Here is a 56,060-nt window from a genome sequence, read left to right as displayed (position 1 = left end):
TGTATTTTTCCTGGCCTGCCAGACCTGGGTGCCTGTGGCGTTCCATTTCCTGATTACATTCCTTACAGCTAAAACTGACAGTCTAAACCTCTCAGATAGCTTTTTGTAGCTTTCTCCTAAACCAGGGATTCCCAACCTTTTGAACCCGTGAGCAGCATTCAGAAGTAAAAGGAGTTGGGGAGTAAAACTAACATTATAAAAATGTTATTGGAGTGCCAATTAAGAGCTGTGATTGGCCATGTTGCAGCCCCTATATGGATTGTCAACCTACATTGAGGCTCTTTTTGGCATTACACCTGGATTTTATGCATCCAGAACTTGCCTCCAAGTTAGGAATTTAAAAATAAGCACCTGATTTGAGGCCACTGAGAGCAACATCCAAGGGGTTGGAGAGCAACATGTTGCTTACGAGCTACTGGTTGGGGATCACTGCCCTAACCATGATACTGAACAAGCTTTGTTTTCAGATCTTTTGAGAGTTGCTTTGATGATCCAATGCTGTCACTTTTCAAAGGAAACTAAAACAGAAGCACAACTTGCAATTGGCCACCTTAAATACCTTTTCTCATGATTGGACACACCTGCCTATGAAGTTCACGTCTTAAAGAGCTAATCCAACCAAATTGGTGTTGCCAATTGGTGTTGAGCAGTTACATGCCTTCAAATAATCAAAATTACAAGGGTACCCAAATTTTTGACAGCCAGTTTTTCACATTTTATTTAATCTCATACAACTGAATACTGCTTCACTAAAAATCTTTGTTCAGAAAACACCCCAGTACTCAGATGTTCCTGGGAAATGAAATACCACTTTTAACGGCATATTTTTTGTTGAAAGTGGAGTAAATTATTATGCAGGCTGAGAGGGCTTCCCAAACTTTTTTTATATGACTAACTATGGGAAACCAATGGGGTGCTCTAACTGGACTTTGATGATTGGACTTTGAAAAGACTGATCTCACAAAAAGGGGGACTTTATACTTCAGTAAACTTTATGCTTGATAAAGAGCCCAGTGAGGCCCAAAATGTTGCCTTGTTCATATCTACAAGTTGAGCCATAAAAGCACTTTTGAAACACCAACCTGATTGCTGTGGTGTGCTGTGCCCATGGCAGGTTGGGTCTATCCACTGTCTAGCACCCTACTCACTACATACTTGAGTGAGTACAATTTCTAAATAAGTCCTACAACTGCCTCCATTTTGCTAACCATGGTGCTGAACCTATAAGCTCAAAATATATTTAGCATTAAGTAAAATAGTGTGAAATAAGTAGACAAACACAGGTGAACCAGGAAGTAAATCATTACAAGTACTAAATAGTAGCATCAGTTTAAAATGAAATAACCTTCTTTTGTAACACTGTTTCAAATGAGAAATATAATCTTAGTTTTTTTCTTTTAATAGCATTATAGTTATATAGATTGTTTTTTTCTGCATGTTTACACTTGATGAATCAGGATGAGCAATAAATATCATTCACATTGTTTTGAAATATGAAGCATTAGTTGATTCATTCTAATTATTGTTTATATACTCCCCTGCAATTTTATCTAATTAGAATTAGTGTTAATATGAATCAAACGGATGAGCTGTGTCATTGCAGAGAAATAAAAGTACATTGATTTTTGCATTAATTTATTGTTGCATTTTTTCATCTCAGCAAACACAGAAATATGTTCTTACTCATCTAAATTGTTCAATTCATGGCACATTCAATACATTAGAATTTGAGAGACAGCAAAAATGGAAAAAATAAGTAGGTTAAAAATTTATGCTTAAAGGGGTTGTTCACCTTCCAAACACTTTTTTCAATTCAGTTGTTTTTAGATTGTTCCCCAGAAATAAAGACTTTTTTCAATTACTTTCCATTATTTATTTTTTAAGTTTTTTTCAAAATCTAAGTTTAAAGGTGAATGTTCGTGTCTTTGGTGTTTTTTGTTATTTCTTATATTTAAAGGGGTTGTTCACCTTCAAAACACTTTTTTCAATGCAGTTGTTTTTAGATTGTTCCCCAGAAATAAAGACTTTTTTCAATTACTTTCCATTATTTATTTTTACGTTTTTACCAAAATCTAAGTTTAAAGTTGAATGTTCCTGTCTCTGGTATTTGAGTCTGGCAGCTCAGTAATTCCAGTGCACTCTAAACTGTTACAATTTTGCAACATTGAGTTGATACATTTCTCAGCAGCATCTCTGGAGTATTAGCAACTATTGTATCAAGTCTAATATCAGCCTGTAATGAAACCCAGAGATTCTGCTCAGCAGAGACAAAGATAAGAAATGTATCATCTAAATGTATCCATTTAGAACAGTTTACAGGATCGGCGCCCCCCCTCCCAGAGCTGCTTCAGAAGGAGAGAAATGACACTTTACACTTCAATATTAGAAAAAACCGTCACACATAGAAAATAGAAAGTCATTGGAAAAAGTCTTTATTTCTGGTGATCTATCTGAAACCAACTAGTTGTTTGAAGGTGAACAACCCCTTTAAAGTTAAAACTACTGCTAGGAAAACATTTTTCTAAAACTGATACCCCCTCCCATGAGGGTGTTTAGCACAAGAAATCCCAATAGTACTTTTTTACAGGTTACTATGACTAACGTGGACCTAAACTTATAGTTGTCTACTAGCACTTTGCCAGTCATCTTGTTGGTATTTTACTTACTGTGTAATTCTAGCTTCATTATATTTTACTGTAATCAAACATCACAAGAGAGTACATATATATGATGCTTCTACAACTGTGTGTAATATAACTCAAACTGCAGTAACAAAGATCAGGAGCCAGGTTTACACTGATAAGATGTGATTCTCATTGAATGACTGTGATTTACAGTCTGGATTTGTGCATAAAGCTCTTTTTTTTAGGAAGAATGTGTATCTTATCTTATAAAACAGGAGTTTCATATAATTGTAGATTAATTGGTTGTTGATGAACCTATCAGTGTTATTTCTCTCCAGCCACTTTCCCCCCAGAAGGAAAGCTAATATTACTTTGCCTTGGATTGACCTGGTTATGATCTCCTCAAGTGCATGCACATAGCTTGGGTTACACCTAATGCACATGCATTTGTCAGGGCTGGTGATTTGAAGTCAAAAGCATAAATTAGGTGTACCAGCTCTAAACACTAAAATAGATGAAGCCAGAGGTTTAGGAGACAGAAGTCGCAGCAGCAGCTCAATAAGTTCCATAAGGGTACAATAATGATACCTTTTTTCTACACATTCCTTGTCCTTGTTTTAAACAGGGACTCAACTGTTAAAATCTCAGGTATACATTGTATTGTGCCTATGTTCATATCTGATATACTGAAAATTTGTGTTCTCTTACTTTGTGATGATGTATGGTCTATTTCTACAGTAAAAATATTATATTCCTTTTTCCCAGTGAATCTTTGTATATGTTCTCTTTTGGAAAGATTCATACACTTGATTCATTCATTTGATTAATACTGACTCATCTGGAAAAAAATGGTGAAAACTACTTATTTGACTATCCTGTTGAGTAAAACAAGTCAAATATTTGTTATATAAAGCTTTGTTGGTAGGGGCTACTGATTATTTCTATTATTTCTATACTGAATTAAAACTGAACCAGAACCAAAATTAGAAAAAAATTGTCTGTGTCCAAATATTTATGGACCTAACTATAAGTCATACCCATTTAAAGAAATTATTTCCAAGCTACAATTAGATCTACAGCTATCCACAAATATTATGCTTACATATTTTTACATTGGATTCAAAGAAAGGGAAATTTTTATCATGTTTACCGTGATTGTCCTTTCCTGGACATACTCCATATCAGTACTCACTGGGTTATCCCCGCCCCCATACTCCATCAGAAGGACCCTCTCCAAAGCTTTAAAAGCCACCCAACCCCCTCTATGGCATCTTTGTTACTAAATCACGGTTGATTTCACAGTAAGTATGATACAATTTTCCCTTTTCCTTGGACATACTCCATATCAGCACTCACCGGGACATAGCAAACAGTTGGGAGGGAACTAGGCTCTAACAGACTCCAGTTATTGCAATACTTGTTGTGAAGTACAGCACTTGTAATCAGGGCCGGAACTAGGGGTAGGCAGAGTAGGCACGTGCCTAGGGCGCAAAGCTAGGAGGGCGCCAGGCACATAGCTCCTCTGTCGCCTACCCCAAGTCCGGTTCCCATCGCTGGCTGACTCGATGTAGTTTTCACGCTCTGTGCGCTTCTGCGCATGCGCAAATTCGCGCATGAGCACGCGCTTACTAAATAGGTGCTGCGACTGCCGGGCCTGCCTAGGGCACCTGCCCAGCATGGCCCGGCACTGCTTGTAATACTATCAGCTCCAGGTACACAACCTGGACAATGAACAACGATACTAAGGGGAATAAAATCCTGCTAGGACACAGTCCTACACAATGAACTCACACTCACATCCCTATAGTGAGAGGTGGATATTGCCTGACCAATCACAATCATAGGACCAACATCCAGAACTTCTTTATGAAGAGGCATACTAAGACCAGATTGAAATGGACACCTCGTAAGAGTGAAATGCATCAAAATTGGAATATACCGGTTAGACTAAGCAGGTATCTAAGTCTCTAAACATATATTATAAGAATTTGGAAAGACCACTGGGCAGACCCATTATATCATCCACAGGTTCACTAAATGAAAAATTAGCACAATATCTTGACATGTTATCACAACCCTGCATAACATCCACCAGCAGTTATTTAAAAGACACAACGGATTTTCTAAATGTTGTGGGGAGTATCAAATTGCCAATAGAAAATCTGATACTGGTCACTATGGATGTCCAAAGCCTGTATACTTGTATACCCCACGCATCCGGTCTAGAAGCAGTGCGAGATTTACTGACAAATAATCCCACATACATTGGACCTACCATAGAATATGTCATACAACTGCTGAACTTTGTATTAAGTAACAATTATTTCAAATTTGAAACCCAGTTTTATATACAGCGGACAGGGACCGCCATGGGTTCGAAAGTGGCACCCGTGTATGCAAATGCTTTCATGTGTGACTATGAGAATAAATATATTTATGGTAATGAATTATTCAAAAAATATGGAAGCTTCTACAGGCGCTATATTGACGACGTGTTCTTTATCTGGACAGGGACAGCAAGCGAACTAGAAGGGTATGTAGGCAGTCTCAATGTCCTGGACTCACCAGTGAGGCTGACGCTGAACTACAACTCACTAAGCAAATACAACCCACAAAGCAAAGACACAAAAGAAGCGATAACCAAATATTGGGAAATAGTGGCCTAAATTTAGCTACTCTAGGAACACCAACCTCAAAGAACATTTAAGCCCCTCCGACCCAGTGGCAAAATACACACAACCCATGCACAACACTTTTTGACATCTCGCCCAGGTGTGTAGAAATGCACAGGTTGTGTTGTATGCAATACGTTGATATAAGGGAAGGAGTTCAGGCACCCGAGAACTGGCCAAAAAAATGCAATCAAACATAGGTTAACATGCACGTCCACAATGGTAATCTATGTCATCAAATGTCCATGTGGTTTGATTTATTGTGGAAAAACCATCAGGCAATTGAAGGAGAGAATTAACATGCATAGAGCCAGTATCAGGGCAGCACTGGACACGGATAGAAAGATTGATATAAGCAAACAAGATATCGCACTGCAACCAGTGGCGAAACACAGGAAGGAGGCAAGGCATGACCCGTCAGCGTTCAAGTGTATGCCAATTGACCATATACCAAAACCACCAAGAGGTGGTGATATCGACAATTTGTTATTAAAACGTGAAGCATTTTGGATACACAAACTTGACTGTGTTGCACCTAAGGGACTAAATGGACAGCTACAACTAACCTGTTTTCTTAACTGAGGTTTTAGCTAAATGAAACCAAAGGTCTCACTGTATCTTTTTCACCTTACAGGAAAAGCATATACAAAGTATCAGATTTCAATATGGTTATTCTCCAAGATCTGTAAGTAATGTTTTTAATTTTTAATGTTTCATTGTTGCAGTGAAGGAACAAAGTAACTTTTTTTATATATACACACAATGTAAGCTCACAGAGGCACAAGGCTGACACCTAATGGTGAAAATTGGAAGTACACTCAACACATGCAACTAAAGAGACTTGTTTGAAAAAAAAGACTACACAGCTGTATATGGATTGATGACGTCATGTTGGCGCCAAAAATCACTGGTGGGGTGGGTATTTAAAGATTGATGCATTTTGTACACACCATCCTTGAGAAAGGTCCCCAGGTGGGACCGAAACGTCGGATAACAATGCTGTGTTACCAATAAAAACACTTTATTCACTTCTAAAATGAGTGTGCTGATCCATTACTACTGCATATTATGAACATTGATCGTGCACCTCTGCTCTACTGGAGATCGAGTGCGGACACCCAAAACATTTATATATATATATATATATATATATATATATTACAAACACATGTTATGGCTGCTAATACAGAGCGTATCGTTTTTACTAAGTGCCTCTTGCATGTAAAACCTAACTGTTCAGGTATTATCAGTTCTGGCAAGATATTTTGCAAACTGGCAGCCAGTAGCTTAGTGAATATTTTATGGGTGAGCAAAGATATTGGCCTCTACAATTCTACCTGGTCTTTTTTTGGGGATCACAATAATTTTTGCTTCACTGAATCTGTCCCAGACCTCATCTGTCTGTAAAGTATGTTGAAACAATGCGTGTAAAATTGGGGGGATTACTTTGCGTAGCATTTTGTAATATTCACTCGAGAACCCATCTAGCCCAGGTGCTTTGTTGTTGGCTAAAAACTTGATTGTGTCACTGATGTCTTGTTCAGTTAGGGAGGCGTTGAGTATATGTGATAGTTTAGGCAGATTTGCAGAGTGAAGGTATTCCTCGCCCTCGTGTGACGTATCGGTGGGTGCCTGATACAGTGTTTGATAATAGGAATAATAGAAATTCTTGGAGAATCTCTGCTGAGGTACGTTTAAGCCCCCCATTTTATCTAATCATAGGAATAAAAGATGGCCTTTTACCCTGCTCACCAAATTGGCTAATAAACAGCCCGATTTATTTCTCCGTCTATAAAATCTGTTTTTCCTGTAGTCTAAATTTCTTTTTGCTCTGTCTGATAATAATCTAAATCTTGTTTGGTTGTAATGTATAGTTGGCGGTCTGATGGAGAGCCTGTGGTGAGATATGTTCGGTATGCAGTCGTAAGGGTATTGTTAAGCGCCACATATTTTTCTCTAAACTGTTTATTTAACTGGCTGTATATGCAAGAACATGTCCCCTCATAACTACCTTTGAAGCAGGCGCTGACTGTGGGTTCTGGCAAATGCCAGAGGGGCTGCTATAAGGTGCCATAGAAAGTCAGTATTTAGTGGGCTGGTGGAAGCAGTTTGGGCCTCTGTGTGGGCTGATTGGGCCTCCATATACCTGAAATGCCTATTTTAATTCTCAGTCCAGACCTGCTTCAAAGCTGACCAGAACAAAGTGATATTCTCAAGGTGTTCGAAGTTTCATCTACATCCGCCCATTTGTTTTGTATATATAATAGAGTCATCAGAAGTCATCAGAATTGGCTAAATACACGGGAAAGACCATTGTCTTGGTCTAGGCTCTGCTGATTGCACAGAAAGCACTGTTGAGATCATTGTGTGGTCAGACACTGAGATGTTCTATATTTTAGCCGGGGCTAAATTCTGAGATTCTGTTGGCTATATTCTGAGATAGCATAATATAATCTATTCATGAGAAAGACTCATGTGGGTGGGAATAAAATGTGTAATCCTGCCATCTGGGATTTAAAGGAGAAATCAAACCTGTGGGGGGGAAAAAACCCTACCTCCCTCCCTCCCTCCTCCCCCCAGGCTAACTACCCCCCCAGGGAAATGCTTACAGAGGACGCAGAAGATGGACGCATGGAACTTCAATGGAAGAATATGCGGGAGGGGTAAGTATGGAGTATGGGGCATCTCCCCGGGGGGGGTAGTTAGCCTGGGGGGAGTAGGGAGGGAGGTCTACCTGGGGTGGGGGTAGGGGTTTTTTCCCCACAGGTTGAATTCTCCTTTAAGGGTTGGATGGCTTTTTAGCAAGTGAGGGAATACAGGGTTATGGAAGATAGCTCATAGTACAAGTTGATCCAGGGACTAGTCAACTAGCAGTTAGGCAGGTAAAAAAAGTTAAAAGGTTGAACTTGATGGATGTATGTATTTTTTCAACCTAACTTACTACAGTGGTGTGAAAAACTATTTGCCCCCTTTCTTATTCTTTTGCATGTTTGTCACACAAAATGTTTCTGATCATCAAACACATTTAACTATTAGTCAAAGATAACACAAGTAAACACAAAATGCAGTTTTTAAATGAGGGTTTTTATTATTTAGGGAGAAAAGAAATCCAAACCTGTGTGAAAAAGTAATTGCCCCCTGAACCTAATAACTGGTTGGGCCACCCTTAGCAGCAATAACTGCAATCAAGCGTTTGCGATAACTTGCAACGAGTCTTTTACAGCGCTCTGGAGGAATTTTGGCCCACTCATCTCTGCAGAATTGTTGTAATTCAGCTTTATTTGAGGGTTTTCTAGCATGAACCGCCTTTTTAAGGTCATGCCACAACATCTCAATAGGATTCAGGTCAGGACTTTGACTAGGCCACTCCAAAGTCTTCATTTTGTTTTTCTTCAGCCATTCAGAGGTGGATTTGCTGGTGTCTTTTGGGTCATTGTCCTGCTGCAGCACCCAAGATCGCTTCAGCTTGAGTTGACGAACAGATGGCCGGACATTCTCCTTCAGGATTTTTTGGTAGACAGTAGAATTCATGGTTCCATCTATCACAGCAAGTCTTCCAGGTCCTGAAGCAGCAAAACAACCCCAGACCATCACACTACCACCACCATATTTTACTGTTGGTATGATGTTCTTTTTCTGAAATGCTGTGTTACTTTTACGCCAGATGTAACGGGACGCGCACCTTCCAAAAAGTTCAACTTATGTCTCGTCGGTCCACAAGGTATTTTCCCAAAAGTCTTGGCAATCATTGAGATGTTTTTTAGCAAAATTGAGACGAGCCTTAATGTTCTTTTTGCTTAAAAGTGGTTTGCGCCTTGGAAATCTGCCATGCAGGCCGTTTTTGCCCAGTCTCTTTCTTATGGTGGAGTTGTGAACACTGACCTTAATTGAGGTAAGTGAGGCCTGCAGTTCTTTAGATGTTGTCCTGGGGTCTTTTGTGGCCTCTCGGATGAGTTGTCTCTGCGCTCTTGGGGTAATTTTGGTCGGCCGGCCACTCCTGGGAAGGTTCACCACTGTTCCATGTTTTTGCCATTTGTGGATAATGGCTCTCACTGTGGTTCGCTGGAGTCCCAAAGCTTTAGAAATGGCTTTATAACCTTTGAAATTGAACTCAGGTGTGATAAACCACAGTTAAGTTATTTTTTAACAAGGGGGGCAATCACTTTTTCACACAGGCCCATGTAGATTTGGAGTTTTTTTTCTCCCTTAATAACGTAAACCTTCATTTAAAAACTGCATTTTGTGTTCAATTATGTTATCTTTGACTAATAGTTAACGGTTTTTGATGAGCACAAACATTTAAGTGTGACAAACATGCAAAAGAATAAGAAATCAGGAAGGGGGCAAATAGTTTTTCACACCACTGTATGTTACTATGTCCATTGTATTAGCCTTCATTTAGTAACACTGGCATGGCAAAATTCTTGTGAGATTTAGGATTACAACAATCATGAAAAATGTCATTCAGGTCACAACACGGGGAAGCTCAAAAGAGTGTTCAATATATGAAAACAAACAATGCTGGTAATTGAGATCACACCTTATTTCCCTCAAGGATGACAGGAAGTGCTGAAACGAAATGTAATCTATACAAACTTCCAAAACCATCCTATTGATAAATGATCTTAGATTTACTGCCTAAGCAGACTCTTGTTAGCAAATACAGTTGTGTACTTAAACACATTGTGTGCAAACACATTGTGTGCCTTTATATTTCCAAATATACTGTACATTTTAAAGGGACAGTATACCTGTTTTAACACCAGTTCATTGAATAAGACTTTTGCTAAACACACTTTTTGCCTATTGATTTAATTGGAGAATATCTATGTTTTTTGTTATTTCTTATATTTAACAGGGCAAAATGTAAAAATGAAACTAAAGTCACATTCTTCTTCCAGGTCCCAATGAACAAAATCAAACAAATCGGCAGAACACTGAGAATCCTCTGTGTAATAAGCTGCTATTTATATAAAAAGATAACAGGCTGTAGATGATGGAAGGAAAAAGTTTATTTACACTGAGGCTTTTCAGTGGACTCTTGATTTGTTTTACTTTGCAGTAAGTAGAATGTGGCAATAGTTTCATTTCAAAATGTTGCCCTGTTTAGAGCAAGAAATAACAAAAAAACATAGATAATTCCTATTTAGAACTGTAGGAAAAAAGTATGCTAAGCACGAGCCCTATTCGTTGAACTCATGTTGAAAAGGAGGTATACTACCTCTTTAATTGCAGTGAGCTTTACTTGCTTATTTATGGAGGCCCTTTTGTATATTTGCTTCTTATAGTAAAAAGTATACATTTACTATGACAATTGTGTACTGTAGTACAGCTTAATGCTGTGTTTATTAATGACTTACTAAAGAGAGTTGTGAGGCTTTGATAGGCTGAAGTGCAGCTCAGAGCTTTGCACCACCCAAGCTTAGTGCAAAAACATACTATAACACTAGCAAAGGCATGGTACGTGGTCCAATGATTAGCAGCTGTATGGATGGAAAACATATTTCTGTGCTATGTTTTTGTGCAGACTCTACTACATCAATACATTCCTAATGTTGACCATTTAGAAAATTGGGCACAGGGCTTATTTTTTACTTAATGTCTCCAGGTATAGATGAAACCAGTGTCGTACTGGGTGGTCCGGGGGACTGCTATCAGTCTCTGCTTTTTAATTCTTCCTGTTTTTTTTCCTCCTCTTGGGGGTGGGGCTTCATTCTTTGATGTCACTTACCTTATGTTCTGGGACATGGAATAATTGTACACAGGTTTCAAGTTAAAGCAAGCTATTAATATTTTAATGGTTTTATGCCTTTATAGAAAACTCTGTAGTGCATGGGAAAAAGGAACTCAGTCTTGCATTCTTTGCATTTACATTTTCACAGCAGGCATGAATGCTCCCCACAGCCCACCAGCAGCTAAAACAAAAACAAAGATCTACCCTAATTTGAGATTTGGTGTGAAATGTACTGAACACACACACTCTCCAGATTTTACAGAGTTTTAACAGCCAAATGCTGTTGTGAGCTATCAACTCTTTTGTACTAGATTTAAGACAAAATGAAAGGATTTACAATATCTTAATTTATTCATTTACACATGAAATGCCATGCTAGTGTTAGTTGTACCTTATTGACTATATTTTAATGATGGGATAACCCTGCCCTGCCTCTCCGCATACACAGAAAGTAGTGCTACACAATCAATCTCACTGCTCTTTGCAGCGTCGGGTGCCGACTGACTGCTCAGGTCGAATCCGATCTCCAAAACACATTTCAGCAGCACTCTGGTTCAGTGAAAATATAATTTATTTGTGCAAACAAGTGAAGCAACGTTTCGAGCATAACCAGCCCTTTATCAAGCCTGATAAAGGGCTGGTTATGCCCGAAAAATTGCTTCACTTGTTGCACAAATAAATTATATTTTCACTGAACCGGAGTGCTGCTGAAATATGTTTTGGAGACCTGCCCTGCCTCTCCTCCATCCCTTCATAGCATGTTTGCACATTCCATATGATAACGCTCATCTCTGCACATCCAACACCATTTATTACCAAGCCTTTAAAATCCCATACTATCACTCATCACACCTGTGATGTACCATTACACTCTTTACACTTCTGCCCTTTTTAAAAATACTTTTACGATCACCAATATTCCACAAAAATACAGGGATCCAAAACACAAGCAAGTATATCTGGAGTTCTTGGAACCTGGTGTTTCCGGATAAAGGGATTTTTCTGTAATTTGCAGTACCTTAAGTTTGCTAAAAATCATTAAATAAACCCAACTTGATTGTTTTGCCTCCAATTTGGATTAATGCTGCTTAGTTACCATCGAGTACAAGGGAAAAGGAATCATTTTTTTAACTTAGTTTTATTTGTTTGAAATTGACTCTATGAGAGATGACCTTCCCGCTTCCTAGATAATGGGTTTCCAGATAACTGCACCAGATCTTTTTGTTGAGTTGTGCAGAAGTACCGACCCTGTGAGCACCAGGCGTACATGTCGAGAGCAGTACTTACCTGTAGCCCATATCTATGCCAAGATCTGCTATATATGTATGTATATTTAGTCAAAAACTAGGTGTAAAAAAACAAAACAGGAAATCTGATCTCAATGTGTATCGACAGCCTGGAATTAGCTTGAATCCAAAAATGATGTACCATCTAAACCCTGTCAAGGTCATGTAGGGGTAAATGGCAGAGGTCCCTTGAACCATTTGAAGATGTTAACAGCGTTCATGGTTTTCAAGTTTTTTTGGAATGTTTTTCCTGAAAACTAAATTTTTGGGTTTCACAACTCGTGCTCACGCAATCAAGTTTTTTTCTTAAACAAGAAACCATTAGTCGCGAGTTCAATCGAGGTATAAAAAACGTAAAGTTTGACCTTTTGATAAATAACCCCCTAAAAAACATGTAAACATTAAATAAACAATAGTGTTTAGCCGCACACCACTTACTTGCTTGCTGGGTGCATCCGTATCCCTGGCCGCCTCGAAGCCAAATATTGCACAGATATATGAAGTGGGAAGGAGCACACCAAAATGTCCAGGCAATGCCTTAGTTCATATGCAGATTTATTGAGTGCACAAGCTTTCGGGGTCAGAACCCCTTCCTCAGGTGCAATCTGCATATGAACTAAGGCATTGCCTGGACATTTTGGTGTGCTCCTTCCCACTTCATATATCTGAACATTAAATAAACCCAATAGGGTTATTTTGTCTCCTATAGAATATAGATGAATTATTCCAATTAGGATCAAATAAAAGGTACTGTTTATTAAAGAAAAAAAGGATATCATTTTTAAAAAATACAAATTGTTTGATTAAAATGGAGTCTATGGCATTAGGTCATCCGTAATGTGGAGTTTTTTGGATAACGGGTTTATGCATAAAGGATCCCATACCTGCACAGCTGAATATTGTTCTTCCTCCTCCATACTTGTTTGCATTTGCATGCATTTTAACAATTAAAAGTATTTACTTCCCCAGTTTCTAACTTCAGTGGATGTGCTAGATAAGTAAAATCATATTTACCAGAAAACAAAAAAATGTGCACTCTAAAAATTGTACACACTCCTGCTTTCTTTTGTTTTTTGTTCCTTTGGTATTTCCTTTGGGCCTTAACATAGACCTTTTGTTACCCTGGTACACCAGACTACCAAACCAATAACACTTTAAATAGACACTGGGGTTGCTTTTCAGCACTGCATGCGGATACTTAATTTGACGCCTTAGTAGTCCTCATTGCGTGTGTTGGGGACATTTGGCAATTTTCCAGACAAAACACCAAACACATTGCATGCATTTCAGAGAAAATAATATCTGCTGCATGAAGGGACATTTCTGTTCATACATGATTAGAAATGTACAATACAACAGAAGTAAAACTATATGTTAATAATATTAACAAGGTATCCTAGAGGATTCAGAATTAATGGTCCGAAAAAAGTATTAATAAAAATGACTTTGAAATGGCCTTTGGGTAGAGGTAAATATTATTGGTATATATTATTGGTTATTATTATTGGATGTGTACAGAATTAAGAAAGCACATATGCGTTCAAACACATCTTGTATTGATGAGCCACCATTAGGCAGAGAGGAGTATCAGAGATGCCAAACGACAACCAAAGTAAACCAGGGCCATCTGGGTTGTGCATATCATGCCCCTGCCATGCTCCTTGCACCACGGCTTTGGTTGATATCACTTTGGCAGACAATTTTGGCAGACAATTTTATGCATTTCAACAGAGCTTGTAAATTAGGTTTCAGGTATAAACTGCAGACAGTGATACACAGATCTGTTACTGCGGATGACCAGGCAAAAGGGCTTAAAATGGGGAAGATTTCTGACAAATACGGAAAATTTGAATGATAGCTTCCCCCCAAAAGAAAAGTACCACAACTGAAACACAGTTCATACATCCCCTGACTTTTCACCCACTCTTTCCATTATCTATTTGAATGTTATGCTTAAAGGGATTGTTCACCTTAGTTAACTTTTAGTATGACGTAGAATGGTATTCTGAGACAATTTGCAATTGATTTTCATTTTCTATTATTTGTGGTTGAGTTATTTAGCTTTTTTCAGTCATCAGCTCTCCAAATGGCAATTTTAGCAATCCAGTTTCTAGGGTTCAAATTACCCTCGCAACCACGCATGGATTTGAAGAGACTGGAATATGAATAGGAGAGTGCCTGAATAGAAAGATATTAAAAAATAGCAATAACAATAAATGTGTATCCTTACAGAGCATTTGTTTTCAGAACAGGTCAGTGAACCCCATTTGAAAGCTAGAAAGAGTGAGAAGAAGACAAATAATGAATAGAACTTGAAAACATAAATAAACCGAATGAAAATTTGCTTAGAATGGGTCATTCTATAACATAGTAAAAGTTAATCACATTGTTGATTACTATAGATATGTACCAAATCCTGCCAAAAAAGGCTAATGTAAAGTGAAATCCTGAACCGAATCAGATTCTGTGCATGCCTAGTTTTTCATTTCTGCAAAACTGAAAAAAATTTTTTTTTTACAACAAAGTCTCATGGGGAAAACAAAGATATCTTAATTTTCCCTAGAACTCATGTGGCGCGAGCAGCAAAAGATGACATACATCACTGACCTCACACACTCACGGTGGTAATTACACCAATTTTGCATGCACACTGGGACTTACACATTGTAATGTAAAGATATACTTAAAACAGCAAGCTTTCAAAACTACATGCAGTTTCATATGCATCAGTAATGACAATTTTACAATATTTATAAAAAATGTAAAGGAATATTTATTAAAGGGGGAAAAAGGCTTACATTATGACACAGGCATACAAAGTTCATAAACACAAGATTTCTTCTTCCATGCTGGCGAATAAATTTGAACACAATTTTTAAACAAGCAAAGCTATAACGTAATACGACTGCTAGATGAATTCTATAAAATAATTTTACTACATCCCTTCTAAAGGGCTTTGCAGAAACAAAATAAAATGGGAGCAAACATAAATTTGCACTGCTATGAATGCAGAATGAGCCACCTCAAATCATTCTTCAACCAAGAAAATACTGCTTGTTCACCTAAAAAAAAAAATAAAAAAAAAAGATTTTATTACCCACAAACAAATCATTATATACTTCCAGTCAACTACATCACTATAAATGTCCAAGAGCAATGAAATCCTCATGTGCACCAAAAATGTTTTAAAGAAAACCAACATGGCTTAGATTTCTAAAACAATATTTAGCTAGAGGAACAGAAAATATTCCTTTGGTGCAAGGCAAAGCTACAGAATTCACATGCCAACAGAAATAAGCATTAATGTCTTCAGCAGGTAAACCTGGATTTGAAACATTGATACACAACAGGAATTCAGCCCAAGAACTTATTGCAATTACAGCTATAGTATGTTTAAAATGGGAAAAGCAAGCATTAACAGGATATGTTGGAAGAAATATGAAAATTATGAAAATCCAGGGACAAGCTGTATCCTTAGAAGAATAAATAGTTAAAATTATTCAGTAAAGTTAAACGTATATAATGATTATGGGGCCTGTAAAAGAGTTAAAATTTATAAGTGATTTTCTTCTGTCTTCTTTTTTAATGTTTTTAACGCAAATGAATAAGTACATCTTTGAGTATCCAGTTTATATTATAACGCTGATACAGTAACGCTGATACAGGATGTTGGAAGAGACCATACCAAACGGCAGCATTCGAGAGCGTGAGCATCTCGTACCCTGTCCGCATTGAGCGGGCCTGTGAGAATCGTGAAGTTCAGCGCGACACAGGGCCTGCAATGAATTCCCCGCTGGCGGGTACAAACAAGGTATAATGTCAGAGTTAGTAGGCAATTCCTTATTTTGTACCCATTAGCAGTACGTTACCTGTTAACTTTACTGACTTGTAATTAATAGGGCAAAATGGTAAAAGTAAAAAGCGCTTAAGTGCACGTGTTCGTATCTTCAAAGTCTCTATATTATGTTATAGAAAGCACTTCTGGGTGCTGGTAAAATTTTAAAACCATTATGTGTTACAATATCTTAATAGTTAATATATATATATATATATATTTATAGTTTACATGTAAAGATAAAATACAACAAAAAAAACCAACAAAAAGCAACATACCTGTTTATTACACGTTGTGAATTGAATAATTTAGTATGGTTTGTAACTATTTTGATGACCACCTCGTCTGGCTGTTTTCCCATAACCACTCTGCTGATCTAAAAAAAATTAAAAATATCTGTTTGATAGCAATGATTAGGGGAACTATAGTATTGCTTACACAGCCACTATAGACTACAGGCACAGTTTTCTGGAAATTGGCTATCCTGATAGCTCAAAAATAAGAACATTTCTAACAGTTTACTACTTAAATAAATCTCCTTTTCTCTCTGTGAAAAAAAACCAACTTTTTTTTTCTACAAGTTTATATGCTTTTAGTGACAGTAGTAAGACAATGACCCACACTATGGAAAAACTGCTTGTATAGATTTTGCCAGGTCCCAAGCATTCACAGCCCAATCCTAGAAACTATACACCTTATAAAGAAACACAGGTTTGGGATAAAATATCCATGGAACCAGATGTGATATGTAAACCAGCCCTTTTTGTTTTGGATCCAGAAGAACTTGCTTTAATTTCCTCTTTTCAATCGAAAGTTTAAATCATATTGTAACGAATGACCAGTAGGGGGGACAATTGTGAGGTTAACTATTATTCATGTTTTTCTATTCAGACTGCCTTCAGTTCCTTGCCAATATCGAAATCACTGGATGTGTGGTTGAGAGGCTTTAAAGAGCCCAGAACATAAGCAGCTGAAAACGGACTTATACTACTGTTATTTACATATGAAAGTTAATCTTAGATAATAGTTGAATTTTGGTGAGGTGCAGTTTTTCAGAACTAGAATTAACCCTTTAAGTGCCAGCAGAATTTCACATTTAATTTTCACTCAGTGCCAGACGTTTTTTTTTTCCTAATATTTTGTGCTCTCTCATTTTAGGGGCTTTTTTTTTTTTAGATGATTTTAAGTTTACCATGGAAAACTATACATTGTTTTTTTTCAGGAGAACCTGCGTTTTCTTAACCAGAGTTTTTGTGTATTTTTGTCCACATCTTGAAAAAGATTTAGAGCTCTAAATACCAAAAGAAAATTAAAAATTGCTAGTTTTCATTTTATCACAAAAAAATTTAACTGATTTGGAAAGCCTCATGAGTCTCGAAACGTGTCAATACCAGATATGTATAGTTTTATGAAGATTTTTCGACTTTTACAGATCAATAACTCCCAGCAGTAAATTACCAAATTTCAAAACTTCTCGAACATTAAGTTTACCTCTGGAAACCATATATTTTTCCACATTCTGCAGAATCCAAAATTGTTAATCATGTCTTTCTACTCCAAAGTACCAAACATCAAAGCTTTTTTGAACGCAATATCTATAAAAATGTATGAATATGGCTCAAAAATCACCTCAAAACTTTGAATTTATTTGTATCTCCCACACAGCATTAGGTACCAAGAAAAAAACATTCCAAATATGAATGCAAAGGATCTACTGAACAGTTTGATGTCCATTGTCTGTAGGATTACCAAAATATCTAACCTTTAGAGCCGGCATGTCCAAAGTGAGGCCCGCGGGCCAATTAGGGCCCCTTTTCAAATTTACACCGGCCCTCAGCCTCCATCATGAAATTAATAATAATGTGGCCCACCAGCACAGTGCAATCAGGAATCACGTAGCCGTAATATGTGGGCACATTAGTGAAATGATCTGCCACTTGGTCTATACGGCTGCCTGTGTGCTGAAGGTGTTAGCAACAGACACGTAGTGACGCACCGCTCTCGCATACTTCTTTAGGGCTGAAGGTGCAATAGATGTACTGACGTGCCAGTACAGTAAACTAAAGACATATGTACATGTCTATTACTAACACATTCAGCACAAAGGCAGCAGTATAGACCAAGTGGCAGATAATTTCACTAATCATAAGACCAAATTTTACGGCTACGCAATTTTTTTGCTTAAATGAGGCGTGGAGAATAAGTCCAAACAGACTCCACTTCCTAAACGCTGTGTACGTGTCCATCTCCAGGAGTGAATGATCCTGATCACAAGCTAGCTACCTCAGAATTGATGTCAGGTTGAGTGGTCGGCCCTCACACATTTTCACCTCACTAAATCTGGCCCTCGTTGAAAAAAGTTTGGACACTCCTGCTTTAGAGACCCCAAAATGAAGTTAGCAAATACAAATTGTCCCGGAAGTCACTTCAGCTCCTAAATAATCAATCGGCTTACTGCATTTTTGCTAGGTAAAAACACAAAAAATACGTTGACCCCCCCCCCCCCAAAAAAACCATATACTTGAAAGTACACATTCAGGTGAATCCAAAATGCGTAACCATGTCTTTCTACGCCAAAATGAAGCAAGCGCATACAAATTGTCCTGGAGGTCAATTGCAAAACTAACACATTTACTGCATTTTTGTGGGGTAAAAACAACAAAAAAAATACAGTGACCCCCCCAAACCATATATTTTTGGAAAATACACATTCAGACAAATCAATGTCTTTCTATTCCACACTGCTTTCCCAAAATCACCTCAAAGCTTCCATTTTCTATCTAGCATCTTATCTCCCACATGGCATTAGCTACCAAGATAAAACATAAGTACGATTGCCAGGGGTCTACTGAACAATTTGATGCCCAATATGCATACAATTATCAAACTATGTGACGTAGAGAGGCAGCTAGACAGTCATCCAGCATTTAAATTTGAAGAAGCTTACTTTTAGGGGTGCACGCCAATTAATGTGTTCCCCTTCGCAAAATAGATAGCAGCACTCCCATATCACAATAAAACCACCTTTATTTCAAAATTACATCTGGCACAGCAACGTTTCGGACCGCCTGGTTCTGGTACAAAGGCACCCAAATGGATATATAGCAGGCAAAATTTCCATGGGCAAAAACAAGTAAAGAACAATGAGGAATAACCAGTAAAACCAAAAAAAAAAAAAAAATTTGCCTAGTGTAATCAGTAGTCAGAAAAACTGTTTGAATTCTATGGCTTGGCCAAATAGGTTTTATGGACAGAAACAAGCGAACACCACCTACGCAGAGCTGAAAATGCAATAAAATGGCTAAATTGTAATATAATGACAGAAAATACAATAAAATATTGCGCAGTGCGGTTAGCGAATACACTATTCGCAATGGCAATAAAACAGTTTTTTCATGCAAAAAACAGACAATGCGATAAAAAATGCACAAAATTGTGTAAGTGTGCATATGTGTGTCTACACTTGGCAAATTGTTTGTTATGTGCATGTGTTTCAAGTGTGTGAGTGCTATGAATGCGTGACCCCCCCAAAAATTATGTGTGTGTTAAAGTGTGAATGTAAGCGTGTCTTAGTATAATATGTGTGTGTTTGTGGGACACTAACCTGGGGCAGAAGATGAAGATCCATCTGGAAGGGGTCCCACAAAGAGAAGACATCCGTCTTCCTGCTTGATCCAGTGGGAGTCAGCGCAGGGGGGTCCAAGAAGGAAACACAGCAGCAGGACACGTAGATTTCATGTGCCTGCGGCTGCATTGGGGCCCCTGGGCGATCGCGCCACAGGGGCCACTCAATACCGCAATCTGCTTGTTGACTAGGGGCAGGGGAACGAGTGGGGACGGAGAGAGCAGCTTTAGAAGCCGCTCCTCAACCCCATACTGCTGCAGATCGTATAATCTACAATCTGGGGCACGCAAATCCTTTTATCCACAGATCACAGATTATATGATATGTGGCACTTAAAGGGTTAAATATGTCTTAGCAAAAGATATTTTTTAGAAAACACAATTTGACAATAACAGAAAATAAATAAATAAATAAATACGGATAGGTTTCTTTAATAAACATTTTTAAACCCCCCAAAGGCTACATATTTTATATATGCCTTTTGAATAGCAGATCAACAACAGGTCACTTTTTAAATCATTCTGTCAACAAAGAGCCCAAGTCAAAAATAAAGTACTTAAACTATTGAAATCATATACTGTGATACAAAGCATTGTCTAAACTTTGAATTTGGTAGTAGGGGGATATAGCAACCATTGGGGTTGAGAGAAGATTTGTAGATCAGGCTCTGTTGCAATTGCGAGCAAACATCAGTGAGATGTGTGATGAAATGTAAGGAAGTGTGGGTAAAGCAGTTCCCTTGGTTGAATTTGGTGGTGTCAGATCTATGAACATAACAAATCACCCATTCAAACTCAGTCACACCACAACTGTCCATTTTAAATGCAATCACACAAACCATAAAACAAACCACTGTTATCTGGTAATGTCAACAACACCATTTGTTGGTTATCCTGAAAATCAGGCTTTAGTCCTTTATTTAACAGCAGATTTTGTACATCAAAAACAATGACCTATTAACATTTTAATGCTCCTGTCGCAAGCCTTGTCAATTTACGGATACTCACTACTATAGTCTCCATAGCCATAATAGTTGTAACCAGAGTAGTCATAGTTCCCATAACCTCCATACCCCTGGTTGTTGTATCCATAACTGCTGTAGCTTGGATTCCAGTAGTTACTATATCCCTGGCTCCAGCTCTGGCTTAAACCTGTAAATTAAACAATAAGATTAGTGGTTAGAATAAAAGTATCAGGAAAGGTAACAAAAAACATAATACAGTGTTAAAAGTTTGAACCTCCTCTTCCACGGGGCCTAGATGATGAGCCTCCACCTCTTGTCCCCCACTGCTGCTGCTGCTGATACTGTTCCTTTGACAAAGCCACCTTAATTTCACACTGGAAATAAAACAATTTAACAATAAGTGCCAATTCCCTAAATTAGCATAAGTGTTGCGATTTAAAGTTCACAGGTAAATATCACATCAATTTACAAATTATGTATGAGTGAACATTGTATAGTGTTGCTTGTATACATAACACCTGTACATTCATTCCAATTTACTACTAGTATTGAAAAAGCCAACTACAATATAATGGAATAACAAAATATTCAATTAACTGTATTTATGCAATGCAAGCATCAAGAAAGGAGGTCTATACACCATTGAGAAGTCCATTAATAATACAAAAAATCATTACAATTTAATAATTCCACTATGTTTAAACATAGCCCAGAACTTGTTTTCTAGAAATCTTAAAAATTGGTAAATTAAGGTATGTTTTGCAAAACAGAATTATTTAGGGAATATTTCTAAAGTTTGCTTGCCTTTCATTTTTTTCCTGGACACTTTTTGCTTGTTACATTTACAGGATAGTATGAGAGAAAATGAGTTTGGGAAAGAAAAAAAAAAAAAGAAAAGAAAAATACATCGCTACACTTTTCGTTATTGTTACAGATGATCCATAGTGATCAAGTACATCTATTTGAAATAGAACCTAGCATTGTGATCCACAGAGGGCAAAGGAAGCCCAAAGATTATATAAAACTCTTGAGTGGGGGAGTAACATTTTAACCTTGCACAAAATAATAAAAAAGTTTCATTTTCAATAAAATAATCTATTAGCTGACGCATAGCCAGTGCATTTTAAAGCGAGGTACTGATATAGCACATCTACAGATTACATTGATTATGCCAAAAATGGCAAAATTAGTTTCTCATCAGCATACAGATAGCACAAAAAGAACCATTTCCCATCAGCTATTTGTCTGCAATGCCCTCTAACTTATTTGTGGAGTACCGGTAATGATTTCTAATCACAATAAAACAAACTCATAGAAATAGGTCTCCCTTCAGAACTTTTTCATTTACATTATCAATTTAGTTCTATGTTGCTGTCCATTTTCAAGCTGAATAATGTATTTCCTTATTGTGCCCAGAACTGTACTGGATGTTCATTATGAGGTCTTATCGGGGATTTAAAATATGGAAATGAACGTCTTTATCCATTGAGTCAAGTGTCTTTGTATACATAAAGTACAGTACTTTATTAATGTTTTGCAGACACGGACTCACGTTGCAAATTATTATAACTCCCCAATATGTCACGCTCAGGCATCTAAACATGCCCAGAAAGAATTTTCAGTTTTAATAAGTTGTGCCACTCAGCTGTTTCCTTTGTAAAACAAACTTTTTTTTCTCCAAAATCACCCTGTTGCTTTAAAAGGAGCGCATCATAAAAAATACAGAACTGCTCATATTAAGAGAGTTTGTTGTACATGGTGATATGTGCCTCATTATATAATGTCTTAAACAACAAAAGCGATATCCTAAAATGAAATAAGCCATAATAAATACATGTTTATCAATTGCAAGGTTATAAATGTTGCGAGTAATAATCCCAGTTTCAATCGGCATTTATCAATCATTTGAAATAACATACTTTACTAAGGCCAACATTGTGGTATTTCTTTTCCATGATATTCTTTACTGGGTCTTCCTCCTTAAATGTGATGAAGCAGAAGCCACGTCTTTTGTTAGTCTTGTTATCCATAGGCAGCTCTATGGCTTCAACCTTCAGAAGGCATAAGGAAAAAAATGATATGGTACACATATAGATTAAATAAAATATGAGTATTACCCTTTCTGGCAACTGAAATAATTTAAGTTTGCCACAGGAAAAATATTAATTGAACATGAAGGCTTAAATGTAACAAAAGTCCACAAATATGCCTTAAACGGTGACTACCGATGTAGTCACCGTTTGCTTACTTTGTCCTTCCATAGTGAATCGTGATCCCTGTTTGTGCAAGCTTTACCCACATGCAGAACAATTCCCATTCATGTGAATCTGAAGTGGTTGCATGCGGAAAAGGCATTTTAATGCCTACAGTTTACCTTAGCACTGGGTGTCAAAATGCCACATGCAGCATATGTAGTAGTAACAGGCTTGACTAAAACTATATATTACAATTTTTGTATGCAATAGACCAAATATGGATGAGTCCAGTGAAACATTTTACATGTAAATGGTTTTACTATGCAAGAAAGGGGCACTATTATTTTATATAGAGCTGTAATGATATTAAGTGTTACAAATACCTCTCCAAACGTTCCGAAATACTCTCTTATCTTGTCTTCAGGTGTGTCTGGAGATAAACCTCCTACAAATATCTTCTTGACAGGCTCTTTTGTCTTCATTGCCTTAGCCCTTTTTGGGTCTATAACTTTACCATTCAGCTTGTGCTCCTTCTGTTCCATCACCTGTAGAAGTAAATCATTTTGTGAATACTAAATCCTATTATTAAATGTTTTATATTGTAATAAAATTTTTATTGTAAGATCCAAACTGCTTGGGAAAGCCAAAATATTACAAAAGAAACTGGGAGAGGATAATTGTGCACACTTCCCACCATCTGTGACATGATTTCTAGGGCTACACAGTGCATATCTGACATGATTTCTAGGGCTATACAGTGCATATCTGGTGGCCGTCTGAGTGCCAAAACAATACCTGCAGTTTACGGTAGCAGGTGATTCGGAGCTAAATACGGGTCAGTGGGTTCAGGTCTCACCAGCCAGATCAACAGAGGTCTCTATCAGATGGGTCACACATTATTGATCTGCTGTGTTTTATGTCTTGGTTCAACTGAAGCCCGCTGCCATCTACTGTGAGCATGTTAGTTACAGGGTTATAAAGGGAAACATATACGCATTACAATGTGCTACCCATTACAACCCCCTAATGCACAGTGATGTGTAAAAGAAATTCAGGACCAGCAGTAGCCACTCAGGATTTAGAAGCTCCAGGGATGAGGGTAACCAATATAGTGATTGATGTCAGGGGGCTACTATGCAGAACTAATAGGTAGTAACACATTGTGGTTCATTGTCGTTTAAGTCAAACTGGATAGCTGGAAAAGTCTATCTAAAAGGTCTGCAAGCATCACCCCCCAATGTGATTAAACTGCTGGTGTGGGGGATCAAATATTCAGGATGTCAAGGCTCATCACTTGGGTGACTACGACTACAATTGTGCAATTGTGTTAACAGTATATATCTCTTTTAGCCCAACTATGCAGCCCAATTAATTCCATTCAGGATGTTGGTTCCTTGCAACAGATCTTCACAAACTGGCAGATGAGATTAAATGTAAGGATATGCACCTAGGATGTAAAAGCAACGTATACCGTTCATGGGACTGTAGGTAAAGGACCATGGATCCTTGTAGATAACAAACTTGGCTGTAGCAAGGGCAAACAAGCATTTGAGCTGTATTAAAAGGGGCATTGTTTCACAGGAGGAAAGGGTCATTCTCTGACTTAACAGAGAGCCAATAAGTCCCTGTCTAGAATAGGCTGTGCAGTTATGGTCTCCAGCGCTCAAACAAAATACTATTGAATTAGAGAGAGTCTAATTAAGGATTACTAAACTGGTAATGGGTACAGAAAGTCTCAGTTAAAAAGAAAGACAGGTCAAGCAGGGATTGTTTATGTTGGAGATGAGGTGCTTAAGGGATGATATAATAACTAAGAATAAATATATATGGGGGCCATATAATAAAGTTTCTAATGCTTTATTAAGCAGTAGTTTCTTCCACAAGGGAATCCATTCGGATTAGAAGAAAATGCAGGTTTATTGAAAATAACTGTTAGAACAAAGTTGATCCATGAACTGGTCATTAGGAATTTTTTCCCCTCTGAGGCAGATTGGATAGGGTTTAGAAGGTTTTTTCTTTTTGCCTTCCATTGGATCAACTAGCAGTTAGGCATGTTTTATACAGACATAAAAATCTTGAACTTGATGGACGTCTTTTTTTAACCAATGTTGCTAAGTAAACTGCTAGTTACAAATCTTTGTGTATGGAACCCAAAACCATTATTAGACAGAACATTCATTTCTGTTCTGTTGATCAAATCCCTGACCTGGGAACTCAATCTGTGGTGTCTATTAAGTAGTAGGTGACAAAATAATGGGAGTTGCTATAGGTTGATTTCATCAGACCATCAGAAATGAAGCATCATTCCTCATTCTGTTTTCTCTCCATGGTCTTTGGGGTCAACAAGCAACAGGCAAGGTAAAAATATGAGCCCCTTGTTTCCCACTTTGTGCTATCCCAAATTTTAGACAGCAAAAATTAGATAGAAATTTTGGGACATCGCTACACCTCTACTTTCCTTTTAAATTCTATTAATATAATCTATGTTAATAGACATCAATTTAGGAATCCGTAAATTTTTAAACTATTTATGCACTTTTCACATGGATCTTGAACTGAAAATTTAACTAGGTTACTTATTAGTCATGTTTTTAGTATAATTGGCACCAAAAAAACACAAATGATGTGCATTATTGATTATAGCACTTGCACTTTGATCATATAATAAGAATAAGTCACTTTCCTAATTGGTTAATGAATTGAACCTCTAAATTTGTAATATAATCTTGAAACTGTAATAGGTATGGTAATTATTCTAATAGTGCAATCAAAAGGAGGGTTGGCTTTTCTCTTGTTAATTATAATTGAATTATACCCTTTTAATAGACTAACTTGGGAAATTGTAAATTAAATGAAAGTAGGTCTGACTCCCTGTTCCCCTTTTCCCTAATGAATTAACCCTCATTCTGTGGCAAAGGGCTACTCACTGCATTCCCCATTTGACTGGGGATCAAGCTACACTGTATTGTTTTGATCATGCTACCTCTACTAATCAAACACTTTTCATGCCAAAACCATGCGCAAAATTATCCTCAGATATGAACGCTTCTTTGAAATACAAAGTCTACAACACTAATTTACATAATACCACACCTAATCTAACCCAACTAAATGATTAAGCAGCTATTAACGCAAACATATAGCGTTCAGCACAAAGACTAAGCAGGAGAAAACACAAAGTTACCTAGTCAGTTGCGGAATATTTTAAGTAAATCAAAATATAATCAGTGTATTTTGTGTTTCCAGGTTGAAATCCATATCATATAGATGCTGACATGATATACAAGTGAGACCCTCAAATAATTGGACAGAGACAACTTTTTCTAATTTTGGTTATGTACATTACCACAATGAAGTTTAAATGAAACAACTCATGAAATGAACTGCAGACTTGCATCTTTAATTCAGTGGGTTGAACAAAAAGATTGCACAAAATTGTGAGGAACTAAAGCCTTTTTTTAACACAATCACTTCATTTCAGGGGCTCAAAAGTAATTTGACCATTGTCTCAAAGGCTATTTTATGAACAGGTGTGGGCAATTCCTTTGTTATGTCATCAATGATGCAGATAAAAGCCCTGGAGTTGATTTGAGGGGGGGGGGGGTGCTTGTATGTGCAAGATTTTGCTGTGAACAGACAATATGTGGTCAAAGAAACTCTCGATGCAGGTGAAACAAGCCATCCTTGCAAAAACAGAAAAAACCCTTCCGAGAAATTGCTACAATATTAGGAGTGGCAAAATCTACAGTTTGGTACATCCTGAGAAAGAAAGAAAGCACTGGTGAACTCAGCAACGCAAAAAGACCTGGACGTCCACGGAAGACAATTGTGGTGGCTGATAGCAGAATAATTTCCATGGTGAAGAGAAACCCTTTCATAACAACCAAACAAGTGAACAACACTCTCCAGGAGGTAGGCGTATCGATATCCAGATCTACCGTAAAGAGAAGACTGCAAGTAAATACAGAGGGTGCACTGCCATGTGCAAGCCACTCATAAGCATCAAGAATAGAAAGGCTAGATTAGATTTTGCTAAAAATAAAAACATCTAAAAAAGCCAGCACAGTTCTGGAAAAAAAGTTCTTTGGACAGATGAAACCAAGCTCAACCTCTACCAGCATGATGGCAAGAAAAAAGTATGGAGAAGGCGTGGAACAGCTCACGATCCAAAGCATACCATATCATCTATAAAGCATGGCAGAGGCAGTGTGATGGCTTGGGCGTGCATGGCTGCCAGTGGCACTGGGACGCTAGTGTTTATCCATGATTTGACAGGACAGAAGCAGCCGAATGAATTTTGAGGTGTTCAGAGACATACGGTCTGCTCAAATCCAGCTAAATGTAGTGAAATTGATTGGGAGGCGTTTCATAATACAGATGGACAATGACCCAAAACATACAGCCAAAGCAACCCAGGTGTTTATTAAATCAAAGAAGTGGAATATTCTTGAATGGCCAAGTATTTAATTTGTTGAAGACTAAACTTCGGACAGAAAGGCCCACAAACAAACAGCAACTGAAAGCTGCTGCAGTAAAGGCTTAGCAGAGCATTTTTGTTGCCAGCAAAGGGTTTTCAACCAAGTATTAGAAATTAACATTTTATTTTCAGTTTTTTAATTTGTACAATTACTTTTGAGCCCCTGAAATGAATTGATTGTGTAAAAAAAGGCTTTAGTTATTCACATTTTTATGCAATCTTTTTGTTCAACCCACTGAATTAAAGCTGAAAGTCTGCAGTTCAACTGCATCTGAGTTGTTTCATTTAAAATACATTGTGGTCATGTACAGAACCAAAATTAGAAAAAAGTTGTCTCTGTCCAAAGATTTATGGGCTTGACTGTATTACATTTTATATATGCCTTATATGACTCTAATTCTGAGCGCCTAGTGCTTTGTCACTGTAGTCATGGATCAGAAATCACTTTAGCCTAGGGCTATAGGTAGTTGCCATCCTTTGAGGCTGGGGGGGGGGCTGGCACTAGACCAATTAAAGTGAAATTTAGGGAAAATATTTTGCCCAGCTAGATACTTAGTGAGAACAAACTTGAAGGCTAGGTTTAAAGCGAAATTTCAGGTGAACCCTTAAAGGAGAAGGAAACCCTGTAGAAAAAAAAACACGTACCCCCCCTCCAGGCTATCTGCCCCCCTGGGGAAATGCCCCATACTTTATACTTACCCCTGGCAGCAGACTTCACAGCATCCATCTTCCGGGTCCTCTGTAAGCTGACTGAGAGATCGGTATGTCGGCGCATGCGCAGTTGGAACAATTTGCTGGTTTTCAACAATTGCACATGCACCGAAATTGACGGAGATTGCTGATCTCCCAGTGAGCTTCCCGAGGACCTGGAAGATGGATGCCGTGAAGTCCACAGCCAGAATCTGCGAAGAGGGGTAAGTATATAAAGTATGGGGCATTTCCCCGGGGTGTAGAGGAGGGAGGGGGGTCTACATGGGGTGTGGGGAACAGGGTTTTTTTCTACAGGGTTTCCTTCTCCCTTCAAAGAAGAGGTTAATGGATTCCTAGGGAACAGTGAATTATATTGTTTTGCAGTGAATTTTTTTGCCAGTGGTGAAAATTTCTGCAAATCTTCCAATGCATTTTATGCAGAGGAAATAAACGAGCTTTGACTCCAATGCATTTGGTGACATTTTGTGATTTTTGTGAATGTTTTGGTAAAGTTAAAAAACTGGCAAATCAATGCTAAATGCATGGATATAAATAAGATAAACTAGCTTAGGATGCCATTATGGTTTTATACTTCACCTTGTCAACACCTTCAGATTCTTTAAACAAGACAAAGCCAAAGCCACGAGATCTTCCGGTGATGGGGTCCAATTTCAAGGTACAGTCTACAACCTCTCCAAATTTTGAAAAATAATCCTTCAGGTCTTTCTTTGTAGTATCCCAGCTAAGGCCTCCAATAAACATCTTCCTGTTACAAGAAAAAATTACAGAGTTTTAGTGTTTACGATTACATTTAATTTTTGAATCTGAAAAATAATGTTAATAAGGCAAAATTCCCATGAATCAAGCCTTGCAAACAACTTGTTACCAGAAAGTTACTGAATATACTTATACATCATTTAACAAAGCAATTTTCAGCTATGTTTCAGACCAGTGTTCAACTTTCAAATGGGGGTCAAATTTTGTTACTGTTAATTTTTTTTTAAACATATTCCTATTCATGGTCTTTCATATTCCAGTATCTCATTGAAATCACCAGCTAGTTGCTAGGGTAAATTTGATCCTAGCAACCAGATAGCAGCTAAACCTTCGAACTGTTAAATAAGTAAAAAAATATTAAAACATTTCTGTAAATTGTCTTAGAAAATCAGTCTACATCATAGTAAAGGTTAATGAAAGGTTAACTGTGCCTTTCACTTATATAATTAAAGGACAAGGAATGAACAATTTTAAACTCAACATTCCAGTGTCTGTCAGCGACAGAGAAGACTGTAAAAACAAGGTAATATAGCAGCACAGCTATTGAAAAGGCAATGCAATGATATTTTATCCAACAGTAATTTTCTAACCTGTCCGATTGACTAAACGGCCGATCAACATGGTACAAAAATTATCAGGACGATTATTCAGAGCCCACACAGTTTGAAAATCATATTAAACAAGGTTAATATCTGCACTTCTATGGCCAGCTTTAGAGACTGGATTCAATTGGGGCGATTAACATGTTTGAACACACAGTGATTTTGCCTTTCCTTGTACAAAAGAGCCAGTACTGTCACTATCCAGCCTCATAATACTATAGCAAGCATTATTAGCAGAAGGCAGCTGATATATAGACTTGGCATTATGGGAAATAGTCTTTTATGGGTTTTGAAAAAGATGCTGTGTTTCAAATTTTACAGTAGGCATTATTTACACTGGTGTGTTTAGCCTGATCCACAAAGGGAGTCAAATGCAAGTGGACCATACTCTTGAACAATGTTTTATCTTTTTATGATCTGGCAAATTGCCCTGTTGCTCTTTTCCATCTCGAGAGTTTGCAGTAGTAAGCATGTATCCATTTGATACTCAGGCACCTTTGCCAATTTAGCTTTAAAATAATGGTCGCTCTAGTTGTTGGCTCGCAACTATACCCAGCCTAACCCTCTTCTGTGAACATACAAAACTTGTCATTTCATGTCTTGTGTACCCACACATAGTTCACTCTTGAAAAATTCCATGTTAAGGGTCAGGGCACACAGGCAGATTCGGGGAGATTAGTTGCCCGGCGACAAATCTCTTTTTCGGGGCGACTAATCTCTCTGAACTGCCTCCCCGCCAGCTAAAATGTATATCGCCGGCGGGATGGCACTCGGCGCAAGGCAGTTCAGGGAGATAAGTCACCCGAAGAAGAGTAGATATATAGGAGACATGTGGAATATAGGTGTCTGCTGCGGCCTGCACTTCCTGCACCATCCATGATTTTGCACTTCCTCCAGCACCAGCAACCCTCCTGTTGGGGAGATCAGGGGTCTTTCACACATTCACAGCACTCACCCATACTTGCACACACGCACAGTTTGCCAAATATACACACATATGTGCACACTTACACAATTTTTTTTTTATTGCATTGTCGGTTTTTTTGCCTGAACAAAATGATTTGTTGCCATTGAGAATGTTGTATTCTCTTTTATGTTATTTTGATGATTATATTACATTTTGGGTGATTTTTGAGCATTTTTAGCCATTTTATTGCATTTTCAGTTCTGTGTAGGAGTTTGCTTGTTTCTGTCTGTAAAACATATTTGGCCAACCCAAAATATTCAGACTGCTGATTACACTAGGTGAACCCCCTCCCCAAAATTAAAAGATGTATTTACCCATTTTGGATACGTCAGATTGTGTACTTTCTGAAAGGATATGGTTTTCTTGGGTCTCCATACCTTTAGGGGGTCTAATGGCACATAATACACACCAGGCTCTCAGAGTGTCAGCCATATGCACTATTTTGATTTTGTGCCTCTGTACACCGCATAGTTTGGTAATCCTATGTACAATGGACATCAAACTGTTCAGTGGAAACCTGACATTCATATTTAGGATGCGTTTTTGGCGTCTATTGCTATGTGGGAAATAAGATGCAAGAAAGTGGAAGAAGCAATGGCTATGAGAGCCACGGTAAGCCTTTAAGGTTGCGTGAACTTACACCAATGGCACAAGACGCATGGGGAAACATGACGTGACTATGAGATCAGTGCAGGCTTGTTGCGGGTAGGTGCCGATATATTGAAGCGGAATGAAATCAGGTTACTCCGGCACAGATCATAGGTATGTGTTCCACACATAAGGCGATACATCACAAAGATGCATTTGATGAGGTCCAGAGGGTGTAAGGAGCTATGTTTATGCAAAATGCGCTATGCAATATTTTTATGTACATGCAGTCACAAAGAGGATATTTATGACACAGGAGCATGTATGATATACCTTCTTTAGACACTTACCATAAAACAGGTATGTTCTGTTGATGCTGTCACTACTTTTAAGTCTGTCACGGGGTTTGATTACTCACAAAGGGTATACACCCATTCACTGTTGGGTCGTTCACCTTGTAATATGATCACCAATGAAAAGAACTTCCTGATGATGACGTCATGATTCAATTTTGGCGCCATCTTATGGTTTAAATATGTGTGTTTGTGTTATCACTTCCGGAAGACGGCTTGAGTTAGGAGCCGAAACGGTGAAATAAATATGATTTGATTTTTTCACCTTAAAAGACCTGGAGTGCGGTTTCTTGCATGTTTAAATGAAGGGGAGTAAAAAAACATTTTCCCACCCCTTATTTGCATATGCAAATTAGGATTTGGTTCAGTATTCGGCCTAATCTTTATTTATATATAAATCTTGTTCCAGAAGTGGAAATACACAAAACTTAAGCAGATTTAGGAAGCTTAGGTTGTCCCAAAAAAACATTTATTATTTTCGTAGGTAAACTAAAAATCCTCCCCAGGAAATGCCCCTAAATTGAAGAATAAAATGTTCAAAAATGTCTGGCAATGAGTGCAACTGAAATGTGAATTTCTGCTGGCACTTAAAGGAGAGCTAAAGCCCCCGACACCACCCTCCACTGGCCCACCTCCCTGCGTTCTACTAGAATAAGTATCCTGTACAGCAACACTAATTTATATATGCAGAGTAGTGCAGCGGAGCTCAGGGGTGCCATGTTCTGTAGCTTCCGATTGTCTTTGTTCTTTTTGGTAATTTAGGGAGCTTTCCCAGCTCCATCTCCGCATGCCAAAAGTTTTGGCGATCACTTCAGGAAGATCCCAAAGCTACCAAACATGGCGCCCCAAGATTCGCTGCACTATTATGCATATAAAGGCCAGTGTTGCTGGGCAGGACACACACTAGTAGAACATTATGCAGGGAGTAAGCAGGAAGGGCGGCCAGTGGAGGATGGCGAATAGGGGCTTTTAGCTGTATTGGGGTTTAGTTCTCCTTTAAAGAACCACATTTTTCCAACACAACAAAGAATTTGTCACAAACCAACCAGTGTGACAGGAAGGGAGTAAATAATTTTATCACATCATGATATAGATTTTTTTTCCATTTGTTTGTATTGCTGCAAATAAAGAAATATGGAAAATAATGCCTCTTAACTGCTGTGCACGTGTACATATGCACACAAATTTTGAATCCACTCCATTTAACAAATTGTGGTGTACAAAATTACATTTGCTCTGATTCTTTCCAGCTTTCAAATGGTGGTCACTGAACCCATCAAAAAAACAAATGCTCTATAAGGCTTCAAATGTATTGTTATTGCTACTTTTTATTACTAATCTTTCTAGTCAGGATTCTGTTATTCATATTCCAGTCTCTTATTCAAATCAAGGGCATGGTTGCTAGGGAAATCTGGACTCTAGCAACCATATCGCTGAAATTGCAAACTGGAGAGCTGCTGAATAAAAATCGCAAGGATTCAAACCATAAATAATAAAAAATAATTGCAAATGGTCTCAGAATATCACTTTCTATATCATACAAAAACTTCACTCAAAAGTGAACAACCCCTTTGATACAATTACTTCTACAGATGTTTCAAAGTGTGCACAAAATATTTTTTTTGCACACACTGTAATAAAAGATACTTTTTGAACACACACACCATTGCTGATAAATATTAGGTCTCTAGTTTTTTTTGTATGTTCCCCTCTCTTTTTTTAAAAAAAAAAACAAACTGCACAGATGTATAATATTCAGTTAGTCCAAAGTCTATCCCTGAAAAGTGTGGCATGGTGATGAATCCATATTCCAGTCTACAAGATATCCAGCCTGCAGTTGATGGGAAAAACCTGGGATGTTGCACCTTAAGGCCAGGTTGGACATTTATGTAGAAAACTCACTCACCCCCCCCCCCCCCCCCGCAAATGTTGGTAAACATGCTATGGTATGCGACCACGTCCTTTCACATGCGTATATAAAATGTATAATTCGTACGGCAAAAAAGCCACCCATTACAGCAAAAATATAATTTGCCTCAATAAAGATATCCGCTTTTAAATGAAGGTTAAATATAATACAAGCCACTGCCGACAAAGGTCAGCCTTTCCTGTATAGGCGGCTCACCCCTCATCTTCTTCGGTCTTACTGGCATCAATCTTCACCCCTTCGTTTTGCCCAATCTCCTCTGTCTCAGCAGTAGTAGCTTCCATCATGGCTTCGTCGTCTTCAGAAATCATGGCTTATGTTTTTAATAACAATAAGGCAGACAGAGAGAACGTATACTACTGAAATCACCGAGAGAAAGAGATTTTAATAGACGCTTCCTCTCCCTTCTAACCCTTCGCTCCCGCAGCCGACTCCGCCCCTGGCCTTCTACTACTAATGGCGTCCTGGCAGAGCTCGTCTGAAATGGCGGCTTGAGGGGATTAACGCTATTAAAAGAGCATGGAAATATGATAACTGTACCACTAGTAGTGAATCTATTTATTAAAAGCGAATAAATTTTTACTATACACATAAACGATGTAAAGCTAGAAATTTAGCTTGTCGGAATACTAGATTACATTTAACAATACCATTAGTATCAGAGATCGAGTTTGCTTGACAAAGTTTTTGTTATTTTCAGAGACACAAAAAAAAAATTGTAAGAAACACAATACAAACAATCTCCTGTTTTTACTTTTTGAAGTAAACTATTGTTTAAGAATATCCAAAAAAGAAATGAGGTGCTTTGTTAACCCTTTCAGTGCCGGACTGCCGGATGATTTGGTTACTTGCGAACAGTTCTTGAACATTTAGCGGCATATTTATCAAGGGTCCAATTTCGAATTGAAAAAAGACCAACTGAAATTAAGTCGAAGTTTTTTTTGGTCAAATAGGTCCGTTTTTTTAGAATCATACGAACCGAACGAATAGTACATTCGATCGAATTCGATTAGACGTTTTTCCCAATAAAACTTTTATTTTTCAAAGTCCACCAATTAACTTAAATAGGTTCTAGGAGGTCCCCCATAGGCTAAAACAGCAATTCGGCAGGTTTTTAGATGGCTAATGGTCGAATTTGAATTTTTAAAGAGACAGTACATGATAAATTTCGATATTCGAATTTTCGATTTTTTTTCAAATTCAAATCGAATTTGGACTATTCCCTAGTCAATGTATACAACAAATAGCTCAAAATTCTAAATTTTTTCATTCGAAAATTCACCTCGATAAATCTGCCCATTTGATGCCCAATGTGCATAGGTTTACATAAGTATGTGGCCTTTAGGGGCCCTAAAAGGAAGACACCCCATATGATGTATCATCCTCTGTCATTACAGTCACTGTGAAAGCAACACATTCCCCCAAATCCAAAATGGGTAAATACGTCTTTATAAGTCAAAGTACTAAACCGCACAGCATTCCTAAGGTTGGCAAAAGCTTCCATTTTGCAGCATCCAATCTCCCACATAACATTAGGTACCAAGATAAATTACCCTAAATATGAATGCCAGGGATTCACTGAAAACTTTGATGCCAAATGTGTATAGGTTTACCAAAGTATGTGGCATTTATAGACCCCATAATTTACCTTGTGCATGCTAATTAAAAAACACACCCAGTTTTATGTGTGGTAAAAGCTGCATAAAAGTACAGTGACCCCTGAAAACCATATATTTTTGGAAAGTAAACATTCTGTAAAATTCAACAAGGGTAAATAGTTTCCTGCAGGAGAACCTGGGATCTGGTACCCCACTGACAGTTCAGGTAAGAAACAACAGTCGAGTTGTATCCTTATAGCATGACCTTTGATTAGGTCAGAAAAAATCATGAGGGCATTGAAAACTGCCCTTATTTCCCTGAAATTTGATCCATAGCATCCCAGGTGCCCTGAGCAGTATGCTTCCCTAGATGCATTACCCATCCTTTGGCTGAAGCAGTGGTTGTTAAAATAAGCTGTCAGTTCCAGAATTGTCCTTCCCCTGGTGTATCTGGCTAGATGAAGCCACCAGTCTAGGGGATTCATCGCTTCTTGTGAGATTACCCAGGTGGAATCCAGAGAGTCCTCTGATTTGTCCCAGAGTCTCAGTAGTTCCTGCTGGAGAGGGTGCATGTGCATTTTAGCACTAGAGCCTCTATGGAAGGTGTCATTAGCCCTAAAACCATCATCATCTGTCTCACAGAGACATGAGATGGATTCCTGAGGCAATTGACAAGGTCTATGGTCTTGGAGATCCTCTGGGGAGTCAAGGGGACTATCATCTTCTCTGTGTTGATACACATTCCCAAGAACTGCTTTTGTCTTGAAATTCTTCTCATTGACAATCCATCTGAAATACTGTAGCACACTCAGAGATCTCTCAAGATGTTTTCGAAGGAGAGAAGCAGACACTGCTCTGAGAAGCCAGTCGTCTAGGTAGGGTATAACATGTACTCTTGACAAAGAACAGCCGCAACTGAGGCAACAACCTTGGTGAATACCCTTGGAGCAGTGGCATAACTAGAAGTCACAGGGCCCCCCTGCAAAAATACATTTTGGGCTAATTATCCTAATTAAATATCCTAATTCATTCTACAAAGCTTTGCTATAACCACAAGCATATAATGTGTAGAAGGAGTACATCCACACAGATTTAAACTGCAAAATGTCTGTCTACCATCGTCACAATCTATGCATCTTTCCAGCTGCCGGGATTTCTGAACTTTCACCAGTAACACTGGGTGCCGAAACAAAGCTGATAATTTTGGGGTGCTTTTGAATTGAGGTTTTCTTCCCTTTTCTTTGTACACTTTGTGCACAACTCTGGTGATGGTATTTGGACATAGTGAGTGGTAGAATTAAAGCATAACCTTCTCTTCATTCACTTAGATTGTCAAGTCTGGTATTCTGGAAGCTAACACCCCTGAACCATGTGCATTGCATGATCTCTGATGGCATGGAATGCGCATTACCATCTTTCTGCTTCTCAGAGACTATAAGAAGCCTGAACATGGTCCAAAGCGATGGGTATCTGGATTACCCAGTGTAACAATGTTGTGGCCCTGACAACATAGTGCTAGTTTTAAGGGTCATAATGCCCTGCTATACAAATAGCTAAGATCTCAGTCATAAAGCTGGACTGCTGCTTCCAATGGGGATCAGATAGGATATTTGTAGCCACTGGGATAGAATGGTCTGTTATACAGATAGCTAGAATCTCAGTCATAAAGCAGGGCAGGACTGCTGCTTCCAATGGGGATCAGATAGGATCTGTGCAGCCACTGGGACAGAATGGTCTGTTATACAGATAGCTAGAATCTCAGTCATAAAGCAGGGCAGGACTGCTGCTTCCAATGGGGATCAGATAGGATCTGTGCAGCCACTGGGACAGAATGGTCTGTTATAAAGCATTTACTAGCATCTTGCTGTCACTGCACACAGAAAATGCACTAGTGTTATTGGTGTTTTCTCATGTCCACTTTGTATTCACACCCAACAGAAAAAAAAGTAACAGCAGTCCCCAGTCAAAAATAAAGGGCAAATCAAATATGGTAAAAATAATCATGATTACACAAGTCATTGACTGGATGGTAGGGCTTAGGTACAGAATTTTTTTTTTTTTTTACCAATCAATCAATAGTCTAGTGTCATCAATATAATACTCCCTGTCTCTCCCCAAAGATTCCACATTTTTAGGTACCCAGTAGTAGCTGTTGCTGATAATTGCATGTGAAGACATACCTGTGACTTTCTGTGTGTCACGTGTGAAGACTCTCTGTGTGGGTGGATTGGTGGCTCAGCAGCTGGGGACTTTTAAGGGAGGCCCAGGCCAGGTCAAAACAGTCACACTTCAGTTCACTCCTGAAGTCTCACCACCAATTTTATTTTACAAGGGAAGGGGGGCAGGAGGGAATCCATTTCCTACATTAAATGTTATTGGTGGTCAAACCTTACATGTAGGTGAATGAATGGCCAGGCAGCAAGGGAGCTGCAACCACCCACCTGTCCAGCCTCTCCAGAATCAGTCAGACAGGAGCCCTGCCTGCAACTCAGTGGTTGGGATGTGGGGGCAGGGCCATCCAGGGACTGTGTGGCCAATACATAATGTAGTGTCCTGCCCCCTCTCCAGTCCTGTGTACTCTGCAGTGATGTGGGGGCGACCAGCAGGCGGGCAGGGTGGGGAGGTAGACAGAGGCGGGCCCAGCCAGGGTCTCTGCAGCCACTTGCTATGTGTTCAGCTAGAGCGGAGGGAGAGGAAAAGTAAGTTAGTTACTGCACCCTGCGGCCCGCCCCTACCCCACGCACAGCAGCAAAAGAATCTGCAATTAGGAGTGAGGGAGCACAAGTGTAATAGTGGTTTAGTGGCAAAATATAACAGACCAGTAAACTCCTTTCCGGGCCCCCTCTCCTCCTGGGCCCCCCGTATCTGCGGGGTCTGCTTCCACGGTAGTTACGCCAGTGCCTTGGAGGAGAAGTGATACCAAAGGGTAGGACACAGAATTGAAAATGACAAAGCTGACTCCCACAGCTATTCTTAGTAGCTTCCTGTGTACCCGAAAAACAGGGAAATGCAAATAAGCATCCTTCGGGTCTATGGTCGCAAGGTAATCTCCGGGCTCATCTGAAGGGCTGCCCTCACCGTCTTCATCCTGAAAAATTATTCTGAATAAACTGGTTCACAAACCTCAGATATATTATGGTGCGGAAAGATCCATCTGGCTTGGGAACGAGGAAACCTGTGGAATATGTGCCGCAATCTTCTTCTAAAAAATGAACTTCTTCTAACACCCTCTTTTTGCAAAAAGTAAAGATAGCCTCTTCTAAGGCTTCCTGCTTTTGTGGAGATTAACTTTGGGGAGTTTGCACAAATCTTGGAGGAGGAGATGCAAAAAATTATTTTCTGTAACCTTGCTCTACCAGTTGCAAAACTCACTGATCTGAAATCAAGGTCTAGAAAAAGAAAACTAGTCTTCCACCCACTGGAAGATCTCTGGCATCAGAAGTCCTACCTACGAGTTGAGGACAGAGACTTACCTCTACCTCTTGCTACTCTAGAAGATCCACCTTGTGATCTGAAAGGTTGGGACTTCTCTTTGTCCTTTTCACCATATCTAGATTGTCTGGGTCTAACTGGAGAACTCTTTTGCCTGCAAAAAATTACTCTTCTACCTCATTCTCTGCCTACCTTGAGGCAGGATTTTGCCCTTCTCAGACATCTTTTCCATGAGAGTATCTAATTTGGCGCCAAAAAGATGACCAAACTCAAATGGCATATTGCAAAGGTTATTTTTGGATGAGGTGTCCGCAGACCACAGCTAAAGCAAGATGGCTCTCCTGGCTGTGTTGGAAAGGGCCATATTCTTAGAGGCTAGCTGGAAGAGTCACAGAAAAATGTGGATGCTAGCTTAATGCCCTTCAGGGGAGAGATCCCTAGGGACTTATTAATTAACATTCTCCTCCAGCTGTGAAAGCCAGTTACTCAAGGCTCTAGATATACATACAGTTTATATCATAGACATATACTATGCCTGTGTTACCTCTTCAAGTGGATTAAATTCCAGAAGTATCTATTTAGTTATTGAATGTGTACAATCTTTGCAGTTCCACCAGATTTTTAAGATTCAACAAATGAAGATTTTTTTACATAAATTGAAGGCAATTGAGTGGCAAAGCTCACACCAAATTTTCCTTCAAGAATCACTGGTGCCCCAGTTAAGAAATTAGTTTTGTGTGTCTAATTCAATGTGGGTAATCCTACCTCCCCCATAATAGCAAGGGCCCACCTAAATATTATATTTTACTATTCAACACACAGATAGTTGATCTTTATTTCAACAATATTGATAAAGGTAATATAACAAATATCATGCACATTTGCATGTTGTAGTCCACTGTAATTTACATTCAAATGCAAATTTCATATGTGGAAAAATTAATGTAGCCTCTACCTTTTTCACTAGCTAATATGCCTAAAATTAGAATTAGGTGTACCAGATCAGGTGTCAATGGTTAAAACATTAGAAAATCTAGGAGCAATGTGACTTAATATCTCCAAGTTTGGTTTGTGCATAAGAAAGAAGGTTATATATGCCTTCAAGTCTGGGAAACAATTTGAAAAGATCACCAAACAATTGGACATTAAAGCGATACTGTCATGGGAAAAAAATTTCTTCTGCACAGAAATCCATTTCTCAAAAGAGCAATCAGATTTTTTTATATTTAATTTTGAAATCTGACATGGGGATATACATATTGTCAGTTTCCCAGCAGCCCCAAGTCATGTGACTTGTGCTCTGATAAACTTCAGTCACTATTAACTGCTGCACTGCAAATTGGAGTGAAATCATCCCCCTCCCTTCCCCCCCTCCCCAGCAGCCTAACAAAAGAACAATGGCTGCCTGGTATATCTAAGAACAGCACTCAATAGTAAAAGCCATGTCCCACTGCGTCACAAGTGGAGAAAATCTCAAATTAATGCCAACATGGCAGTACTCATGCAGCCTGAAAACAGAGCTAAAATGCTCAAAGAAACCTTCAAGAGCCCTAGAATTTGATCAAGGGACCTACAAGCAGCTGTCACCATTATTGATATCAAAGTGCATAAGTCTTACATTAAAAAATATATATATTTACTTGGGAGGTGTTCCAGGAAGAAACCTTTACTGTCTTGGAAAGAATATAAGGGCAAGACTAACGTTTGCCCATGAACACCTATGTAAAGACCAACAATTTGATCTGGACAGATAAGATAAAAAAAGAGTCATTTGAACACAGTACTAAACAACGCTTGGCTAAAACCAGAGCACGCATTTAATCATTAGAATTAGGGATGCACTGAATCCACTATTTTGGATTCGGCCGAACCCCTGAATCCTTTGTGAAAGATTCGGCCGAATACAGTACCGAATCCGAACCCTAATTTGCATATGCAAATTAGGGATAGGAAGGGGAAAACATTATTTACTTCCTTGTTTTCTGACAAAAAGTCCTGTGATTTTCCTCTCAGCCCCTAATTTGCATATGCAAATTAGGATTCGGTTTGGCTGGACAGAAGGTTTCGGCCGAATCCTGCTAAAAAAAACAAATCCTGGCCGAATCCCGAACCGAATCCTGGATTCGGTGCATCCTTAATTAGAACCTCATACCAAATGTAAAGCATGTGTTACGCCTGGTCTCCCAAACCCAGAGTAGGCTGAGTCAATAACAAGCTGGCAATGCTGTACACAATCGTGATGCAGAAGCGTAGTCGAGGTCACTGGCTGATTCAGAATACATAAACAGCGCTACAAAAGCAAGATCCAGGAGAGTAGTCAGAATACTAGCAGTGGTGAAGACAGGCAGCAGTCAGGAGCAGGGATAGGCAAAGTCAATCACCGAACAACACACTAGAAACGCACCCAGGAACTACTAAAATAGACCTACGATGGGCAATGAACATTGGCTTGTGAGCCCTTTAAATATTTGAATTTTCACTCCGAAGCGCAATGACATCACACGCATCGGCGTTAAACCAGGAATCGTCGAAGGACGCAAATCATTTTCCTTTCATTACCCCCCCTCAAGAGGGGGCCACTGGACCCCTAGGCTTGTTTGGAAACCTAGCATGAAATTGCCTTACCAGCCAATCAGCCCTAACATCAGAGGCAGGGACCAAGACCTTTCCTCGGGACCATAACCTTTCCAATGAACGAGTTATTGGATTTTACCTCTAGAAAGGCGAGAGTCCACCAACCTCTGACCAAATACTCTGGCTGACCTTCCACAGAGATGGGAGGAGGAGGAAAATTCTGATGAACAACTCTAGCAGGCTTCAAAAGAGAAACTTGAAAAGAATTAAAAGATCTAGAGTTCAGGAGGAAGATTTAACCTGACAGTACTGAAATTAATTACCTCAGACACAGAAAATGGACCAATAAATTTGGGACCCAACTTGGTTGAAGGGACTTTCAGAGAAATGTTCTTAGAGGACAACCATACCCTGTCACCAACTTAATAATCAGGTGAAGCTCTCCGATGTCTATCAGAGGTTCTTTTTTGGGCAGCAACTGCTGAAGACAAAGAGTCCTGGAACCCTTGCCAAATTTTAGAAAAATTATTAATTAAATTGTTAACAGCGGGAACATCAGAAATGTCAGAAAACGAGAAGGCCCTAGGATGATGGCCAAATACTGTAAAAAATTTTGAGAACTTCCTGTGGACAAGTAAGTGGCATTATTATAGGCAAACTAAACCCATGGGAGAAAATCTGCCCAGAGTGACTGATTGAATACATAGCACCTAAGATACTGCTCCAAAGATTGATTTGTCCTTTCCGTCTGACCATTTGTCTGTGGATGGTATGCTGAAGAGAAGGAGAAATCAGTACCCATAAGGGAACAAAAGGCACGCCAACATTTTGACACAAATTGAACCCCCCTATCCGAAACAATGTTCAGTGGGGCCCCATGGAACTTAAAAATGTTACCAATAAAGAGCTTGGCCAAAGGGGAGGATGGGGGAGGGGAATAAAATTAGACATTTTACTAAACTGATCCACCACCACCCAGATGACTGTATACCCTCTAGAGGGAGGTAACTTCACTATGAAATCCATAGAAACGTGTCCAAGGCTTTTCAGGAATGGGAAGCGACTGTAGCAGCTCCTGAGGTAAAGATCTGGAAGGTTTTGAACGCTGACAAACTGAGCATGACTCAATATTCTTGCACACAGCTTGTCTTAATGTTGGCCACCAGAGTGTACGAGACAGCAGAGCACAAGTTTTCGTACGACCCAGGTGCCCAGCAACCTTTGAATCATGATTCTCATGAAAAACTGCTTCACATAGATTTATAAAAATAATTTGACTACAGGAGCATTAACAGGTAAATCCACCTGGGCGTTAGATAAAGAGGTTGAGAGATCTGGGCTCAAGGCTGCTACAATCACCTCCTTGGGAACAATAGAAGCAGGTTCAAGGTCTTCCTTAGGGCTGGAAAGAAAACTTCTAGAAAGAGCATCTGCCTTCTCATTTTTTTCACCCGGCCTGTAAGTAATGATAAAGTTAAAGCGGGTAAAAAACAAAGCCCAACTGGCCTGTCCGGGATTTAATAGTATATTTAATAATATACAATTGGTTCTTTTGATCTGTGAAAACAGAAACCAAATGCTTAGGGCCCACTAGAAGGTGTCTCCACTCTTCAAATGCCCATTTGATGGCTAATAATTACCTGTTACCAATATCATAATTGATTTCTACGGAGAATTTATTGGAAAAAAAAGCACATGGATGAATCTTACCAGTAACGGGGTGTCGCTGAGACAAGACTGCTCCGGGTCCAATCTCAGGGGCATCCACTTCGACTATAAAAGGCAAAGAAGAATTAGGATGCTGGTGCACCGGAGCTGAAACAAAAGCTTTTTTTAAAAAACCAAAAGCCTCTACAGCCTCAACGGACCACGTACTAGGATCTATCCCCTTCTTAGTCAGAGCAGTAATTGGGGCCACCAGATTAGAGAGATTTTTAATAAATTGTCGATAATAATTGGCAAACCCTTAAAACCTTGCCCTTGCCCAATCTTGAATAGCCTGAATCTTAGTTGGTTCCATTTCCAGGCCTTCTTGGGAAATGATATATTCAATGAAGGGCACAGAGGAAACCTCAAACAGACATTTTTTGAGTTTGGCATATAGGTGGTTTTGCCTCAATCTGGATAACACTTCCCGGACATGGGCACGATGAACAATTATATTAAAAGAATAAATCAAAATGTCGTCTAAATATACCACGACATAGCGACCCAAAAGATCACAGAAGATATTGTTAAAAAAGTCCTGGGAGACGGCAGGGGCATTGCATAAAACGAAGGGCATTACTAAATACTAATAATGCCCATCCTGGGTATGAATTCCATTCATCCCCTTCCCTTATCCTGATTAGATTATAGGCGCCCCTTAAATCCATCTTGGAAAATACGGCGGCACCTCTAACTCTGTCAAAGAGTTCTGAAATTAAGGGAAGGGGTAACGGTTCTTTACCACGATCTTGCTTAACCCTCTATAATCAATACAAGGTCTTAGACTCCCATCTTTTTTTCAACAAAGAAGAAACCAGCCCAGCAGGTGAAGAAGATGGCTTAATAAACCCCCTATCCATGTTCTCTTTAATATACTCTTCCAATGCTAGGGATTCAGGAAGAGAAAGTGGATAAGTTCTACTCTTATTAGGAGGGGAAGAACCTGGCAGTAACTCAATTGCACAGTCGTAAGGCCTGTGAGGAGGTAGGGTTTCAGCCGCCTTCTTACAGAAGACATCAGAAAAATGGGGCGTAACAAGAGGGTAACCCTTCTAGGGTAGTTGCGGCCAGGGTATGGACAGGTTTAAGGCTAGATGTTTCACAACCTGGGCTCCATTGTAATATCTCACCAGAAGACCAATCAACTTAAGGGGTTGTGTCTTTGTAACCATGGAAGGCCTAAAGTGATGGGTGTTTGTGGGCACTCAATAATATAAAATAAAAGAAGTTCAGAATGATTACCCACGGACATATGGAGGATTCTGGATTTAGAAGACACCACCCCCGAACTTAGAGAACTGCCATCTATAGCCGATAACCTAAGAGATGGTCTCTGGTTATATAGTGTTTACGTACAAACCCTACATCCAAAAAAATCCCCGCCGCCCCAAAATCCAAAAAGGCAAAGCCCTGTATGCGACCCCTATCCCAATTTAAGAAGACTGGAATCATTATTTGCGAGGAGAATGATGGTTGGGAAGTAGAAATGGTATAACCCAAGCAGGACTTGCCTTGCCTGAGAATTCGTATGGCTGCATCGGCAGAGCGATCAGGATCATCGTAGATTATCACCATGGCAATGAAGAAGGCTTCTAAAGAGAAACGGGCTGAATCACTATGAGGCAAGAAAAACCCAAAAGATGTTGATTGCTTTTTGAATAGAACATAATACTGTGTAGAAAATGACTGGTATTTACACTAACTCCTAATACACAGGAAAATAATAAAATACTATAATTAGCAGATTTTGGGGTTTTTTTCCCAAGTCATAGCATGGCAAGGAACAAGCAGTGAAGGGAGGAGGATGGACAACAGGGCAGAGAGGGAAAGGAACACCTCAGGGCAGGGGTTAAATTAATAGGGCAGACAGGAAGTGAAATAAACCGTGCATGGAGGGGGGGAAACAGGACAGAAAGGAGCAGTTCAGGGAAAGGGTGATCTGATGTCTGCAGAGGACTGAGTGTGACATCACAAACAGGCCCAATCCTCCCTCATTGGCCGCTGCTCAGCAACTTAGGCAGGAGGTACCTGCAGCTCTACAGCCTGATACTGGAGACTGCTGAACAGGAAGCTTGCAAAGGGGGAGGGCTGAACAGTTTTCAAGCTAATACAGATGTTTGTGACCCAAAAGGTATTCAAAATAAAACTTTAAGTAACTTAAGTTGCTGTTAAAAACATAGTCCCTTTGTAAAATGTATACCTGAGCAATAGAATTCTTAAAGGAATTGTTCAGTGTAAAAATAAAAACTGGGTAAATAGATAGGTTGTGCAAAATAAAAAAATGTTTCTAATATAGTTAGTTAGCCAAAAATGTAATGTATAAAGGCTGGAGTGATTTGATGTATAACATGTCAGTCAGATCACTACTTCCTGCTTTTCAGCTCTCTTGGTTTACACTGACTGGTTACCCTGGCTACCAGGCAGTAACCATAGACTTCCGTGGGGGGGCCACATGGGTCATATCTGTTGCTTTTGAATCTAAGATGAATGCGGAGGATCAATTGCAAACTCACGGAACAGAAATGTACCATGTGGCCCCCCGTCCTTGTGTTAAATATATATATATATTTTTTTTTATAACAAATAATTTACTGAAACTCCGCTTGCGCTCCTCTTCAGAAAAGGTGATCAGGCAATCCATTGTGTGTCGCTTGAGTTATCCTCCCTGCCTTCCTTATAGGTAAAGCAATTTGGGGAGATATACCATTTTTGGGAGGTTGATTCTCCCCCCATAAGGTGAGGGGGAGATTTACCCATATTTGAATGTCAGATTCCATTTTTGAGACAAGGGGATTAAGGTTTTGTAGGAACCAGGAATGGTGCGCAAGTATATTGAGTCCCAAGATACTTTACAACCCACACGCGTTGAGCACTTGAGGGGAGGATGGTGGGGACCCGATTATCTATGGGGAATATGGATTTGCTCCAGTTAATCTTAAGGTTTGATAATTCTCCAAAATTGTTCCACTGTGTTATTTAGTATCCATGGTGCAGAACCAAAATAAAAAAAAAAAAAAGTTATCCGTCCAAATATTTATGGACCAAACTGTATTTGATATTACGTAGTTGACTGCACTGCATTCAATCGTTTACCATGAAGACATCTACAGCAATCACATTTGGATGTATAAAAATTAAAGTACTCAGAAAATTGTTCTCACTTTTATTACAAACTTCATTGACATCAAATTTGAATGCACTGATCACTTCACAAGCACAAATAATGTGGTAAACTTAAAAAGAATATTGCTGAACATAAAACCCTTTCCATACAGATGGCGAAATGCCATAAAAAAAATTCCACTTCCTATTTACAGCAAGACACTTTGTGCCTTGGTTATTTATAGTCCTCTCATAAGGATAATGTGATGGTGCTCTCAGCATTGCTGCGCGACGTTCTTCTCTTCCAACCATCTCCACCTGGAACAAAGAAAAGGGAACCTTTAATTCTCAATCAGTGTTATCCATTTCAGAAGTCCATATTTCTATAAAGTAAAAATCATATGCACATTATGTGTGTAAAACCTAAAACTGTTATGATTGATATATCTCTGAAGCTGTAACCTCAGCATTGGTTAAGTCTGTAAACTTTATAAAGTTTTTTGGCCTGTGCATAGGATTTTTTTCCATTTTAAATTTTTACAAGACATTTCACCCCTCATTTTAACAAGTTCTTGTTTGTCTGTAGATTTTTAGCTATAAAGAAAAGAAATAAGCATTAAATCCTATAAACGCACAATTAAGAAATACCATTAAATCGAAGAGCAAAAAAAGATTAAGCTGTTAAGGCATCTAATTTTTTTTTTTAAACTCCTGTAAAAAAACAATTTATCAAAACGTTAACAAAAAAGGACTCCAAAAGATTAAAAAAGCCAAAGCCTGTAGTTGTTTTTCCCAGTTTAATTTTTACGCTGGTACATGGAAGTTGGAAGAGACCATACCACAGGACAGCGGTTTCTGGTGTATGCCTTGCGCTCTGCCCACAACGTGCGACCCCAGAGATAGACGTGGACAGGGTGACACACGGCCTGCAATGAAGTTCCCGCTGGCGGGTACAAACAAGGTATAATGTCAGAGTTAGAAGACAACATTCTTCTTTACCTTAAGTTGTACCCATTTCAGTACTTTACCTGTTACTTTAAAAAAAAAAAACTTTAATTTAATCCTTAGGTCACCTGGCATAAAAAGACCAGAAGACCAAATTTAAAAATTCTTGAGCATTTAAAAAAGGAGAAAAAACATTTAAGGCCGTGTTTTTAACTCTAAGCGCTAGACATTAATGCAAAACAGCTTTAAACACAAATGCTGATTGTTAAGTTAATAAATTCAGTCGACACCGTTTAAATTCTTTATTAAAGCTTAACGTAAAAAAAAAAACCCCACACATCAGCATTTCATCAGTAACTACATAGAATACCCACCTTAGTTTTAATGTCATTGCATTAGTAAGGCTGGTAGTTGTTTTGATGGTTTCCTCCACCTCTTGCTTTGCCGTATGTGCTTTGTTGCCCTAAAAAAAAAAAAAAAAAAAAAAAAAAAAAAAAGGATTTAAAATATTTAAAGGGCACAAGCCAAACTAGCAATATCAATAAGCAGAACACTAAATGCAAACTATAATTTGCAGCAACAATAATTCATATTACACTTAATCCAATGTTTGCCAAATGCAAATAAATGTATATGGATACCTAAATTTGATGTTAGTACCAAGAAGCTGCAAGGGGTCTTGCTTTTCTTCAATATAAAATTGCCATCTTACCACTATTGCTTATTAAAATTTAAGCACATTTTTCTAGCGTTTCTTTCCAAATAAGCCAGAAACAGTTCCCCCATGTAGATACAAATTGAAAATGTACCTGAATGTAAACTATGAAAGCTTTTGCAGAAAACTTACCACTATATTCAGTATATCCTGGGTTATATCCATAGCTGTACCCAGAGTAATCATAACCACTATAGCTGTTATAGTCTTGATCACCATAGGAACCATTGTTTCCATATCCGCCATAGTTTTGATCATAGTAGTTGTTGTAGCCTTGATTCCAACCTTGACCTAAAAAAGGTACCCAAACAGCATGAATACACCCAAGTTTGCTACAATTTGAAGCAGCTTCAAAGATTGTTAAAAATGGAGTTTTAATTAAATTGTATTTCTCTGTTCAGTGGTCCAAAGATGTAGAAGTTATTTCTCTTATAGTTCATAATATAATTGGATTAAAGTACCCCTTGAATATTAATTCAGAGTGATCTAACACTTTTTCCCCAGAGCATATGATACCCACCTCTGCCTCTTCCTCTGGTACCACCCCTTCCAGTGACTGCTCCTCTTCCTCCCCTCTGCTGCTTCTGTTGTTGTTGTCTGTAGACTTCTTTGGGCTGTGCAGCTTTTATTTCACACTGAAAAGATTTTTTTTTTTATTATTATTTTGAAGTTTCTTTGAAAATCAAACACAGGCAACAGGAAAAATCTGGCAAATCGTACCTTTCCTGTACCAATTTGGTGGAACCGGCTTTCCAAAAGCTTCTTTACTGGTTCTTCACCTGTGTAGGTGACAAAACAAAAGCCTCTCCTTTCGTTTGTTTTTGTGTCAATTGGCAGTTCAATATTTTCAATCTGCGTGGGAACAAAACAATTTAGCTACATTCTACACAGAACAGTTTAAATTATATAAGTTTTTCTAGTATTGTCACTGTCCAATAGTTAGAATATATTTTACAAGAATAAGCAACTACTCATAATTCCATAACATACACATTTGTAGTTTTGATTGCACGTGGCGATGAAGACATACATCATAGGAATATAACTTTTAGAGTACAAGGAAAGGACAATACAGAAATGATGCCACCCAGTATAGTAAATCACTAATGCTTCCCCGGAATTGTTCCCCTGTTCAGATAGTTACACTGGTCCAGCAAACAAATGCTGAATGTTAATTTTTAATAAATTTAGTTGACACCTTTCCTGTAGTTTCTCAAAGGCTCCACTGCACCTTTCTAAGTTTGTACAGTCTCAGTATAGCAAGATCAGTGTTACTATAAGCTGCAAATGTGCAGTGCTGGAAGCCTGAAGAAGCCACAAGGGAGCCTTAGAAAATGCAGCACCTGGTAAATGAATGGCCAAATCAATTAAGTTTGAATGAATCTTTTTTTTTTTTTAAAAAAAAAAAAAAAAAAAAAATACTGAAATACCATTATAAGGATCTCTCTAATAATAATGGATTCCACACATTGAAATGAACAGCTAACCCCTGGGTCAGTTTTGAGGTGATTGACCCTGGTACCTTTATTCCTCCTGCTTTCTTGTGAATATGTGCACCACTCACTATGGAAAGCAGAAGGACCAAGTTCCAGAATCCATCACCTGACCTTGATAGAGAGGAAAAAAAATAAAAGCCAGGGAGGGGATTACCATCTCTCACCAATAAATACAGTATTACTTGGCAGTCTAGAAGTGGACCTGCCCAACAATAAGAACAAATTGCAAATCCTAAATGTACATAGCCCACAAAGTGATCTAAAAGTAAACTGTATACTTACTTCTCCAAATCCACCAAAATACTGCTTGATCTGCTCCTCTGTTGTTTCAGGACTGAGTCCACCAACAAAGACTTTCTTGGGGGGCTCTTTGCCTTTCAGTGCCTTAGCTCTTTTTGGATCAATAAGCTTGCCATCTAGTTTATGCTCGTTTGTTTCAAGAACCTTAATAAAAGTATTAAAATGAAAATACCTTTAGTTTACTTGATTTAGAGCTCAGCCAATACACTCCCATACAGGCAAATTACTCACTTTGTCAACGCTCACAGCATCTTTGAAGAGAACAAAGCCGAATCCTCTTGATCGCCCAGTCACGGGGTCAGTTTTGATTGTGCAATCCAACACCTCCCCAAACCGAGACAGATACTCGGTTAGGTCTTTCTTGCTTGTATCCCAACTAAGGCCTCCAATGAACATTTTACTGCGCATGAAAACAACAATGTATTAGACTCCATACACATGACGACGAAGCAAACGCAAAATCTGCAAATTAGAGCACTGCGGCTAGTCATACTACAGTTCTGAATATCAAGTCGCTGGAATAGGAACGCAAAATTCTCTACTACGCATCAGTGCACATTTTATCGGGAGCGAGCGTTAGCTTCATGGTGACGTCACGACCCATACCATTGGGCGATACATTACTTCCCCGCCCCAGGTATCTCATTGGTTGGCGATGACGATTTCCCTAATCCGCAGCAGGGAATGGGCGAAGGCCTTCCAAATATATAGCGCAGCTTTGATATTCTCGCGAGAATAGATAAACCTTATTTTGGTATGGGGCGGGGAGAAAAATGACGAAAACAGTTCGCTAGTAGGGAGCTAAACCTACGCCTAAAGATACCGCCCAAACTACCGTCACTAACCTAAATTCACGACAAAGCCACTGCCAACGTTAAGAAAATTAGTCTAAGCGTTCCTTTCGGCCTTCTTCGAGCTATTCATATCACACGAATCGAAATTTGGAGGACTACACCTAATAATCAGCGCATACTTACCCTTCATCCTGTTGGTTTTTGCTGGCATTGATCTTTGACCCTTCATTGAAGTCTGGAGCTGCACCGAATCCGGCCATGGTTACAATCTAATCTGATTGAAAAGTACACTATCCTTAATGGCGCACAGCCGTAGCTAAGGTGGTGGAAAAAGATCACCGGTTTGCCCACCCTCTCCTTATATACAAAGGGAAACAACCAATGGATTTCGCTCGTTTTTGTGTCGTCATAGTTCTTTGCTGTATTTTTATTGGCGAAAAGCGAAGGGGCGTGGTTGTGCTGCGTTCGTTGGCCGGATGTCTGTTATGCGGGTATTCCACCCCGTAAAATGTAGATCTGGACACACACAATAGAGTCACATGGCGGTTTCAGAATATGGCGCCGTGTAGTCGTGTACAAAATGGCTGTGCTTGAGAAAAAAAGGCCTTACCTGCCTATGCTGTCGATTCTTTCTCCCAAGTGTTGATGAGAGCAGATGTGGAACGTTTTTTCAGGCTGCACATTTGAGCAGGGTCTGACTTGAACGTCACACTAAATCGGCAACGCAGGGGAAATTGGTGCCGTGCCGAGATGGCTCTATTTTCCGTTTCGGCGCCAGTTACAACTATCCTGCTAGTTATTAAGGGCACCACTACCCCAATCACGTTTGTCAAGGTGAAACATAAATCGCTGTCCGATTCCCAGCATAATGGCTTGGTTTTGGTGCACGTTGCTGTATTTTATAAACGGAAGTAAACTATAAATCAAAATATGGCATTTGCTTCTAGCAAATTTATCCAGCGACGAGTAAGAGCATCTGGTGTACTATACAAATGCAGATTTGTTTCTATAAACTTGAAATTTGCCAGTATTTTGTTCCAATAAAAGAGGCTAAACATAATTGCAATGTAGTGCTGATGAGATTTCACAATTTGTTCAGATTTAAAGGGTAATGAATTCTGGATGATGTGTCCATGCATGTGATTCTAGAGTGTGTTTATTATTTAAATGGTGGGATTTGATTATTGAATATTTTATGTCCAATCCTTCTCCAGCGGTACATGGTACCTCAGGAACTTGTTATGACTCAAGATTGTGAAAACTGAGAAGCGTGCGTATGCCTTATACAAGGGGTGACTGATTTTGTCCCTTTTCCCCAATTCTTAACCTAATTGGCCTTCAGTCTGAGCCCTACTGCCACCACTCTTAAAAGGGAACTATCACAAAAATGTAAATGTATTATATGTTTCATTATACTGAAATAAGAAACCTTCTAAATACAATCAATTAAATATTCTGCATAGTTTCTGAAATAATATGAATCTTATATTAAATTTTCATTTGCCAATAGTTTCCCTTTAAATCCCCCCCCCCCTAGGAGAGCCAGCCGTACAGTTTGGGAACAATTGGTTTAAGGTTTTGGGTGGCAACATATACAGGGTTCTATTATCTGAAAAGCTTGGGACCTGTGGTTTTGCAGATAAGGTATGGTGATCCAAGTAACAGAAAGACCTACTACTAAAAAAAAATTGAAATTAAAACAAAAGGATTTTTTTTGCCATCAATATGGGTGTATGTTTCTTAGTTACAATCAAGTTCATGTTACTGTTTTATTTTTTTTCAGAGAAAAAGGCAATCATACAAAATATATTTTTTTGCATACAATGGGTACAATGAGAGATGGGCTTGCCGTATTTTTGAGTTTTATGGAGAATGGGTTTGCAGATAATGATCCCTTTTCATGAAAGGGTAATTTATTTCATACATTTTTTTGGGGGGATTAATGTGCTTTCTGCAGTTTGGAATGTAAAGGGCACCTGTTGGGTAAAAATAGTACAGTAGTTTTTTAAAAAAAATAAATGCCCCCTGCCAGCGCTAGGCTATCCGCACCGGGAGGGAGCACCCTGCTCAGGCAGCCATGTCCGGACACTCGCATGCGCATAACGAAAAGCTGCCATCAATTGCTCATTATGCACGTGATGTCGCATGCGCATTATGTGCATGCAAGTGGCACAACATGGCTGCTCGCACTGTGTGCTCCTTCTCGGTGTGGGCAGCCTAGTGCTGGTCAGTGATTCCTTAATCAAATGTCAGACTACATTTCTCTTCTTATTGTTATAATTAAAATGTTTATTGTAACAAAACATTGATTTTATTTTGTTTTACAAACACAAAATAAAATTACTATAATTGTCTATTCCTTTGGGGAGTCTGAAAACACAAAGCTTTATTTATTAAATTATACAGTGTAGAAAATGATTCCTGTGTGTGAAGTCCCTGCATCTATTCTCAGCAGACTTTTTTTCTCTAAATGTTATATTCACTCCTGACTTGAACTCTTCCAAGCTTAAAATAGCCAGAAGGCATTTCCATGGAAACCTCGGAAAGGAACAAATAGGTCAGTAGAAAGGATCACTTGATATTACATGATTTCCACTAACATTCAAGAAAAAAAGAAATAAAAATGCTTGACTAGTAAAATATAAATCAAACATTTACATCAGTAAAGTATTTGAATATTTTAACGGTACTGATTAATCCACATTGTTGTACCTTTTCTTACTAGTGCGTATGCAAGGCCTCTTTTGTTGTATTTCCCACTGGTGTATGTTGCTAGTGAATTCATCCTGGAACAATAACTCTGCATATGAACAGTGCATAAATTAAGGTCTGCTTAGCACTTTACAGATCAATAACAGTGCCTCACTGTGGGGGTTGGGGTGTAACGTAAAAGAGTGCTGCAGTGGAAGAGAAAACAGAAAAAGATAGGCTGAGACAAAAATATAAATCGATCACTTAAAAAGAATCAACTAACAGAAAGAGAGAGGGAGTAAAATCACAGTTGCAGGACAAGCAAAATTATATGGAGGTTCTAATGTAACGTGGAGCGCCATGCCTTGAGGTTTCAAAAAACCATTCAACAAACAAAAGGCTAATAGAATTCAGGGTTTTTTGACTGCTACAGCCATTGGGTGCAAAACAAAGGTAATTAAGATACATTCTCTGTCTAACACTGCCATGCTATAGTTTATGATATGAAACGTGTACCGGTGACAAGCAGACCTCTGAAATGCTTATGTGACCTGATATCCTGGGGATGATACTTTTTCATTTTTAAGGCCTACAGAGTTCAAAGAAGACAAGTCCTGATGCCTAACCAGAGCTCAAGACTGTCATGGCGAAGAACATGCAACAAAGACACTTTTGGTGGTTGTTTGGCACTGTGGGCTACACATCCTGGCAGCTGCAACCCTAAAGATGTGCTTTTTGGGGAAAGTGCCATTATTATTATTTCTGTGCTATGCAAGAAACCATCAAGGCAATGTAAAGTAAGAAACCATGAGAGATACCCTAACAACTTTAAGTCCAAGATAGATCATTAGTCAAAGAGGGTTTGACTGTGCAGTTTGTATTAGTTTGAGTGTACATTTTGTTTTCAGATTGCTCCTTATTTAAGCGCTGTACTGCTATGGCAGAATGCAGCCCTTTTCCCAATATTTTTAATGAACTGGATTTCAGTTTGAAGAAAAACAATTACCATTTAAAACAAAATTAAATAATTTTAAAACTATTGTTTTTTATTGCATTCAAAACTAACAGGTACGGGCACATTTACTTAGCTTGAGTGAAGGAAGGATTAGAATAAAAAATACTTCGAATTTCGAAGTATTTTTTTGGCTACTTCGAGCATCGAATTGGCTACTTTGACCTTCGACTACGAATCGAACAATTCGAGCTAAAAATCATTCGAATATTGGATAGTCGAAGTACTGTCTCTTTAAAAAAAACTTTGACCACCTATTTCACCACCTAAAACCTATCGATCGGGAAGGTTGGATTTTTACCCGACCGACCCGTCGGAGCCGATTGGCGCATCTTAATTTGATCGTTCGGCCATACGGCCGAACGCTCAAATTACCCCCGATATAGCCACGCAGTTTAGTGGCATATCGGGGAAAGATCCACTCGTTTGGCGATGTCGCCAAACAAGCGGATCTTTGAGTCTATGGCCACCTTAACACTTATCTCTTTGAGCACTGGCAAGAGATGGAATGCTAAGAGGATATCACCCAGCGTCAAAAACATGTTGGTCATTGCATAATAAGTACAATTCAATGTCAATGTAGGGATCATTTATAAGGGAACTGGCACACAGGGAGATTTGTTGCTGCGTTTAAATCTGTGGTATTGCTGGCGACAAACCTCACAATAATGCTTTCCCACCAGTAGTAAAGTAAATTGACAATAGGAAAACACGCTTGGTTTCCTGAAGTTGCCTGAAGATTCCCTTCAGTGTACTAGTACCCTAATAGTAGCTTGTAACTACATGTGTATAAAATCCATATGCATATTATTGCTATTTGTAGTGCTCTGCATATTAAAGTATTACTGTTACTTTGGTTAAATAAACATAACTACTGTAGAAGGTAAAAGGAATGCATATAAGCTGTTAAGTATGTCTACTTTGTGTCAGCTGGAAAGACCTACTGGTAAATAAATCACTAGAGAGATTATTATATGATCCACTTATACATTTATGCATAGTTAGTTATCATATCACCCCTTAAGCGCCTCTTCACCAGTGTGAACAACCCCAACTTGGCCAATCTTTCCTCATAGCTAAGATTTCCCATACCTTTTATCAGCTTAGTTGCCCTTTTCTGCACCCTCTTTAATTCAATGTCCTGTTTGAGCACTGGAGACCAAAACTGTACAGCACATTCTAGATGGGGCCTTACCTTTCAAAATAAGTAATCTGTTCTATTTACTCTAATTTGGTGCCTATTTTCATTAATTTGTTCATAGGACTGCTTTGAAACATATACCGGTAAGAGCTCATTTACAAAGTGCTACTGCAATTGCGGTCACACAACTTTTGCTGCAGTCATTGAATGACTCGTCACCAGGGTCATATATACCACATAGGCACTCATGGGCCTGTGCCTAGGGTGGCAGCTTTAAAGGAGAAGCAAAGGTTAAAATTAAGTAAGCTTTATCAGAAAGGTCTATATAAATACACCAGTAAAAACTCAAAGTAACGCTGATCTAAGTCCTCTGTCAAAAGGAAACACAACATGTATTTCCTTCTATTGTGTACACATGGGCTTCTGTATCAGACTTCCTGTTTTCAGCATAAACCTCCAGGGCTAGGGCTTGAGCATGCTCAGTTTGATCCTTGCCCCCTCCCTCCTTCCCTCCTGCTGTAAGATGAGCTATGAACGAGCAGGGAGAGACTTGGGCAGGAAGTGATGTCACAGCAAGCTAATATGGCAGCTGCTATTCTCAACAAACAGAGAGAGCTTCTAGAGCTGTTTACTCAGATATGGTAAAGCATTCTACAGAATAAATATAGTGTTCTAGCTTGAACTATTGTGGCTAATCTATTGGCAATAAACTGCCTCTGTAGCTTTCCTTCATCTTTAAGGGGCTGGCCCTCAGATGCCTATATGGTAAATACACTTTTCAAATGTTTCCATCAAATTGGTGGGGGCAGTGTCCTCCAGCATCATGTGCTGATGGGTGTGACGGTTTCTCTAAATATTGTATAATAATACAATAATCTAAAACCTTAAGTAATAATTGTTAGGCATCATATAATTTTATGGAAATTTGCACTGCCCTCATTGATAAACACAATAGGCCTATAGTGATACTGACACTAAAAAACTACTCTTTAAAATATTAATGTACCTTAAAAGTTACATGTAGGCCACGTTGCCTAAACGGAAAAGTATAGGTAATTTTTAATTTTAATTTTGCATTCCAAGCAAGTGAATTGCATTTGCTATTGAAAACATCTGCCTGTTTACATTTTAGCAAAGACCAGCTCATTTTCTCAACAGACTTTAGGGAGAACCAGAAAAAAGAAAGGGATAAACAAATACTGCTTTTGGTTGCAATTGCATTTACTAAGCTCCTTAA

General features: G+C 38.7%; 2 protein-coding genes and 1 long non-coding RNA gene across 7 annotated transcripts in view; 1 reads left to right on the top strand and 2 right to left on the bottom strand.

The window, feature by feature from the left end:
• Positions 1–15,065: 15,065 nt before the first annotated feature.
• Positions 15,066–33,777, bottom strand: hnrnpd.L (heterogeneous nuclear ribonucleoprotein D L homeolog). 4 transcript variants are annotated; one of them, XR_001934633.2, is made up of 9 exons: positions 33,515–33,777; positions 28,700–28,868; positions 23,319–23,480; positions 22,660–22,791; positions 21,015–21,114; positions 20,784–20,927; positions 16,430–16,527; positions 16,002–16,109; positions 15,066–15,378 (listed from the first exon to the last, which is right to left on the bottom strand). XR_001934633.2 is itself a non-coding variant. In NM_001095523.1 (9 exon segments), coding segments are annotated over 9 exon segments (885 nt in total). In that variant the 5' UTR covers positions 33,628–33,667; the 3' UTR covers positions 16,445–16,459.
• Positions 33,778–45,776: 11,999 nt separating this feature from the next.
• Positions 45,777–51,198, bottom strand: hnrnpdl.L (heterogeneous nuclear ribonucleoprotein D like L homeolog). 2 transcript variants are annotated; one of them, XR_001935422.2, is made up of 9 exons: positions 50,163–51,198; positions 49,417–49,585; positions 49,168–49,329; positions 48,110–48,241; positions 47,910–48,024; positions 47,522–47,680; positions 47,049–47,137; positions 46,569–46,672; positions 45,778–46,047 (listed from the first exon to the last, which is right to left on the bottom strand). XR_001935422.2 is itself a non-coding variant. In NM_001086140.1 (8 exon segments), coding segments are annotated over 7 exon segments (882 nt in total). In that variant the 5' UTR covers positions 50,240–50,314; the 3' UTR covers positions 45,777–46,047; positions 47,049–47,069.
• A 134-nt stretch (positions 51,199–51,332) lies between these two features.
• LOC121403662 overlaps positions 51,333–56,060 on the top strand; it is a 5,657-nt gene continuing 929 nt past the window's right edge. Inside the window, exon 1 of the long non-coding RNA XR_005967425.1 lies at positions 51,333–53,123. This is a non-coding gene — a long non-coding RNA (uncharacterized LOC121403662). The remainder of the gene's footprint in view (positions 53,124–56,060) is intronic.

This window comes from Xenopus laevis, chromosome 1L, assembly GCF_017654675.1.
Source record: "Xenopus laevis strain J_2021 chromosome 1L, Xenopus_laevis_v10.1, whole genome shotgun sequence".
Classification (NCBI taxonomy): domain Eukaryota; kingdom Metazoa; phylum Chordata; class Amphibia; order Anura; family Pipidae; genus Xenopus; species Xenopus laevis.
The sequence above is the reverse complement of the archived record's forward strand: the minus strand, read 5'-3'. Positions and strand labels throughout refer to the sequence as shown.

Bases quoted from the DNA above. Each gene is read 5' to 3' on its own strand.
- hnrnpd.L (XM_041582477.1), bottom strand. From the start codon at position 33,627: ATGATTTCTGAAGACGACGAAGCCATGATGGAAGCTACTACTGCTGAG. The intron at 22,792-23,318 runs GTATTTGTAACA...TGCCTTCTGAAG, and splicing joins ATTTCGGAACGTTTGGAGAG to GTTGAAGCCATAGAGCTGCC. The intron at 21,115-22,659 runs GTATGTTATTTC...TTTTATTTCCAG, and splicing joins ACAATGTTGGCCTTAGTAAA to TGTGAAATTAAGGTGGCTTT.